This window comes from Nicotiana tabacum, chromosome 18, assembly GCF_000715075.1.
Source record: "Nicotiana tabacum cultivar K326 chromosome 18, ASM71507v2, whole genome shotgun sequence".
Classification (NCBI taxonomy): Eukaryota; Viridiplantae; Streptophyta; class Magnoliopsida; order Solanales; family Solanaceae; genus Nicotiana; species Nicotiana tabacum.
The window spans coordinates 60,202,626-60,274,714 of record NC_134097.1 but is presented as its reverse complement, the minus strand read 5'-3'; the positions used below and the strand labels follow the sequence as shown (position 1 = coordinate 60,274,714).

At 39.3% G+C, this 72,089-nt stretch overlaps 1 protein-coding gene and 1 long non-coding RNA gene across 17 annotated transcripts; both read left to right on the top strand.

The window, feature by feature from the left end:
* Positions 1 to 21,803: 21,803 nt before the first annotated feature.
* Positions 21,804 to 25,909, top strand: LOC107774189 (uncharacterized). The gene is made up of 2 exons (XR_012702071.1): positions 21,804 to 22,080; positions 23,772 to 25,909. It is a non-coding gene; the product is annotated as an uncharacterized LOC107774189 (long non-coding RNA).
* Positions 25,910 to 29,331: 3,422 nt separating this feature from the next.
* LOC107771969 (zinc finger BED domain-containing protein RICESLEEPER 2-like) lies at positions 29,332 to 42,690 on the top strand. 16 transcript variants are annotated; one of them, XM_075236908.1, is made up of 11 exons: positions 29,355 to 29,587; positions 31,291 to 33,413; positions 34,004 to 34,438; positions 34,540 to 34,784; positions 34,864 to 34,941; positions 36,696 to 36,812; positions 36,909 to 37,344; positions 39,094 to 39,220; positions 39,865 to 41,935; positions 42,026 to 42,091; positions 42,204 to 42,690. In XM_075236908.1, exons 5-8 carry the CDS (start codon positions 34,939 to 34,941, stop codon positions 39,099 to 39,101), a joined length of 564 nt encoding a protein of 187 aa, XP_075093009.1. In that variant the 5' UTR covers positions 29,355 to 29,587; positions 31,291 to 33,413; positions 34,004 to 34,438; positions 34,540 to 34,784; positions 34,864 to 34,938; the 3' UTR covers positions 39,102 to 39,220; positions 39,865 to 41,935; positions 42,026 to 42,091; positions 42,204 to 42,690. The 16 variants fall into 16 exon arrangements, with proteins under 16 accessions (XP_075092999.1, XP_075093011.1, XP_075093010.1 ...); XM_075236910.1 differs by lacking the exon at positions 31,291 to 33,413 and having other exon boundaries at positions 29,336 to 29,587; positions 41,060 to 41,935; XM_075236909.1 differs by lacking the exon at positions 31,291 to 33,413 and having other exon boundaries at positions 29,336 to 29,587.
* Positions 42,691 to 72,089: the final 29,399 nt, after the last annotated feature.

Sequence of the window (72,089 nt, the reverse complement as noted above, 5' to 3'; positions counted from 1 at the left end):
CCTTGGAGAACATCTTCTTCCTGGTGGAGGTCCTCGAGATCGGGTACCATCTCGGGACGTATAGTGATGTCATTGTCTTACTGTAGCCTATCTTCTTTTTGGTGGATGTCCTCGAGATCGGGTACCACCTCAGGACTTGCAGTGGCGCCAATGGCTTTCTGGAGCCTATCTTCTTTTTGGTGAAGGTCCTCGAGATCGGGTACTATTTCGAGGCCTATAATGATGCCAATGGCTTCCTAGAGCCTATTTTTTTTTTATGAAGGTCCTTGAGATTGGGTACCATCTCGAAGCTTGGTTGATACGGGGTCTCCAATCACGAAACATCGTATGGAAGTGTCAAGTGTATGGCACTCTTACGAAATGACCGAGGCAATTCTGCCGGCATATCTTTCCAAAGCGATAAAAGATTTAGCCAGTATTTTTAATCGGCCTTTGAGGCAGGGGGTGGTCGCCGCTTTTTCCATATATAGGGTTGTCTTCGCCCTTTTGGAGATTATGCTATTCTGAGTAGTTATCCTCTTTTATAAAGTTCTCCTTTCCTGCGTTAGGTCCTTCCTCATTTCAATTTTGATGCCCTTGATCAAGTTCCCACTCCAATTCTTTAGTTTTACCACATTCATGGTTGCTACATCTGGGTCTGCTCGGTAAGGAGAAGAGAGCTCCACCTCTGGGCACTTTGTTCTGGGAGGGTATCTCCCATTATAAAAGACTCCCAAAGTTTGAGGTTATTGGGAGTATGCCTCGAAGTTCATTTCGTTAATAGGAGAGGAGCACCTTGAGTTGGTGAGGAAGGACTGTGGATGGGGAGAAAAAGTAACATTACGAGTACCTTCCTCAGAGGAGAGCATCATGGACTTTGCCGAGGGATTTTTGAACGTGTACACGTACCCCTTTATGTTGGGCCCCCTCGATGGGGTTGTGCTCGATTTCTGTCAAAAGTACCAGGTTACCTTGGCGCAGATTCACCCATCATTTTGGCGGATAGTATTGATAATGAGGTTCTTTGCGGAAGAAGTAGGTCTTGAATTCACTCTTAGTCATCTTATCAGGTTGTATCGGTCCTTTCACCATCGAAGCCTACTTACCCTGTGATACCGATCCACCACGCCTTTCGTTGTTGATGACGAAGAAGACGAGGATCGGGGATGGATGAGCTGATTCATCTGGGTACAGATTGTCGATATTCCAATAGAGTTCCTGCCATTTCCTGAGGAATGGAATTTTACATGTAAGTGGTACGCTCTTGCCTTCGTAGTTTTGTTTATAGCGAAGGCGAGCTCCGTAAATGCACCTTCTTTTCCTTTTCTGCAGCGATTTTGTAGATGCCGGGCGAGGTTCCCATTCTGCCAGATTGGGTTCAGAAGTTGGCGACCCACTCGACTTACAATGATCGTAAGTGGTAAGCTTTATCTAAGGATAGGTGGGAGGCAAAACATCACGGTACGTGCTATGTGATTTGATCCCCCTCCCCTCTTTCTCTCAGAAGGGCGCTTTTTCTTTATGCGTACTAACTCTGTCATCTTAGGCATTGGAGAGTCCCTTAAAGCGAGGTCGTGCCCTTTAAGAGAGGGAGAAAGACTGCCGGCTTCAGGACTGAGGGATGATAATAATAACAATAAGCAGGAGAGGCCTTTGCAGGACGACAGTGATTGTAGCAAGACTAGTCCAGCCCAGAGGTTTAGATAGGGCACATCAGCCGAACTGCAGCACCTGAGGTCTCTGGCTCCGGAGAAACAGTCCCTCCTCTGCTTCCATCTTTCTTCACCATCGAAGGTGCTTCGAAGGGGGACGGTTCTCTGCCACTGGCTTCTTCTCCTGTCGAAGGCACTTCAAGGGAAGTTCGACGCCAAGGGGCGCGTATATCGGGCGACCGTGTCCCAAACCAGGGTAGATGGAGCCAGACCAATAGATGTACGCTCAACTCTTGAGGAAGCTCAACGGCTTTACTTGGAGGCAGGTTTAGGTCGTTCGTACTAGTTTTATAGTTTTGTAATTTTCACTTTCTTACCATGTTTCTCTTCCACAGGCGTCTAATAAGCTCAAATATGAGATGCTTCGCCATGAGGCCAGATTGCGAAAAGCCATTGACGGGTGATAAGTTGGTATTTTACCAATATATCTTGTCTTTAAACCTATACTTTTGATATGTTTGAGTGATAAAATCGTGTGTTTAATGTCATTTACTTCTATTTTATAGGTTGTATGTGATTTAGAGGTAATGGTTAAGAAACCAAGTCAAAACAAGTCAAAAAGAAGCTAAAATGGACAATGAGAAACTACCCAGTGGTTTACTCTTCGCGAATGCGAATGTACAACACGAATGCGAAGAAGCAGGCAGCTAGACCTTCGTGAACGCAAAGTACACAATGCGAACGTGATGAACCTGAACCTGGACCTTCGCAAATGTGAAGGACCAAACGCGAATGCGATGCCTGAGGAAAGCAAACCTTCGCGAACGCGAAGGTGTGATCCGAACGCGATGAAGAAACTGGCGTGAAAATTGGGTACTTCTGGAATTTCACATTTTTGACCCCAAACCCTTTAATACCCAAACCAACTCATTTGTAAAAGCTCTTTGGCTTATTTTCAGTTCCAATAGACTAGAGAAGAACAAATTTTGGAAGCTAGGGTTTGTACACACACTTGGGTTTTGAAGATTTCAAGTTTGTGGTTAAGGATTTCTTATCCATTTATGTTGCTTTCTTCATTTCCTTGCTTTATATTGTATATCTAAGTGTGTAGTATTTTATTCAACACTTGAATCTTGTTTATGGAAATATTCATGTTTAAAGTGTGGTTTAAATACCTTGTTGTGCTTATGTATTGAATGATTTTTATCCTTTTATGAAGTGGGTTATTGTTACTTTAATTATTCTTGTTCTTTAATGTTTCCAAAGAGATTATCTAACCCTAGGACTCGCCCATGAACTCCGAATTAATTTTGGAAAAGATAATTTGGGGTTGGAAAAGATTAATTAACTAGAACTTGAGGCTTTAACCCTCATTTTATAGATTCTACCTAGGAATAGGATTGAACTACTTGTAGCCATTCCGAGGGTGCTTCATCTCTTAATTAGGTTAGGAATAATTCAATTAGGAAGTCTTGTTAGTCTTCGGAAGAAGCTAATTAAGAATTATTATCTGTGGCTAATTAACATAAACTCGCTCATATTTGTAAAATCGTGAAATACATTGGATCGTTACTTGAGTGTAATTCCCGATGCATTCATACTTGTAGCCATTGATCATTTTACTTGCTTTCTAGGTTAGTTTACATTTCCTCGTTGGATAGAAATATTTTCAGAAATCAATTCTAAGCGTTTGGCATTGCATAACAAGTGATAATTCTCTTACATTCCTAATCGCCTACATATTGTTCTCTGTGGGATTCGACACCGACTCATAGTTGGGTAAATTATATTGCATACGACCATGTACATTTATTTTTTAGTAGTGGATTTGGACGTCATCAAAATTGGAGAAATCCCTTAGGCTTCTTTGCGATGAAAGGGAAGATGAGTTGGCACGTTTACGGTATGAGGCGAGTCAGAGGTCGAATTACGAGAGCTACCTGAAGGAGCAGGTAGTTTTGTTCTGAGGAAGTGAGTGTTCCTTCTTCTAGCTCCTAAGGCTAATGTTTTGTTATTTCAGTTGCAGAAAACGACAGAGGACCTGGAGCACCTTTGGAATGAAGTTGCCCAAGCCAAGCGCGAGTACGATGAGTTAAAGGCTCAGGCGGACACTCAGGCTTCAGCGGGGACGGGTGCTCTGGCTAAAACCTTCGCCTTTGAGGTTCAGCTTCGCTTAGCTTATGATAATAGATTGGTTTGAATAGATATAATCACAAAGCTCGAGTTTGAGCTTTTGACGATAAAGGCCGAGGTTGTGGATACCCGGGCTAAAGCCGTAATGAGCCGAACTAAGGTTGACAAGAAAGTGGCGGTCTATTTAAAGGACGTTGCCGATGCTCAAGTTGAGCTGAGAAGGACTCTTGACTGCAGGGGCAGGAGCAAGGATTACGCTCGGTGTAAATCTCGAAGGGAAACCCTCGAGGAGATCCATGCTAGGGGTTTTGACCTCTCGGAAGAGGTGAAGCGGGTGAACGCAGACGAACATGGCGCTAAGTCACTTCTGTCCAACACAGAGGATAGGGAGGATGAGGCTGAAGGTCCATAGTCCCCAAGGGGGACGTAGATTTCCTTTTATGTTTACATATATAGTACTTTCAAAGTACATTGTAAATGGAGTTTGTATTTTCTCGCATATATGTATAAAAGAAAAACCTTGCGGTTTCGTTTCTCCTGCATTTCCTTTTGCCTTGATTTTAGCCAGATGAACTGGTCTTTGAGTTAAAAGGAATCCTTATATTCGTGGTATGGCCCTGTGGCTCATTAGGCTGGCCCGTAGGCTCTTACATGCTTGGTCGATATGACCTTTTTAGTATAAGCCGACGTTCGGGCTCTTAGGCATGTTTGGTCAACTATTTTGGGTTTAGTCTCCGAGTTGGGTATCGACTCGAGCTCATTCGACCCTCAAGTTTTTGAATTTCAAGTTGGTCCTTAGGCTTTTACACTTTGGGTCGGTACGACCTTTTGTGTAGGCTGGCGACAATGGCTCTTACACTTTGGATCGATACGACCTTTAATATAGCCTTTTATTTTCCCTTGATAAGGATTTTTTGAAATAATGTTTTCCTGACTGTTCGACAGGTTGATAAAAACCTCGATTGTGAGTCGTTATATCGAGATGATCGAGTACCTTGGGAGGTTTGGCTTGGGGCTGAGTATCTCGAAGCCTGTATTTAGGAGCTGACATAGTCGAAGCTCTTTTGCCTATGTTGAGGGTAGCCTGTTTAACCGGTTCTTTTCGAAGTATATTCAAAGTAATTGAAGGCCTATGATTTTATAGCGATGGTCAGGCATCCCCGAGTCACGTTAGTTTGGCTTTTACAGCCTTGTGACCGTAGTCATTTGTGTTTGGCCAGAGCCTTTCAGTCCCCCGAGTGAAGTAGTTTCGGAGTCTATATCGAGGGTATACCTTTTTAGGGGTCTTACAAGTTCGATATATACCCTAAACTTTAAGATCGGGATTATGCCTTTAGAAAGGTCTTACAAAATTTACATGTCTTTGAGGTCTTATAGTTTTATTTACTTGGTACAAGTATATTTCATGCCTTACTTGAGGTCTTATAGGTATTGTTGTTGCTCACTTGGTACAAGTGCAGTTCATGTCTTGCTTGAGGTCTTACAGATATTGTTGTTGCTTTATATAGGTCTTACGAGACCGAGGCTGCTCGCATGTGGTCTTATGGCCTCGGACTTTGATAAGTCGATGGAGATGGCCCGTGACGGTAGTCCCCGAGTCATCGTGGATTTCTCGGCCCGGGATCCATTACTTGTATACTTGGTATTGCCTCATTGAGGGCTTATGATTTTGGGGTTTCCGACCCAGAGGTCATGTGGCCTTGGGTTTTTGACGCCAGTCCCCAAGGGTTCAGGACGTTTTTGGCTCTTGAGCCATTTATTAATCTCGATGTTGCCTTATTGAGGGATTTCAAGTTTGAAGCTCCGACCCGGGGGTCATATGGTTTCGAGTTGTTGACACTAATTCCCGAGTGTTCAAGACTTTTTTGGCAGAGGAGCCATTTTTGCAAAAATACCGAGCTTCTTTGGAATGCAAAATGCTTTTGGAAAGTATTTTTTGATTACTTGGTACAAGCATACATGCCTTTTGTTGTTTAGGGCACAGTTATTCTATACGGACACGGTTCGTTCGACCGTTTGGCCGGGTACATTATTTTCCTATCGAGACCCTGTTTGGTGCATCTTGACTTATCCGAGTACGTGACCTTCCGAGGGGATACCCCATAGTATTGGAGGTTGATTGTAAAAGAATCCTTGAATACTTGTTGATTTTTCCTTAGGTAGCATATAGATGTTGCCTCGTTAAAAACCTTGCCGGTAAAACCCTTCTTGGGATAAAATCCTAGTCGAAGGAAAAGAGTGCAACGCATGCTTTTGAAACCTAAGGCCTTCGAGTTGGGAAGCGCTTCGGTCATTTTGATCAGATACTTGTATTCAGGTTAGTATAAATTGTAACTGAAAAAAGGGGAAAGGCCATACCTTAGTACTGATGGCGCTTCGGATCTCGATGTGGTTCAATCGTTTGTTACGAGGACTCGGTACGGTCCTTTGTTTTGTTTAGTCGGTCTTAGCCGAAGACATAGTTTTCTATCACTATTTTACTATTTTATTACCCTTTGGCTCCTTCGAGGGTGGAGGTACTGGTGTCGGCGTCACATCATGCACCGCGAACATTTCTCTTGCCGCATGTTGTTCCCCGGAGACGGTTTTAATCCCATCCTTTGTTAGGAATTTCATCATTTGATGGAGGGTGGATGGTACTGCTCTCATGCAGTGTATCCATGGCCTTCTGAGCAAGGCGTTGTACCTCATATCTCCTTCGATGACATGGAATTTGACATTTTGGGTTATGCCGACCACGTTGACTGGGAGGGTGATTTCCCCTTTCGTTGTTTTGCTCGCCATGTTGAATCCATTGAGGACTCAAGAGGCGGGCACAATTTGGTCAAGCAGTCCAAGCTGCTCTACCACCCTCGACCTGATAATGTTGGCCAAGATACCTGGATCCACAAGTACATGTTTGATTTGAAATGTATTCATAAGGAAAGAGATTACCAATGCATTGTTGTGAGGCTGAGACAAGGTCTTGATGTCCTCGTCACTGAATGTGAGAGCATCCTCGGGTATGTAACCTCGAGTTCGCTTTTCTCTAGTGATGGATATTTTTGTTCTTCTCATCATGGGCTCCTATGGGGCATCGATGCCTCCCAAGATGATGTGGATGACATGTTGTGGCTCATTTGTTTCGTTCTTCTTGGTCGCCTCTCTTTCCCGAAACTGATTTTTGGCTCGGTCGCTAAAGAATTCTCGAAGGTGACCTTTACTGAGTAGTCAGGCTACTTCTTCTCAGAGCTGGTGGCAATCCTCAATCCTGTGGCTATGCGTGTTGTGAAATTCACACACTAAGTTATGATTTCTTTGCGAAGGATCTGATTGCACAAGCCTGGGCCACCTGGCGTCTTTGATTTTACTGATAGAGAACATGATGTCTGATATGTCAAAGTTGAAGTTGTATTCCGGCAAGTGAGGTGCCTTCGTTGGCCCTGTATGCCTATCGAATCCAGCTCTTTTGATGAGTCCCAGAGGATTCTGGCCTCGGTCCATCCTTCGATCATAACGGGGTATGTTGCGCCTCGAGGCATTTCTTCTGTCTTCGGTGTATGGCTGGTACCTTTATTTGTTTGGCTTTGGCTTCTTTGCTAGAAGCCTGCTTAGGTATACCCAGCCCGAGGGGGATCCTAGTTGGTCATCCACGACCCTGATTATTGATTGATATCGGTTGTGAACATCCGACCAGGTCACGGCGGGATATTCAACTAGGTTTTGTTTCAGTTGCCTCGAAGCCACCGAGCTTTGTTCATTCAGGCCTTAAATGAAGACTTGTACTTCCCAATCATCGGAGACTAGTGGTAGTTCTATTCGTTCCATTTGAAAGCGATATACGAACTCTCACAGTATCTCATTCTCCCTCTGCTTGATCTTGAAGACGTCGGATTTCCTTGTTGCTACTTTGATGGCACCAGCATGTGCCTTAATGAAAGAATCTGCTAGCATGGCAAATGAATCTATCGAGTTTGGGGCCAGGTTGTGATACCACATCATTGCCCCTTCAGAAAGCGTTCTCCAAACATCTTCAGTACGACACACTCGATCTCGTCGTCCTTTAGGTCATTGCCTTTCATTACACAAGTGTAAGTGATAATGTGCTCATTGGGGTCGGAGGTTTCGTTGTACTTCGGAAGGTCTGGCATTCTGAACTTCTTTAGAATGGGTTTCAGGGCCGCTTCCAGTGGGAACGGCTTCTGTACGAACTTCTTTGAATCCACACCTTTCTGGATTGGGGGTGCGCACGAAATTTGGTCGACCTTGGAGTTGTAGGTCTCGACCTTATTATCGTTAGCTTCTATCTTCATCTCGCCCGATTCGATCCTCCTTGTGAGCTCCTCGAGCATATTTACAATGGCGGGGTCAGCTGCCGACCTGTTGTTGCTTGATCTTTCTGGTACCTGCTCGGCTAGCGGAGCCATCCCTGGTGCTACCGTGCTGGGAGTTTTCTGGTGACTTTGCAGTTGGGCAATCGCCAGTTGTTGTGCCTGCAACATTTCGAAAATAATGTGAAGGCTAACCTTCGGTTCTTCCCTAGCTGGGGATTTCTGAGCTTCTTGTTGGTCTCCTTGGTGCACACTCCTATCAGTGTGGGAGCTTATATCGACGTGTTGGGCATCGCGTGAGACCGCGTCCACGGGAATTGGTTCTGATGCGTTCTCAGGGTTTCGTGGTGGTACACCAACACCTGGAACATCCACACCGTTCTCTCCATGGTTCTCAAGATTGTTGTTTACTGAGTCAGACATTTTGACCTAAAATCAAAGATCTTGGGCAAGAAAAAGTGTGAAAGATAACTTGCGCTACGTAGTAAAACCAGCAAGAAAATAATCACTATTATTTTTAGTCCCACGGTGGGTGCCAAACTATTTAACGTAAAAATGGTAATAACAATAAAATTTGATTTTGTGGTTCTAAAAATATGTGATCTATTTTTATGCTAGTTGTTAGGGCAATAGATGCTAAGTGATGTACTTGGAATCAAGATAAGAGCTTAAAACAAGATGTTAACCAAACCGAATGGTTGTCGATCGGGGCTTCGAGCTTGCTTATTCGGGGCCTCGGGGTCGAGTCTAATGTCCTGTCGAGGGTAGTAGATGGAGACTAGCAGTTATAATAAAATAAATGATGGCTCTTTATGGCCAATAATAAGCAATAAATGAAAAATAATAAATAGAACACAATGGATATGAACAATAAATGCAAGTAACGGGGGAATATGTTAGAGAGTAGAGACAATTTCTTATGTATTTAGTATTGAGCAACAGGTAACTACAAAATGACAGAGATCCCCTTTATATATGAGGGGAAACCCCAACATAGTACAAATATATTAATTACAAAGATATGGAGATGGTACAGCTAGTTAATGCCATGATGCACGCTTAGACTAGCTTGACAAACTTTGTCGGCTCTAGCTATGCGCCTTGGGAACTTCCCATTTTCTCTCTATAACCGTCGGTCTGTACTGACCTGAGGTCGAGTGTCGATGGCCCTTGAGTGATGAAACACAACCGTAGTCTCGAGCCTTTGAGACTTGCTTACGAGGCATCGTAGCGATGGAAATTGGACCCTCCGATTTTACCGTATATAGTTTGTCGCCTAGTGTTTTACATTTTGAGCAACCTAGGCTTAGTCTATAACTATCCCAAATAGAGGTACTAATATGTGATGACCCAAAAGGTAATCTCTTGTTTAGGAAGGCAAATCTATGTTCCGAGGCCTTAAAATCTCATTTTCATCCTTCTCGATTTGAGTGCACAGTCCGACATATACCCGGAAAGCCCTTATGTGAAAAATTTTAGGAAATAATGAATTTAGTTTAAAAGATAATTTTTGTTGACTTCGATCAACGTTTTGGGTCAACGGACCTGGACCCGTGTTCTGACGGTCCCGTAGGGTCCGCAGTAAAATATGGGACTTGGGCGTATGATCGGAAACGAATTCCGAGGTCCCTAGCCCGAGAAATAAATTTTTGAAGAAAATTATTTGATGGAAAATATAAGGAGTTTTAGAAATTGAATAATATTTGAACTTGATGGTATCTGGCCTGTATTTTGGTTCCAGCAGCCGGTACAGGTCCGTTATAATTTGTAAAATTTGATAAGAAACGGAAGCAATTTGACGTGATTCGTACCTTTAGTTGGGAAAATAGGAAGTTTGAACTATCTTGAAAGTTTCATCAGTTTTGATGTTAAATTCGTTGTTTAAGATGTTATTTTGGCGATTTAATCACACGAACAAGTTTGTATGATGTTTTTAGACTTGTGTGCATGTTTAGTTTGGAGCCCCGAGGGCTCAGGTGAGTTTTGGATAGGCCACGGAGTGTTTTGGAACCTTAGGGAAATTGATGGTGTTTCAGATTTTGCGAAGTCTAGCTCACAATTGCGAAGAATCATCGCAATTGTGATGATTAGGCTGGACAGGGGACCTTCGCATTTGCGAAGTTCATCGTCGCAAATGCGACATGTACAGTAGCCGCAATTGCGAACATTTGTTCACATTTGCAGAGGTAGCAGGCCAGGCCAAGCTTCGCATTTGCGAAGCATTGGTCGCATTTTCGAGTACGCAATTATGAAACTGTGATTGCAAATGCGATACCTGCAACTGTTCAAAAACCAATTTTGACGGAATTTTCACTTCACTTCTCAAATTTTCAAACCCTAAGCTCCTATAGTCGATATTGAAAAGTAGAGTTCTTCCACAAACCATAGGTAATCAACTTCTAACTCATTTCCTTTAATCTAATTCATCTTTTTACAAGATTTTTTCACAAAATCTAGGGATTTTCATGAAGGAAATTGGGTGTTTTTGGGTAGAATTTAGGAATTTTGAAATTTGGGGATTTAGACCTCAAATTGAGGTCGGATTCCAAAACCAATTGTATATTCGAGCTCGGGGTTGAATGGGTAATCGGGTTTTGGTCCGAACTTTGAGTTTTGACCAAGTGGGCCCAAGGTCGGGTTTTGACGTTTTGGAGAAAATGTTGGGAAACCTATAATTAAGCATTGGAGTTGAATTTTTTAGTATTTATTGATGTTGTTAAGTTAATTATGACTAGATGCAAGCGGATTGGAGGTGGAATCGAGAGGTAAAGCGGTATTTGAGGCTTGATTGTGGCCGTGGAATCGAGGTAAGTGTTGTGGCTAACCTTAGCTTGAGGGATTAGGTATTGTTTGCCCTATTTGATACTTGTTAGTCTTTTAGTATGACATATTGGTGCGGTGACGAGTATCTATACGTCGTTGTCAGGTCATACCATGCGAGTGAGTTATGTACTTGTGACAGTTGTGTTTCTTTATACATATTTTCATACCTAAGCTAGTTACTCTTCATGTTGAACAAGTTTGGTTATATTTTCTTGTTATTGGGTAATTGTTGAGTGTTGACTCAAGTTGAGACTTACATTGTGAATTTAACTGTTAAAACGATATTGGTTATAGTTGATTTCCTTGCCGAGATATTATTGTTTCTATTGTTTGGGCGAGGAAAGAGTGGTAAAGCACGAAGGGTGATGTCGTGCACATTCATACTTATTCATATGGTGAGGAAGAGTGATAAAGCACGAAGGGTGATGCCGTGCAAATTTACATTTATATTGATCCATATGGTGAGGAAGAGAGATAAAGTATGAAGGGTGATGTCGTGCACATTTCTATTATTCATATGGTGAGGAAGAGTGATAAAGTACGAAGGGTGATGTCGTGCATATTTCTATTATTGATTGCATGGTAAGGATTGAGAGTAAGAGCATGAAGGATTATGTCGTGCATTTTTTATTTATTGTGATTAATTGTTATTATCGGTAGCGTTTTAACTGTTTAATTTCTGTTGCTACTATGATTCCTTATTCTGGTACCCCCATAGCATGTTGCCCCTTCCCATTAATTTATGTTTAGCTTCTATTATTGTTACTCTATTTGTATATTATTTAACTGCACAGGTTTATGTTAGTTCCATGTTCTAGCCTCGTCACTACTTCACGGAGGTTAGGCTCGACACTTACCAATACATAGGGTCGGTTGTACTGATACTGCACTTTCTATGCAGATCTCGGTGTCGGCCTTGTGAGTAGAGTTGGGTGGCTACCTTCAGTCTATTGGAGACCCAAGGTAGTCCTGCAGGCATCCGCAGGCCCTAGCTCCCCTTCTATCCTATTTTTTTCTGTTTTATCTACTTTCGAGACAGATGTATATTTCTTGTTCAGACCAATGTTTGTAGTATTCGTAGACTGTTTGTGAGTTGTGACGCCGGTTTTGGGTGGAGTTTTATTATGGTTTTGTTATTAGTATTAATATAATCTGTTAAATTCTATTCTTCCGTATCTATTCCGCTGATTTACATTTATTAGTTTGTAAATTGTTAAAAGATAAAGGAAAAATGTTAAATATTCTGTAACGTTGGCTTGCCTAGCGAGTACAATATTAGGCGCCATCATGGTCCCGACGGTGGGAAAATTCGGGTCGTGACAAGTTGGTATCAGAGCTCTAGGTTGCTTAGGTCTCACAATTTACGAACAAGCTAGGTAGAGTCTGAGGGATCGGTACGGAGACGTCTGTATTTATCCCCTAGAGGATACAGAGTTTATGAATAACCTCACATCTATTCTTCTTTGTCATGCAATTTGCTTTCTCAATGCTAATTGAACTTCTACTATGTTCTTTCGTAGATGGAGAGAACATGTACCACTTCATTAGCTGATCAGCAGCTCGAGCCCCCAATGGCAGCTCCTACGAGGGGTAGAGGACGAGGTCGAGGCCATGATAGAGGCCGAGGAAGGGGCAGGGCTCAGCCTAGAGCAGCAGCACCAGCGGCGGAATCTCAGGTAGAGTTTGATGATGAGGTTCAGGCCCAGACTGTTCCAGCGAGCCCAATTCAGCTTCCAGAGGGGTTCATCACTACCTCGGTACTCCAGGATGCTCTCGTTCGTCTAATGGGCCTTATGGAGAGTGTCACTCAGGCATGCATATTTCATGTAGCAATAACCATCTCTCAGGCTGGGGGAGGAGCATAGACTCCCTTTACTCGCACTCCGGAGCAGGTGGCTCTCCAGTTTCAGACTCTAGTAACTCAACCAGTGGGGGTAGTTCCACCGGGTGTTGTAGCTCAGACCGGTGATGGGTCAGCTATGTCTTCAGATGCTTTGTGGAGATTAGACAGGTTCACCAAGATTTTCACTACTACCTATGGTGGTACATCTTTAGAGGATCCCCAGGACTATTTGGATAGCTGTCACGAGGTTCTCTGAAACATGGGGATAGTGGAGACCATTGGGGTCGACTTTACTACTTTTCGTCTGTCAGGTTCTGCCAAGAAATGGTGTAGGGATTATTGTTTGGCCAGACCAGCTAGGTCACCTGCTTTGACTTCAGACCAGTTTTCGCAGCTGTTTCTAGAGAAGTTCCTTCCCGTCACTCAGAGAAAAGAGTATCGCATGTGGTTCAAGCATCTTCAGTAGGGTTCAATGACTGTCACACAACATGAGAGGAGGTTTATTAATTTGGCTCGTCATGCTCTTCTTATACTTCCCACCGAGAGAGAGAGAGAGAGAGAGGGGGTGAGGAGGTTTATTGAGGGAATCACTTAGCCTATTAGATTGCAGATGGCTAAGGAGACGGGGAGCGAGATTTCTTTTCAGGATGCGGCCAATGTGGCTAGGCGGGTTGAGATGGTTCTAGCTCAAGGGAACGGTCAGGGGTCTGACAAGAGGCCTTGTCATTCTGGCAGATTTAGTGGTGCCTCGTCTGGAGGCAGGGATTCTTTTGGTAGGGGCCATCCTCCCAGGCTGTTTCATTCAGCGCTTCAAGCTTCTCATGGTGCCTAGGTGGTCATGGTTCTCATATATAGTATTCTGATCAGCTACCCTAAAGTGCACCACCAGCTCCTATCAGTGCACCTCCGCTCCAGATTTTTCAAGGTCGGTCATTCAGGCCGTCAGGGTCAATTTCAGGGTCAGCAGTCTCAGCAGCCGAAGTCTTATTATACTTGTGGCGATCTATGGCACATTGCTAGATTTTTCCCTCGAGCCTCGAATAGTTCTCAGCATTAGGGTTCTCGTGCCATGGTTCCGGCATAGGGTGTTCCACCGCCTACTCAGCCAGCTAGGGGTAGGGGTCAGGCAGCTAGAGGTGGAGGTCGAGGTGTTAGAGGTGGAGGTTAGGCCACTAGAGGTGGAGGCCAGCCAGTAGGAGGTCGTCCCAGGGATGTAGTTCAGAGTGGTGGGCCCCAACCCTGATGTTATACTTTCCCAGCCAGGCTTGAGGCTGCGTCCTCCTACGCAGTTATCATAGGTACGGTTTCAGTTTGCGGTAGAGATGTTTTAGTTCTATTTGATCCAGGGTCTATATACTCTTATGTGTCATCTTATTTTGTTGCATATTTGGTTGTGCCTCGTGATTATTTGAGTGCTCATGTATATGTGTCTACATCGGTGGGTGACTTTGTTATTGTATATCGTGTCTATCGTTTGTGTGTGGTTGCCATTTGGGGTCTTGAGACCCGTATAGATCTCCTACTTCTCGATATGGTGGATTTCGATGTCATTTTAGGGATGGATTGGTTGTCACCTTATCATGCCATATTGGATTGTCATGCTAAGACCATGACCTTAGCATTGCTAGGGTTGCCTCGGTTGGAGTGGAGAGGGACTCTTGGTCATTCTACAAGCAGAGTTATCTTTTATATGAAAGCTAGGTGTATGGTCAATAAGGGGTGTTTGGCTTATTTGGCATATGTTCGTGATTCTAGTGTTAAGGTTCCTTCTATGGATTTTGTGCTAGTTGTTCGTAAGTTTCCAGAGGTATTTCTTGCAGACCTGCCGGGGATGCCACCCGACAAGGATATTGACTTTTGCATTGATTTGGCTCCGGACACTCAACCCATTTCTGTCCCGCCATATCGCATGGCCTCACCAGAGTTGAAAGAATTGAAAGAACAGTTGCAAGACTTGCTTAATAAAGGCTTTATTAGACCTAGTGTCTTGCCTTGGGGTGTTCCGGTATTGTTTGTTAAGAAAAAGGATGGATCGATGAGGATATGTATAAACTATTAGCAGTTGAACAAAGTCACATTCAAGAACAAGTATCCATTGCCGAGGATTGATGATTTATTTGATCAGCTTTAAGGTGCCAAAGTATTTTCGAAGATTGATTTGAGATCTGGCTACCATCGGTTGAGGATTAGGGCATCCGATGTCCCTAATATAGCTTTTCAAACTCGATACGGGCATTATGAGTTTCTAATGATGTCATTTGGATTGACAAATGCCCCAGCAACATTTATAGATTTGATGAACCAGGTGTTCAAGCCCTATTTGGATTCCTTCGTGATTTTTTTCATTGATGATGTCTTGATCTACTCCCACAGCTGGGAGGAGCATGAGTAGCACCTTCGAGTCATTCTTCAGACTCTGAAAGACAACCAGTTGTATGCTAAGTTTTCAAAATGTGAGTTTTGGTTGAGTTCAGTAGCATTCCTAGGTCACGTCGTATCAGCAGAGGGTATTCAGGTGGATCTTAAGAAGATTGAGGCAGTCAAAGACTAGCCTAGACCCACATCAGCTACAAAGATCCGGAGTTTCTTGGGTTTGGCGGGTTATTACCGTCGGTTTGTGGAGGGGTTTTTATCTACAACAACTCTAATGACCAGGTTGACCCAAAAGTGTGCCCAGTTCAGGTGGTCGGACGAGTGTGAGGCGAGCTTTCAGAAGCTCAAGATAGCTTTGACTATGGCGTCGGTGTTGGTATTGCCCATAAGTTCAAGGTCATATAAAGTAGATTGTGATGCATCTCGCATTGGACTTGGTGCGGTGTTGATGCAGAATGGCAAGGTTATTGCATATGTTTCGCGACAGTTGAAGATCCATGAGAAGAATTATCCAGTTCATGATTTGGTGCTTGCAACCGTTGTTCACGCGCTGAAGATTTGGATGCACTATTTATATGGCGTGTCATGTGAGGTGTTCATGGACCACAAGAGTTTGCAATACTTGTTCAAGCAGAAAGAGCTAAATTTGAGGTAGATGAGGTAGTTGGAGCTATTGAAGACTATGATATCACCATCTTGTATCATCCTGGGAAGGCCAATATAGTGGCCGATGCTTTGCATAAGAAGTCAGCCAGTATGCGCAGCCTTGCATATATTCCAATTGGTGAGAGACCGCTTGCTTTGGATGTTCAGGCTTTAGCCAATCAGTTTGTGAGGTTGGATATTTCTAAGCCTAGTCGTGTTCTAGCTTGCATAGTCGCTCGTTCTTCATTATTTGAGCGTATCAGAGATCGGCAGTATGATAATCCTCATTTGCTTGTCCTTAGAGACACGGTGCGGCACGGAGGTGCCAAGCAGGTCATAGTTGGAGATGACGGAGTTTTGAGGATGCATGGTCGAGTTTGTGTGCCTAATGTGGATGGATTTTGTAAGATGATTCTAGAGGAGGCCCATAGTTCCCGGTATTCTATTCATCCGGGCGCCGCTAAGATGTATCAGGACTTGCGACAACATTATTGGTGGAGAAGGATGAAGAAGGATATTGTTGCGTATATAGCTCGGTGTTTGAATTGTCAGCAGGTAAAGTACGAGCATTAGAGACCTGGTGGTTTGCTCCAGCAGATTGAGATTCCTGAGTGGAAGTGGGAGCGTATCACTATGAACTTCGTTGTTGGACTCCCATGGACTCAGAGGAAGTTCGATGCAGTGTGGGTTATTGTGGATAGGCTGACTAAGTCAGTGCATTTCATTCTTGTGGTAGTTTCCTATTCCTCAGAGCGGTTGGCAGAGATTTGTATCCGTGAGATTGTTCGTCTTCATGGTGTGCCCATGTCTATCATTTATTACCGAGGTATGTAGTTTACCTCGCATTTCTGGAGGGCAGTACAGTGTGAGTTAGGTACGTGTGTCACGCCCCAACCTTGGGAGGCGTGGCTAGCACCCGGTGTCGCACTGGCCCGAGCGAACCACTCTGTAACTTATCCCTTCCTTTTGTGACTATCATGGCCAATATGGCCACAACTAGTAATGTACAATTGTAAGTGGACAAATGTTATATCAATTAACCATCGTTCAGAAAACATGAATTCATATGGGTCGTCAAGGCCTCTGACATACTGTACATAATAAACTTATGTCTACAAAGCCTCTAAGATTATTTGACATAAAATGGGACAGGATACCGGCCTACCCATAAGTCTGTAGCAAAACTCTGGCACGATATCTTATAGACACGGCTGCACTCCAAATGAGATGGAGTCTTACCGATCCTTCGCTGAATGCCAATTCCGTCTACTATGAGGGCTCGTCAAACTGATGGTCTATACCTGCAAGCATGAATCCAGTGTCCCCAATAAAAGGACGTTAGTACGAATAATATACTGAGTATGTAAAGTAGAACTGAAACATAACAATAAGTTAATATTTATTTAAAGACATATAAGAATCAACCTGTAAGTCTGGATAACTCTGTAAATCATGAAATAATTATAGTGTCATGCATATGGGTATGAATATCATATCGTGCATAGGTACATGTGCTCATAACATCATCAAGCCTCTGAGGGTATCCCATCGTATCATCTCGGCCACTATGGGCAAAATCATCAACGTATACCAGCAGATCAGGTGGTGGTGCGTACATAACGCCGTACCCTTTTTCCCATATCTCATATACATATATTTACATATATACGCATATATAACGCCATCTGGTCATGGGTAAAATCATCAATGTATACCAGTTGATTAGGTGGTGGTGCATATATAACGCCATAACCTTTTTCCCATATATATATATATATATATATATATATATATATATATATATATATATATATATACGCGTATATAATGCCATCTGGTCATGGGTCAATGTACATGTATAAATGAATGAAATGCATGAAAAATATGTAATAATCTCAATATTCCTTCTGGATAAACTTTTTCAACTGCGTATTATTCTGAGACCCACGAACAGAAGATATAATAATATGTCACATGGGGAATCAAGAACACAGAGACCCCTAATATTTATATGAATAGAGCCGTTTATGAAAACTTTGCATATGCTCGTTTCTTCTGTATAACTTGGATCATGCCAAAAAGAAAGAAGAGATGGCTTTAACACACCTCAACCTCAAGAGAACTTCCACTACAAGGTACAAGCCAAGCGGCAGATACTCATGCACTCTCCATACACGATTATGATAACTGGACTAGATCTCGTTTAGCACAGTGTGGTAGATATGTCTTGAGTTAATATGCACTCTGAATACACATTTCTTTTATTGGCTTCACACAAGGGAGCTACCTAACGAGAACGGCTTTTCAACATGGTAAGTTACTTCAGTGAATGATGCATTGTTGCTTTCATAATTATGAACCAATAAGGTATACATATGTGCAAATACCATTCATAATCCCTCGTATAGAAGTCCCTATATCACATCATTGGTTTGATACATCTACGCTCCATGACAGGACGTACATTTTATTTCTAGGAATAAGATACCAAATCAAATACAGACCGTGTCTGACAGAAAATTGGTGAGATACGTCTTGAACCAAAAAGAGGTTGTCGTTTGAAAAGTTAGATTCATTTAACCCCTTGATATTCCTTGCGCCCAGACAGTAAACTACTTAACTCCATTTGTTTCCAAGAGATGTCATTCAGTAAACTTATTACTACTAAGTATAAATAGGTATATAGCTAGATATAAAATTTATCCTTACCACTTCCCAATCAGTTGAGGTTGGCGATCTAACTATTGTGCCAACTAATATCGATAGAGCTGCTATAATACAAGTCCCAATATTTTACAAGCCTCCCGCAACAGAACTCAATCTTAAAACCAAGCCAGATATCTGATAATTAATGTATGTTAGCCTTCTGTTAACATTTATTATATTCCTTCAAGATTATGGTCAACCTCGCAATCCATAAGGGAGTCTAATGATAGTAATCCTAAGATTTTTTGTACTATTTTATTCCACTTTCTAGGCTTCCTAATCTTAGTCACCCAGCAGTTCAAATATACACGCAAGCAAATCGAGATATAACTTTGAATAATTAAAAGTCATACCAAATTTTTCTTGTTAACACAAAATTAGACAGAAGTAGCAGTAGTGCAATAGAAAACACATGCAAGCGGACAAGGTACATTTCAACATGTTTCTTATATACAACTGCAAATATAATAAATATATTATGTACCTATTCTTTTAAGTAGAAGTATAATGTACATTTTGGATTCCTGAATAATAGATGACATATTATAGAACACCTGATAGATAAATAAAAACTTATAGAACACCCATAGATAAATAAAAATTGCTCGATCATTTCAAGTATATCATCAAATAGGGTGTACTTGACAGTGACAACTATTCATATGGATGACAGAATATCCAAAGTAGCCACAATAAAGAAACGAAAAAAGAAAAAAAAAGGTCAGAATTTCACAATTCCAACTTCACCTTCTTAAGAGCCAAAAAACTAATAATTAAACATGAAAAGCATTTAAATCTTTTCAATCTGAAATTGCCCATCAAACTCAATTATTCATCGCCACACTCAGATTTGACAAACAAGATCAAGCACCATGTTTGAGCTAGTTGCTTTCACAACTATTTTATAAAACTTGTACTCCCTCCATTTTAATTTATGTGAACCTATTTCCTTTTTTGTCCGTTCCAAAAAGAATGACCCATTTTTAAATTTGGAAACAATTTAGCTTAAACTTACAATTCTACCCTTAATGAAAAACTTTTATAACCACACAAATACTATGGGTCCCTTTTTAACTTGTTTAGGACCACAAATTCCAAAAGTCTTCATTTTTTCTTAAACTTCGTGCCCAGTCAAACAGGTTCACATAAATTGGAACGGAGGGAGTATTTTTTTTTAATGGAACCTAAGCACATTATTTACTTATTTTTAATGGAACAGAAGCACATTAATTTCTTGATAATGTGTAGGTTCTTCTCTCAAGTGCTTTACCTTTTGATTGCGGTACCAAGAAATGGGAACATACTTCATAACTAAGGAGGAACGAAAAAGAAATTAAGTTAATTGGTTACCCAAGCAAATCATATTTGTATCAACCAAATGTCCAAAATCATTAATGTAGGATTAATTTCCAAGCATGCATTTATAAATTAGCGACAAATACTGATATGAATATACAATAGAATAGAAAAAACTAATATATACCCATCAAAGTCCCATTATACATAACCGATTGCATTAAACCTGGATATTCCTATATATCATGATTTATGTACCTATTTTGTTATCACTTTAGAAAGTTTAGCAAACACCTGGAATTTTTTCTTGTTTCACAAAAAGGAGCACAAGATCATCCAGCATTAAAAATGAATAGCTCATCGACCTATAAAGCGAAAGTAAAATTAAACAATTTCACTTTTAGAATTAAAATTAAACAATTTAACTTTTAGAATTAAAATAATGAAAAATGAAGCACAGTTAAAGAATATAAGCTGGAGGTTCTATGAACATGAAAAAAATTATGCTTACCCTAGGAGGAAATTAATATCGGAATGTCTATTTGAACCATTCAATCCTACCCCCTTCTCTGCATTGCCGGATTTTGAGAACACCCAAAACGAAAGCTTAATTTTACAAAAACAAATACATAGATACATAATAAAATATGTACACAAAAATCAAATCAAGCATTAACACATAATAGGAAAAGGGAAAACACACAAATCAAGCATATACAGAGAGACACAGATAAAGAAACAAAAGAGAAAAGGAAAATCTTTTGGAAGAGAAGGGCGGATGCAGAAACAGAGGAACTTTCAAAAAGAGGACTGAAATTCGAGGCAGTACTGAGTTATATTTTTTTTATCATAATGCCAATATTTGTTATTTTGTAGAGAGTTACACGTGTATTACACATGTTTATTCACCAGTGAGTTAGGCCAATATTTTAGTACAATCTATACAACATTTTGTACAGCTTTATACTGCCTTGTTCGTACACCCACTTCACATTTATATATAGTAGTAAAGTAATATACATATATATATATATATATATATATATATATCAATATCATTGTTGTTAAACTTACGTGGTGTAACAACGTGGGTCGAGTTGAGCACAACATTTCATTCTCAAACAGACGGACAGTCCGAGCGTACTATTCAGATTTTGGAGGATATGCTCCGAGCATGTGTTATGAAATTTGGAGGTTCTTGGGATCAATTCTTGCTATTAGCATAGTTTGCCTACAACAATAGTTATCAGTCGAGCATCCAGATGGCTCCTTATGAGGCATTATATGGTAGGCGGTGTCGGTCGCCGGTTGGGTGGTTTGAGTCGGGAAAGGCTCAGTTGTTAGGTACAGATTTAGTTCAGGATGCCTTGGAAAAGGTTAAGATCATTCAAGATAGGTTTCGTACAGCTCAGTCAAGGCAGAAGAGTTATGTCGACTGTAAGGTTCGTGACATGGCATTCATGGTCGGGGAGCGAGTGTTGCTTTAGGTGTCGCCCATGAAGGGCGTGATGAGATTTGGAAAGAAGGGCAAGCTAAACCCGAGGTTCATCGGGCCTTTTGAGATCCTTGATCGAGTGGGAGATGTGGCTTACAGACTTGCATTGCCGCCGGATTTATCAACTGTGCATCCAGTCTTTCATGTATCCATGCTTCGGAAGTATCACAGGATCCATCCCACGTGTTAGACTTTAGCACCGTTCAGTTGGACAAGGATTTGACCAACGAGGAGGCACTACTAGAAAATGGTCCTATTGGAACAGTTATTTAGTAACGGTTATACAACTGTTACAATAAATAACATTTTGGAACGGTTTTAATCGTACCAATAGAGTCAAAATGCTTTTGGGACACTTCTAGAGAAAAACCGTTCCAATAGTATAACAACCGTCACCATAAGTTTAGCTATGGAGACGGTTTATAAAGGCAACACGATAAAGTAATTTGTGGGAACGGTTTATGAAATAAAAGTATAATGGAACGGTTTATTTTTCCCCCTTAATTTCCCTCCTACATATTTACTCCCCGCCAATATTTTAATAACTTAGTTTAAGTTATATTTTAATTAAAAAAATATAGAAAACCCACAAACCCTCAAAACAGACGCTATTTTCTCTAAATCTGAAACCCCCCAAATCTCTCTCAATTTTCAACCTTGAAAATCCGACGACTGGCTGCTCCGGCGAATGACGACCTGCTCCGGCTAATGACGACTGACTGCTCCGACGACTGGCTATTGGTATTTTCCCCTGTTCGATATTTGTATGGTTGTTAGCTGAGTATTGAAATTGTTCGCAGCTTCTTCGATCTGCTTTCTTCTTTGGTAATATTCTTTGTAAACCCATTATTCTACATACTTTTTGTAATTTGTTTTGCTAAAAAATTGTTGTTTTGCTCGAATTTTGTTTAAGATTTTTAGTTTGTAAAATTGGGGATTTTGTTGGTGGGTTTTTATTTCGTGTTAGAAATCCATGCTCGATGTTTGCTATCAATGTTCGATGCTCGATGTCTTCTTTGTTATTTTGTATCGCTAGGCTCTTTATCGTTGTATAAGCCAATTGTAAACATACGTTGATGCCTTGGTTTCTAATTATTGGTTAAAAAACATGAAATACCTATTCTGAATGTGAAGAGTTTGAAATACAATTCTTGAAATTGTTCCTGTGATTCACGCTCTAATATCCCGACTCCACCTATCAATCAGTTCACTACATCGAAAGAGGTCTGTCTTCGTGTTCTTTATTGTTCTTTAGTTTTCTGTTGATTTGATATGCTAAAAATCTATTTCATTTAGTGGTGGTAACAACTATATATTTTATCTAAAAAAGTTTACATACTATTTCAGTTATAAATAATGTATCAACAATAGTAATATGGTGATTTTCTTTGGCTCGTATAACTGTAAGACTTTCTGTTCAAAAAAGAAAAAGAGGTAACTCCTTAAATATTGGAACTCTGAAAAATTCCAGATATGTATATTTCTTTCTTCTTCTTTCTTCTTCTTCTTCTTGGCCATTGCTATTTTTTTCATCTTTCGATCTGCATTACTGCTGTAATTTTCTTCTTTCTCTACGTTACTGCTGCAGTTTTTCTTCTTTATCTGCATTATTGCTGCAATTTTTCTTCTTTCTCTACGTTATTGCTGCAAAATGTTAATCACTGTTTGCTGTGATTTTTCTACTTTCTCTGCATTAGTGCTGCAGTTTTTCTTCTTTATCTGCATTAGTGCTGCAATTTTTCTTTTTTCTCAGCGTTACTGCTGCAATTTTTCTTCTTTCTATGCGTTATTGCTGCAAATTGTTAATCACTGTTCTTGGCTGGTTGCCGATTTGCATTATAACATTATCATTTGTTGTTTCTGTAAGTACTGTTGGAAAGTGTTACAAGGTTTACAAGGTGTTACAAGGTTTAATGTGAGTTTTTACATTTTACTATTGGAAAGAGTTACTGTGAGTTCTTACACTTTATACAATGTAGCTTCTTACTGTGAGTTCTTACATTTTACTAAAATGTAGCTTTGGAAAAAGTTCTTACTTCCGTTCTTTCATATGCCTTGTGCTTGGAGCTTGTTATGTATTTCATAAATGAATACACGTGATTGGAAATCTCACATCTGAATCTAATAGCCACTATTTGTTAAAATATTTGCTATCGTTGTTCGATGTCTTGTTCGTTATTGTGGAAAATCATTTCGATGCTCCTTTTCTTTTCTCCGGTAATATTGCTAATAAGCCTACTATTTTGCTTTCTGTTGTTAGTATTATATGATACATTTTGTAAATTTTGGTTTGCAAAATTGGCGGTTTAGTTGGTGGAATTTAAATTTCGTGTTAGAAACCATGAGATTTGCCTTACGTAACTGTTTATGTGATGGTTTTGGTGACTGTTAAATTTTGCAACAGTGAAATTCATATAATTTTGATAATAAGTGACTTTTTCAATCTTTCTTATTATTTGATTTTTTATTAAGAGTATATAAACCAATTTTATACTAGTTGTTTTGGTGTTATGTAGGATAAAATTAATTTAATGGATAATGGAGATAAAAGGTGGATGGGCCTTTGAAGGTCAACTGATGACTACATACAAGGAGTGAATAAATTTTTTGATAAAGCATTTGAACGAGCTTCCCAAGGAAATCAAATATTATGCCCTTGTAAAGTGTGCGCTAATTGTTTTTGGCATCATAGGAATGTGGTGGAAGACCAATTGATTGTTAATGGTTTTGTTCATAGATACATCAAATGGGTTTTCTACGGGGAAGGATTTTCCTCGAGAAAGACTCGATGTCGAAGCAGTAATGATGAAGGTTCTGACATGTATGACGATATTGATGGATTACTTCATGATACATTTCGAAGTGTCGAGGATGATTTGGGACATGAAGGAGTGAGGGATGGACTATCAGAAGATGCAAAAAGATGTTTTAAATTAGTAGAAGAAGGGAAAGAAGAATTATATCCAGGGTGTGAGAATTCTACAAATTAGGTTTTACGATTCGGTTGTACTTGTTTAAATGCATTCATGGGATGAGTAATGTGCCATTCACAGACTTGTTGGAGTTGTTAAAAGAGGCATTTCCATTTGCTCAGCTACCCGAGTCTTTCTACAAGGCAACAAGCATGATAAAAGATTTGGGTCTTCATTATGAAAAAAATACATGCATGTCCTAATGATTGCATGTTATTTTGGAATGACAATGTAAATGTAGATACTTGTTCTGTGTGTGGGTCTTCTAGATGAAAGAATATTGTTAATGTCTTGATTAATAAAAAGACCAAAACCCTTGCAAAAGTTTTAAGGTACTTTCCATTAAAGCCTCGGCTTCAGAGGATATTCATGTGTCCCGAAACAGCTGAAGCTATGAGATGGCATGCCACTGAATGACCGAATGATGGAAATATAAGACATCCTACTGATGGTGATGCTCGGAAGGAATTCGACTCCTTGCACCCTGAATTTTCTAGCGACCATCGCAATGTTAGATTGGGTCTTTCAAGTGATGGTTTCAACCCGTTTCGAACAATGAGCATTTCCCATAGCACATGGCCTGTTAAGTTAATGAACTATAATCTATCGCCTTGGATTTGCATGAAGCCAGAGTATATAATGTTGTCAATGATCATCCCAGGTTCGTCATCTCCGGGAAATGATATAGATGTGTATCTACAACCACTAATTCTTGAATTGAAGGAACTATGGGAATTCGGTGTAGAAACATTTGACGCCGAATCCAACCAGATGTTTCAAATGCGTCCAGCGTTAATGTGGACAATTAGTGATTTTCCTGCACTAGCAATGCTTTCTGGATGGAGTACAAAGGGAAAATTTACATGCCCCACTTATAATTATGGCACATGTTCTCAATATCTCAAGCATAGTCATAAGATGTGCTACATGGGTCATCGGGGCATTTTTGCCTCCTAAACATCCGTTTCGAAGAGATAAAAAATCATTTGATGGTAAGGAGGATCATAGACTTGCACCTACTCCTTTGTCGGGTATAGAAGTCCTCGAAGAGTTGCGTGAATTCAAGAATGTCTTTGGAAATGGCCAAAGGAAAAGGTCTCGGGATAACAAGTGTCCATGGAAGAAAAGATTCATCTTCTTTGAACTACCATACTGGGAAACTAACAAATTGAGGCACAATCTTGATTCGATGCACATTGAGAAAAATATATGTGATAGTATTCTTGGGACATTATTGGAGATAGATGAAAAGTCAAAAGATCATGTAAATTCTCGTTACGATTTGCAAGAAATGGGAATACGAAAAGAGCTTCCACCAATACAAGATGTTGTAAGTGGAACAATTTCATTGGCTAAAGCTTGTTTCTACATGAATCCAGAAGAGAAGAGGCCATTTTGCACCGTCTTTAAAATGGCAAATTGCCAAAAGGCTGTGCCTCGAATATATCACGTTGTGTGCATGAGAAAGAGATGAAAATATCGGGGTACAAGAGTCATGATGCTCATTTTATAATGCATTACTTGCTCCAAGTTGTTGTTAGAAAATCATTACCCAAGAATATTTCTTTGGCATTGATTAGGTTGGGAAACTTCTTTAGAGCCATATGTGCTAAGGTTGTAAGGCGAGAGGATATTGATAGATTGCATACTGAAATTAATGAAATTACATGTGAGCTTGAAATGATCTTCACTCCAACCTATTGTATGCAGTAGTATAACTCTATAGTGTTGTGCCAAATTGCAAAAATTCTGGTGCTTCTTTTGCAACTAATATCGATAGAGCTGCTATAATACAAGTCCCAATATATTACAAGCCTCCCGCAACAGGACTCAATCTTAAAACCAAGCCAGATATCTGATAATTAATGTATGTTAGCCTTCTGTTAACATTTATTATATTCCTTCAAGATTATGGTCAACCTCGCAATCCATAAGGGAGTCTAATGATAGTAATCCTAAGATTTTTTGTACTATTGTTATTCCACTTTCTAGGCTTCCTAATCTTAGTCACCCAGCAGTTCAAATATACACGCAAGCAAATCGAGATATAACTTTGAATAATTAAAAGTCATACCAAATTTTTCTTGTTAACACAAAATTAGACAGAAGTAGCAGTAGTGCAATAGAAAACACATGCAAGCGGACATGGTACATTTCAACATGTTTCTTATATACAACTGCAAATATAACAAATATATTATGTACCTATTCTTTTAAGTAGAAGTATAATGTACATTTTGGATTCCTGAATAATAGATGACATATTATAGAACACCTGATAGATAAATAAAAACTTATAGAACACCCATAGATAAAAAAAAATTGCTCGATCATTTCAAGGATATCATCAAATACGGTGTACTTGACAGTGACAACTATTCCTATGGATGACAGAATATCCAAAGTAGCCACAATAAAGAAACGAAAAAAGAAAAAAAAGTCAGAATTTCACAATTCCAACTTCACCTTCTTAAGAGCCAAAAAACTAATAATTAAACATGAAAAGCATTTAAGTCTTTTCAATTAGAAATTTCCCATCAAACTCAATTATTCATCGCCACACTTAGATTTGACAAACAAGATCAAGCACCATGTGCTAGTTGCTTTCACAACTATTTTATAAAACTTGTACTCCCTCTACTTTAATTTATGTGAACCTATTTCCTTTGTTGTCCGTTCCAAAAAGAATGACTCCTTTTTAAATTTGAAAACAATTTAGCTTAAACTTATAATTCTACCTTTAATGAAAAGCTTTTATAATCACACAAATACTATGGGTCCCTTTTTAACTTGTTTAGGACCACAAATTCCAAAAGTCTTCATTTTTTCTTAAACTTCGTGCCCAGTCAAACAAGTTCACATAAATTGTAACGGAGGGAGTATTTTTTTTTTAATGGAACCTAAGCACATTATTTACTTATTTTTAATAGAACAGAAGAACATTAATTTCTTGATAATGTGTAGGTTCTTCTCTCAAGTGCTTTACCTTTTGATTGCGGTACCAAGAAATGGGAACATACTTCATAACTAAGGAGGTACGAAAAAGAAATTAAGTTAATTGGTTACCCAAGCAAATCATATTTGTATCAACCAAATGTCCAAAATCATTAATGTAGGATTAATTTCCAAGCATGCATTTATAAATTAGCGACAAATACTGATATGAATATACAATAGAATAGAAAAAACTAACATATACCCATCAAAGTCCCATTATACATAACCGATTGCATTAAACCTGGATATTCCTATATATCATGATTTATGTACCTATTTTGTTATCACTTTAGAAAGTTTAGCAAACACCTGGAATTTTTTCTTGTTTCACAAAAAGGAGCACAAGATCATCCAACATTAAAAAAGAATAGCTCATCAACCTATAAAGCGAAAGTAAAATTAAACAATTTCACTTTTAGAATTAAAATTAAACAATTTAACTTTTAGAATTAAAATAATGAAAAAATGAAGCACAGTTAAAGAATATAAGCTGGAGGTTCTATGAACATGAAAAAAATTATGCTTACCCTAGGAGGAAATTAATATCGGAATGTCTATTTGAACCATTCAATCCTACCCCCTTCTCTGCATTGCCGGATTTTGAGAACACCCAAAACGAAAGCTTAATTTTACAAAAACAAATACATAGATACATAATCAAATATGCACACAAATATCAAATCAAGCATTAACACATAATAGGAAAAGGGAAAACACACAAATCAAGCATATACAGAGAGACACAGATAAAGAAACAAAAGAGAAAAGGAAAATCTTTTGGAAGAGAAGGGCGGATGCAGAAACAGATGAACTTTCAAAAAGAGGACTGAAATTCGAGGCAATACTAAGTTATATTTTTTTTATCATAATGCCAATATTTGTTATTGTGTAGAGAGCTACACATGTATTACACATGTTTATTCACTAGTGAGTTAGGCCAATATTTTAGTACAATCTATACAGCATTTTGTACAGCTTTGTACTGCCTTGTTCGTACACCCACTTCACATTTATATATAGTAGTAAAGTAATATACATACATACATATATATATATATATATATATATATATATATATATATATATATATATATATATATATATATATATATATCAGTATCAAGGTTGTTAAACTTACGTGGTGTAACAACGTGGGTCGAGTTGAGCACAACATTTCATTCTCAAACAGATGGACAGTCCGAGCGTACTATTCAGATTTTGGAGGATATGCCCCGAGCATGTGTTATGAACTTTGGAGGTTCTTGGGATCAATTCTTGCCATTAGCATAGTTTGCCTACAACAATAGTTATCAGTCGAGCATCCAGGTGGCTCCTTATGAGGCATTATATGGTAGGCGGTGTCGGTCGCCGGTTGGGTGGTTTGAGCCGGGAAAGGCTCAGTTGTTGGGTACTGATTTAGTTCAGGATGCCATGGAAAAGGTTAAGATCATTCAAGATAGGTTTCGTACAGCTCAGTCCAGGCAGAAGAGTTATGCCGACCGTAAGGTTCGTGACGTGACATTCATGGTCGGGGAGCGAGTGTTGCTTTAGGTGTCGCCCATGAAGGGCGTGATGAGATTTGGAAAGAAGGGCAAGCTAAACCCGAGGTTCATCGGGCCTTTTGAGATCCTTGATCGAGTGGGAGATGTGGCTTACAGACTTGCATTGCCGCCGGATTTATCAACTGTGCATCCAGTCTTTCATGTATCCATGCTTCGGAAGTATCACAGGATCCATCCCACGTGTTAGACTTTAGCACCGTTCAGTTGGACAAGGATTTGACCAACGAGGAGGCACTACTAGAAAATGGTCATATTGGAACAGTTATTTATTAACGGTTATGCAACTGTTACAATAAATAACATTTTGGAACGGTTTTAATCGTACCAATAGAGTCAAAACGCTTTTGGGACACTTTTAGAGAAAAACCGTTCCAATAGTATAACAACCGTCACCATAAGTTTAGTTATGGAGACGGTTTATAAAGGCAACACGATAAAGTAATTTGTGGGAACGGTTTTATGAAATAAAAGTATAATGGAACGATTTATTTTCCCCCTTAATTTCCCTCCTACATATTTACTCCCGCCAATATTTTAATAACTTAGTTTAAGTTATATTTTAATTAAAAAAATATAGAAAAACCACAAACCCTCAAAACAGACGCTATTTTCTCTAAATCTGAAACCCCCAAATCTCTCTCAATTTTCAACCTTGAAAAATCCGACGACTGGCTGCTCCGGCTAATGACGACTGACTGCTCCGACGACTGGCTATTTGTATTTTCCCCTGTTCGATGTTTGTATGGTTGTTAGCTGAGTATTGAAATTGTTCGCAGCTTCTTCGATCTGCTTTCTTCTTTGGTAATATTCTTTGTAAACCCATTATTCTACATACTTTTTGTAATTTGTTTTGATGAAAAATTGTTGTTTTGCTCGAATTTTGTTTAAGATTTTTAGTTTGTAAAATTGGGGATTTTGTTGGTCGGTTTTTATTTCGTGTTAGAAATCCATGCTCGATGTTTGCTATCAAGGTTCGATGCTCGATGTCTTCTTTGTTATTCTGTATCGCTCGGCTCTTTATCGTTGTATATGCCAATTGTAAACATACGTTGATGCCTTGGTTTCTAATTATTGGTTAAAAAACATGAAATACCTATTCTGAATGTGAAGAGTTTGAAATACAATTCTTGAAGTTGTTCCTGTGATTCACGCTCTAATATCCCGACTCCACCTATCAATCAGTTCACTACCTCGAAGGAGGTCTGTCTTCGTGTTCTTTATTGTTCTTTAGTTTTCTGTTGATTTGATATGCTAAAAATCTATTTCATTTAGTGGTGGTAACAACTATATATTTTATCTAAAAAAGTTTACATACTATTTCAGTTATAAATAATGTATCAACAATAGTAATATGGTGATTTTCTTTGGCTTGTATAACTGTAAGACTTTCTGTTCAAACAAGAAAAAGAGGTAACTCCTTAAATATTGGAACTCTGAAAAATTCCAGATATGTATATTTCTTTCTTCTTTCTTCTTCTTCTTCTTCTTCTTCTTCTTCTTCTTCTTCTTGTCCATTGCTATTTTTTTCTTCTTTCGATCTGCATTACTGCTGTAATTTTCTTCTTTCTCTACGTTACTGTTGCAGTTTTTTCTGCTTTATCTGCATTATTGCTGCAATTTTTCTTCTTTCTCTACGTTATTGCTGCAAACTGTTAATCACTGTTTGCTGTGATTTTTCTTCTTTCTCTGCGTTAGTGCTGCAGTTTTTCTTCTTTATCTGCATTAATGCTGCAATTTTTCTTTTTTCTCAGCGTTACTGCTGCAATTTTTCTTCTTTCTATGCGTTATTGCTGCAAACTGTTAATCACTGTTCTTGGCTGGTTGGCGATTTGCATTATAACATTATCATTTGTTGTTTCTGTAAGTACTGTTGGAAAGTGTTACAAGGTTTACAAGGTTTAATGTGAGTTTTTACATTTTACTATTGGAAAGAGTTACTGTGAGTTCTTACACTTTTTACAATGTAGCTTCTTACTGTGAGTTCTTACATTTTACTAAAATGTAGCTTTGGAAAAAGTTCTTACTTCCGTTCTTTCATATGCCTTGTGCTTGGAGCTTGTTATGTATTTCATAAATGAATACACGTGATTGGAAATCTCACATCTGAATCTAATAGCCACTATTTGTTAAAATATTTGCTATCGTTGTTCGATGTCTTGTTCATTATTGTGGAAAATCATTTCAATGCTCCTTTTCTTTTCTCCGGTAATATTGCTAATAAGACTACTATTTTGCTTTCTGTTGTTAGTATTATATGATACATTTTGTAAATTTTGGTTTGCAAAATTGGCGGTTTAGTTGGTGGATTTTAATTTCGTGTTAGAAACCATGAGATTTGCCTTACGTAACTGTTTATGTGATGGTATTGGTGACTGTTAAATTTTGCAACAGTGAAATTCATATAATTTTGATAATAAGTAACTTTTTTCTATCTTTCTTATTATTTGATTTTTTATTAAGAGTATATAAACCAATTTTATACTAGTTGTTTTGGTGTTATGTAGGATAAAATTAATTTAATGCATAATGGAGATAAAAGGTGGATGGGCCTTCGAAGGTCAACTGATGACTACATACAAGGAGTGAATAAATTTTTTGATAAAGCATTTGAACGAGCTTCCCAAGGAAATCAAATATCATGCCCTTGTAAAGTGTGCGCTAATTGTTTTTGGCATCATAGGAATGTGGTGGAAGACCAATTGATTGTTAATGGTTTTGTTCATAGATACATCAAATGGGTTTTCTACGGGGAAGGATTTTCCTCGAGAAAGACTCGATGCCCAAGCAGTAATGATGAAGGTTCTGACATGTATGACAATATTGATGGATTACTTCATGATACATTTCGAAGTGTCGAGGATGATTTGGGACATGAAGGAGTGAGGGATGGACCATCAGAAGATGCAAAAAGATGTTTTAAATTAGTAGAAGGGAAAGAAGAATTATATCCAGGGTGTGAGAATTCTCCAAATTAGGTTTTACGATTCGGTTGTACTTGTTTAAATGCATTCATGGGATGAGTAATGTGGCATTCACAGACTTGTTGGAGTTGTTAAAAGAGGCATTTCTATTTGCTCAGCTACCCGAGTCTTTCTACAAGGCAACAAGCATGATAAAAGATTTGGGTCTTCATTATGAAAAAAATACATGCATGTCCTAATGATTGCATGTTATTTTGGAATGACAATGTAAATGTAGATACTTGTTCTGTGTGTGGGTCTTCTAGATGAAAGAATATTGTTAATGTCTTGACTAATAAAAAGACCAAAACCCTTGCAAAAGTTTTAAGGTACTTTCCATTAAAGCCTCGGCTTCAGAGGATATTCATGTGTCCCGAAACAGCTGAAGCTATGAGATGGCATGCCACTGAATGACCGAATGATGGAAATATAAGACATCCTACTGATGGTGATGCTCGGAAGGAATTCGACTCCTTGCACCCTGAATTTTCTAGCGACCCTCGCAATGTTAGATTGGGTCTTTCAAGTGATGGTTTCAACCCGTTTCGAACAATGAGCATTTCCCATAGCACATGGCCTGTTATGTTAATGAACTATAATCTATCGCCTTGGATTTGCATGAAGCCAGAGTATATAATGTTGTCAATGATCATCCCAGGTTCGTCATCTCCGGGAAATGATATAGATGTGTATCTACAACCACTAATTGTTGAATTGAAGGAACTATGGGAATTCGGTGTAGAAACATTTGACGCCGAATCCAACCAGATGTTTCAAATGCGTCCAGCATTAATGTGGACAATTAGTGATTTTCCTACACTAGCAATGCTTTCTGGATGGAGTACAAAGGGAAACTTTACATGCCCCACTTATAATTATGGCACATGTTCTCAATATCTCAAGCATAGTCATAAGATGTGCTACATGGGTCATCGGGGCATTTTTGCCTCCTAAACATCCGTTTCGAAGAGATAAAAAATCATTTGATGGTAAGGAGGATCATAGACTTGCACCTACTCCTTTGTCGGGTATAGAAGTCCTCGAATAGTTGCGTGAATTCAAGAATGTCTTTGGAAAGGGCCAAAAGAAAAGGTTTCGGGATAACAAGTGTCCATGGAAGAAAAGATTCATCTTCTTTGAACTACCATACTGGGAAACTAACAAATTGAGGCACAATCTTGATTCGATGCACATTGAGAAAAATATATGTGATAGTATTCTTGGGACATTATTGGAGATAGATGAAAAGTCAAAAGATCATGTAAATTCTCGTTACGATTTGCAAGAAATGGGAATACGAAAAGAGCTTCAACCAATACAAGATGTTGTAAGTGGAACAATTTCATTGGCTAAAGCTTGTTTCTACATGAATCCAGAAGATAAGAGGCCATTTTGCACCGTCTTTAAAAATGCCAAATTGCCAAAAGGCTGTGCCTCGAATATATCACGTTGTGTGCATGAGAAAGAGATGAAAATATCGGGGTACAAGAGTCATGATGCTCATTTTATAATGCATTACTTGCTCCAAGTTGCTGTTAGAAAATCATTACCCAAGAATATTTCTTTGGCATTGATTAGATTGGGAAACTTCTTTAGAGCCATATGTGCTAAGGTTGTAAGGCGAGAGGATCTTGATAGATTGCAGACTGAAATTAATGAAATTACATGTGAGCTTGAAATGATCTTCACTCCAACCTATTGTATGCAGTAGTATAACTCTATAGTGTTGTGCCAAATTGCAAAAATTCTGGTGCTTCTTTTGTTCTTCTAGTGCTTAAGCAAGCAGAAGTGATCTTGAACAGATAAGACTTAAGACAAGAAATGAGACTTAAGGCAAGATAATAGTTCTGGTGATTCTTTTGTTCTTCTTTCACTTTGTTGTTGCTGCATATATTCTGCCTGTTGCTATTGTTATTTTATCTTCTTTCACTGATTTTTCTTTGTCATCACTACTGCTTTTATTTTAAATTTTGTTCTTGCATATGACCTTTGTTTTCCTTTTTTCCTTTGGTTTTTCCTTGTATTGCAATCTGAAACCATTACTTGGAAACCATCATATATGCATCTTTTCCAACTTACCATGTGAGGCTCAAGTTTACTCTGAAACTGTCCTAAGCTGCGCATTGCCATAGTTTACTCTGAAACTATCATACGCATATCCTTAACTTATCATATGAAGCTGCACTTTATTTGGAATTCTACTGTTGTCATTTATATAATACCTAATAAAGCTATTTGTATTTGTATTCTTCATCAGATTTGATAGATATGAGTCAAGAAAGACCTTCAAAGCCCAAAAGAAAGACAAGCGCAACATACACAAAACCTGGAACAATGACATCTTTGGCAAACCAAATAAGGACTTCGTTTAGCCAAAAATATGTTGTTCCCGCTAGACAATCAAACAAAGAGCGGCCGAATATTATTGTAGAGAATCTGCCAGGAGCAGTAGCCCATGCACAAACTAGATCAACCACTTCTGCAAAATATGTTGTTGCTGCTAGACAATCAAACAAAGAGCGTCTGAATATCATCGAAGAGAATCTGCTAGTGCCACAATATTCAGAAGTACCAGCCCATGTACAAACAAGATCAACCACTCCTACAACAAAAGTAATAGAGGAACAAGTAGAGGAACAAGTTTAGTTGGATTCTACAACTCCTGTTGAAGATGAACAATGTGAAGAACAAGGTAAGAACCTATAGACTTTATCTAAAAATATTTACATCCTATTTCAGTCATAAAAAATTTACCAACAATAGTGATTTGGTGGTTTTGTTTGGTTCGAATAGTTGAAGGCCCTTCTAATCAAACAAGAAAAAGAGGAAAACGAAAGATGAAAAGTGTACATGGACGACATGAGCGTAAATTGATTTTACTTAACAACTTAAATCAACCCGTCGGTCCTCGTGACGCAGTTGTGACAGAGTTTGGAAGCTTCCTCAGCACATTGGCAAGGAATGCGACTCTATGTCCTCTTGATATTTTGGATTGGAGGAAGATGGACACAAAAGAGGATATATGGGAATATACCAAGGTCTGAACTTCTTAAGTTTTAATTTTTGATTGAAAATCTTTCATATTTTCTGCACTAACAGATTTGACACCAATTGTAGGATAAATATGATATTCCTGAAGCTGCAAAAAAATATACTTTGGAAGATGCTGCTGTAAATGTTTTCAATTGCTAGATGGTAAATTATAGGAGTACATCCTATTCATTCCTTCCTTTAAATTACATATACACATTCTCAAAATATCTGATGGAGCAGCTCTTTTCCCTGGTACCTGGTCGTAGGCTTCTGCTGTAAATGTTTTCAGTTGCTGGGGTTGAGGCTTTTGGAGCAGTTCTATTAAGAATAAAAGAACATTATTTTAACAGGAAGCATTAATGAGATTGGTGCTTTTCATGTTTATTGTTGTACAAAACATTAGCAGAATTATGGGCCTGCTCATCGTGCATCTTCAATGTTTCATCACGCACCTTCTGCACCTTCTTTTTTTTCTTCCTTGTTGCTGCCTTTGAAATTGGTGTATTGATCTTTTGTGCATTGGTAGGACTGGTATTTTGCTCATCACAAACCTCGTAATTGTCCAGTGAATCAGCTTCGTTTCCTTTCTTCTCCTCAACCTGATCTGCCCAGCTTTTGGATACATACTCGTCTTCATCTTCTTCGTATTTCTTGTCTAAATCATAATCATATTCTCCTTCTTTATAACCAATCCTTTCCTTAGGCTTTTTTGTTGCTGAAGACATCATCGGCAGTGTTTGTTGATGGTGTGATAAGTGTATTGAGTTCCCTGATCGACCAGCAAGGTCATTAGATGGTATTTCATGATTGGAAGTATTCAAACCAACTCCAACATACTCGTTCCTCAATGGTAAATCAGCTTTAGGTGCTTCGGGGATGAAGTTATTAGTGAGTGCATTGAGAGGATTCAAATTCTCCAGTATTTTAGCTCCTACTGTCATGAGGTTACCAGATACTGTAGTTCAATCCCCCTTCATATTTTTATCCTCGTTGCTGCCCAAATTATGTGCATTCAGTTTGGCTATAGATCTGTTAGCATTCCCAGCAGAAACAGCACTGCCACTGAGATGTGGTGCTCCTGTTGACTGTACTGCTTGTTGCCCAGTCCTATGATCTTTTTTATGCACCTCACCTACTGGTTTTTCAACTAAATCAACAAGTAGAGTTAGGATCCCCAACAGTAGGTCGATCACCAGTTGCATTCAATGCAACAATAGCCTCCAACTTTGAACGTACAATAGCTGCTTCAATTCCAGATTTCTCATGTCCTACTAATACATTTGTTGCATGATTCGAAGACAGCTTCACCATAATAGCTTGATGCAATCCCTCCTCCTTTGCGAATTCCATCCGTTCCTCCATTGAAAACTGAATTGTTGGAACTCCATGTATAACTTCAATAGGTTTCAAGTATTTTTGGTTCAAAGTAGCGGCTGTTTTTGCTTGGTACAGGCGTGCAACATATGTATTTTGATTGTTATTGTTTTGGATGCTCTCTTCAATGGTTGGAGGGGGCTCTCCCACAGCCAAAGGCTGGGGAGAGAGAGGAGCAGCCATGGCTGCAACCCTAGTTCACCATTCTTGTCGCCAGAGAGAGGAGAGAGGAGAGAGTGTAGGAGTGGGTTTAACAGGAAGCATTATATATGACTCCGGTACCTTTCTGTTTGATATTTTAACAGGAAGCATTATATATTTCATTGTTTGATGTTTCTTTCTGTTTACAAAGAATATCTAAAGCTAACATTGAGAAACGGAAAAAGTTGAAGAATTCTCACACTGCTGGAAAAAGAAGTTTTGCTTTAGTTCGCTCTAAGTTGGCGTGTAACTAGCAAATCGCGGCAAAAAAATTTCAATTTTAGCTTTTGTTTAATTCATGGCAGATCGCTAGGAATGCTAACTCACTTTCATGTAACTAGGAAAAAGACAAGAAAACTTCGGATCCTTTATCAGCAAAGGAAGTCTTTGTTGCTACAAGGAAAAGAAAAGTTGGGCGATCATACAAGTCCGCGGATGAAGATACAACTAGTAAAATTGTGCGATTAATTAATGTTATATTGAGATCAATTATTTGTTTCTATTTGGTTACTTTTTATTTACTTGAATTATATTTTTTTGATATTGTTTTGTAGGCTGAAATGGAGGAAATTGAAGCACAACAAAACAAAAATGGCAATGAGTCTGTTGAGGCATTTGCATCTGTCATGGGACCTGAACATCCGGGACGTCTGAGATTGTATGGACGGGGGGTTACAAGAACTTCTTTGAGAGGGAAAGTAAGATGTTTTGAACCCTCTTCGAATACTTCAAATTCTATACAAAAATTGGAGGAGAAGATACAAAGAATGGAGGAAAAAATTGAGGAACACAAGGCAACTATCCGTCAAGAAGCTGTTGCAGATGTCCTTGCACGACTTCAGCGTTTAGGAATTGATATTGATGCTAACATTATTCTAGCGGCATTGGGTGATAATTCATTGGGAGAAGCTCCATCTGCTCAGCAAACCGCACTGCAACCAATTTGTCATCCATCTACTGGTACCAACAAAGAAGGCCAACTCATTCCAGGTATTAACTCATTGAAAATTTAATAATTTTCGTGAGATCTACTGTCTTAGTTTGGTACTTCATGTGCGCATTCTGTATATTCTGGGCCATGCCAAGTGCCATCCAATCACATGCAACATCCTTGAGAGTAATAAGTTAAGTTTTGATAGTTTAAAATCATAAATAGTTATAAAAAGAGAGTTCAGATTGTGGAAGCTAGCTGCTTTCTTTTTGTAGCCAGAAATTGGATCCATTCCATGCCCATATAAGTGTCAGTGTGTCTTATTCTTCTGCTGGGGAAAGTAAGTGAAGGTCAACTTCATTTTGTTTTCAATACAAATTAACTTCAGTTGGCAAGTGAAAGAACTCTTATTCAGTCAAACACAAAAGTTATGCGCTCCAGGCTTTAAGATCATAATTTACTTTCCCAATGAATAAGTTAGTATATTTATGAAGTTCTCTTCTATCTGACGGAGGGTATTTAAAACAAACTTGTTAAGGGTAAGATATGGGCAACATATTTTTTGAACATAAATATAGAATTGGATAAGCAGAGTAATAAGATATAATTCAGACCTCTCCAAATTTGGTATCTGCAGAATTCCCCATTGCAGAGTCCCTGATCCATTGAGTGAGTAATTATAGAAACCGTGTATATTGAAGAAATCTTACTGAATGGAGAGAACAAAATTTTGATAAACATACTTTGCATCGACACTTTTAATGAATGTTGAAAATACTCGACATTTACCATCAGTGGATGTTGTTGCTAGGAGAATCTGCAGGAATATTGTACCAAAAGTTCTGTTTAACAGACTAGCTAACCCTTACACTTAAATAAAGCCACTGAACTTATAGTAGCAAGTGTATCAAACATTTAGTTAAACCATTATCTTGACACAAAACATAAGATTTACCAAGATTTGGCAGTGGGCTGAAACAAGCAAAGTTAGCTTTGTTATAGGGATCAATATGAATGGACTGCATAAAGTATTAACAAAATGTAGGGGTGGGCATAAAATCCGAAAAACCGAATTCCGAACCGAACCAAATTAATTTGGTATTTCGGTTTCGTTTTTTTCGGTATTTCGGTCTAATTCGGTACTGGATTTTTGGTATTTCGGTATTTCAGTTCGGTTTTCGGTATTATAATTTTACAATTTCGGTAAACCGAAATACCGAAAATTTGGTGAACCTATATAATATATATGACTATATCTAAGTTCTAAGCCCAATTACCTATTTAATAGCCCATGCCCCATAGTCCCATACCGTCCCGGCGTCCCACCCAGGCCCAGCTCCCCCAACTCCCAAGCCCAATCCCAATCAATTACCCAAGTCAGTTAATACCCAAGACCCAAGTCGAGAATCAAATTAGGCATTCTCATCAAAGTAGGGCATTAGCCATTAGGGCTTACTGCTTAGGAAGGATATCATCGAGAAGAAGAAGACGAGAATCGACTGCGAGTCTAGGATATCAGTCTGCGAGTGTAGACGAGAATCGACTGCTTAGGATATCAGTCTACGAGTTACGACTTACGAGTTACGACCAGTCGACAGTCGAGCTCGAGTCTCATCTCATCTTCACCGATTAACTTCACTACTTTTGTAAGTTTTGTAAGTCTCATCTCATCTCATTCTCATCCTAGTACTCGACTACTCTCTGAGGTTTTTTCTGAGTTTTTATATTTTTAAGTTTTGAACTTTTTGAGTTCAGAGTTCAGACGATAAATTTTTTAATTTCTGATTTTCTGCATCAAACTAATTTAGGGTTATAGGCGGCGATTTCCAGCTCGATTCGATTCCTCACTCCTCACAAATTCCGGGCAAACGAAGTGTCGAAGACGCTGCTGTCCTGTTCCAGTGTTCCGAGCTCGATTCAATTTCAATTTCAAAGGTATGTTTCGCTTTCTTTTGGTTGTACTGTTGATTGAATGAACTGTTGTTCCGAGCTTTTCCCTTTAGTAGGAAAATATCATCTGTATCACGTTCATGCTGTTTAATTCATTTGCTTGTATAATAACAGTTATGAGTACACGACTATGTGTTAGGCTTACCATATGATTACTTTGTTTAGGTCTGATTTTTAGAACTTTCCATGCATTTTTCTTGTGATCGACACTTTAGGATGATGACAGTTGAGTGAATTCACTGTTAGTCTTCTTTGTTGTGACATTCTTATGGTTGCTGGTTTGGAAAGATTTAAATAATTGTGGAGCGTGGACTTGTCACTTGAGTAATAATGGCCATGATTTTTTATTTATTTATAGATGGCTAGAAAAGGATATTGTTAATGGCTTCTTTAGCCTTTTTAGGTTTTGCTTAGCCTGCAGTTACATTAGGCTGCTGCTGCATCTATTGGAAAAATATTGTTAATTCGTTATAGTAGAAACATGGTAGTTTAAGATACTTATAGCTAGTTTGAAATAACTAAAATCTAAAAGTGCACTCTCATATTTACATTCTCTCAGCATTACTGATAGCAAGGTAGTTAATTTGTTGATTTTTAATTTATGTTTATATTTGTTTAATTTTGTATAGATGGAAGATACAAGTAAAGTAAGTGATGTTGGTTCTAGTGAAAGTTTACCTATTACGGTAGATAGTAACACCAACACCATTGATACTCAAGATTCCAAGAAAAGGAAAGCAATGCAACCTAGGTCTGACGTTTGGAACCATTTTGATAAATTTGAGGTTAATGGGGTTGGGAAAGCACGGTGTCGATATTGTAAACAAGCTTATGCTGCTAATTCATCTAAGAATGGAACAACAGGATTGAAGAATCATTTGCTTAGATGCAAAGAATACCCACTTAAAATTGCAGAAGATAATAGTCAAACAAAGATAAATTTTCAATCTTGCCAAAATGATGAAGGATCAATTTGGAAATTTGATCAAAAAGTAGTTAGGAGGGCCTTAATTGAGATGATAGTTACTGATGAACTACCATTTAGCTTTGTAGAAAATGAAGGCTTTATGAAGTTTATGAGAAAAACTCAACCATTATTTCGTCTTCCTTCTCGTAAAACAATAACAAGGAATTGTTATGAAGTTTACGATGAATTGAGGCAAAATCTAAGAAGTTCTTTTAGAGAAGCACAACCAAAAATTTGCCTAACAACAGACACTTGGACTTCATTACAAAGAATAAATTATATGTGTTTGACAGCTCACTTCATTGATAGGGATTGGAAGTTGCATAAAAGAATACTTAATTTTTGCCCTATCACTAGTCATAAGGGTGAAGAGATGGCTAAAGCTATTAGGGATTGTTTGCTTGAATGGAAATTGGACAAGGTTTTCACTATTACTGTGGACAATGCTTCTTCAAATGATGTCACTGTCAAAGAATTGTCTAGATAGTTAGATATGTGAAAAACTAATATGATGAGTGGTAAACATCTTCATGTGAGATGCATGGCTCATATACTAAATCTAATTGTGAAAGATGGTTTGAAAGAACTTGATGCTTCTGTGACACGTGTTAGACATATTGTGAGGTATGTGAGATCTTCGCCTGCAAGGACCTTAAAGTTTAAACAGTGTTGTGCACATGTAAAGGTAGAATGTACCAAAACGCTGTGTTCGGATGTTCCTACCAAGTGGAATTCCACCTATTTGATGTTGGATACAACACAACACTTTGAAAAAGCCTTTGACAAGTTGCATCTTTTTGATGATGGATTTTCTGCATATCAATGTTCTCATCTTTGTGAAGATGGTGGTAATGCAGGTCCTCTTGAATCTGATGATTTGGTGAATGTGAGGAATGTGATAGAGTTTCTTGCAAGATTTCACGAGCTAACTAAAAAAGTTTCAGGTTCACGTTATGTCACTTGTAATTCTCATTTTGAGGATGTATCTGAACTTTATTGTCATTTGAAAATGTGTTTAGCTAGTGTGGATGAGCATTTGAGAAAAATGGCTCAGCAAATGCAAGAAAAGTTCAAGAAGTATTGGGGTGAGCCTGAAAAGATGAATAAAATGATTTTTATTGCTTCCGTCTTGGATCCACGTAACAAATTTGAATATGTTGAGGGAGCACTTGAAGAACTTTTTGGGGAGGAAAAAGGGAAGAAAATAAATGCTGAGGTGTATGCTTATATGAATTCTTTGTTTGGAGAGTATCTAAAAAAGTATTCAACCGAATCTTGTCCTCAATCTCCATCTAGTTCTACTTCATCTAACAACACATCTAATACCCCTAGTGGGAGTGTTATAAGTGCATCAAAACTAAGGACTAAGCTTAGCTTGAAGAAACAAAAGGAAGACAATGGAAGTGGGGGTGCTAAATCGGAGTTGGATAAATACATTAGTGAAGAACAAGAGCCTTTTAGTGAAGAATTTGATATCTTGAGTTGGTGGAAAACACATGCTCCTAGATTTCCTATTCTTTCGGAGTTGGCTCGTGATGTGTTGGCAATTCCAATTTCTAGTGTGGCGTCAGAATGCGCGTTTAGCACTGGTGGCCGTATTCTTGATTCATTTAGGAGTTCATTGACTCCTAAATGTGTGCAAGCTCTTATTTGTGTTCAAGATTGGCTTAGAGAAGAGAAGAATCCTACTAGTGTTGAAGAAGACTTGAAGTATCTTGAGGAACTCGAGCTTGGTAAGCTTTAATATTTTGTGTGTACTTTAATTCAAAATAATATATCATGCTTTTTCATTTGTATGACATATTTGGTCGTATTATCTTTAGATATGGAAAATAATGGAAGCACTACTAGCATTGTTTGATGTATAGTTGCAACTTGCATCTTGAGTGGTAAGTTTAATACTCTATTTGTTTGGTGATAATGATATACTTAATATTTTGTAGTTTTGTTTTATTATCATCAAACTATAATATTCTAACTTATGATTTATATTTTTTTTAGGTTCAAGTGCAATCATGCCCCGTGCTACTGCTCAACGCTCCGATATTTGGGAATACTTTGTGGTGAAAGAAGATAACGGAGAAGTTCGCAAAGTAGAGTTCAAACATTGTGGTCAAGTATATAATGTTAATCCAAAGAGGAATGGAACAATTGGTTTAAGGAAGCATATTAAGCGTTGTCTTGCGCGTCTTCCTGGAATTCATGTTTAAGAATTAAGACTGTTTGTTGAGGGATGCCCTCTCTGTTTTTGTTGCACTATGTTTAACTGTTTAAGTGTTAAGACTGTTAAGACTGTTGCAGACTTGCAGTTGGCCAGTTGCACCGTGTTTAAGTGTTAGACTATTTTTGTTGGACTGTGTTTTTATTGCACCGTGTTTAAGTGTTAAGTACTTAAGTTGTGTAATGTGTTGTGTAGTTGTGTACAGATTCAATTGTGTACTGTGTTAAGTGTTAAGTTGTGTAATGTGCAGTTGGCCAGTTAATTGCAGTATTGAACTGTCAAGTGTCAACTGTGTTTAAATTGTTTAATATAGTTGTGTAAAGTGCATTGTGCAGTTGGCCAGCTTTTGCTTTTCACTTGTATACTAATACTAGTGTGCAAAATGAAGATTGTAATATTGTATAATATGACATACAGTATACTGGCGTGCAACTGCAGATTGCCAGATTGTGAATTGGTTATCACAGATTCACAGGGGTTTCAGGTTTCAGCCAGAATTGCCAGAATATAATATGTTATTCTTGTTTCAGCCATGCACACATTGTGCAGTTGTGCACTGTTACATTGTGCAGTTGTGCACATTGTGAATTGCCATGTGAAAATTTCAATTGTGCATGTGCACTGTTAGCACTTAGCATTGATTATTCATTGATTGTTAAACTGAAATCGTACCGAACCAAAATAAGAAATACCGAACCGTACCAAAATATTTTGGTATGGTATTTGGTATACACAATTGATAAACTGAATACCGAACCGAAATTCTTACATACCGAACCGAAATACCGAACGCCCACCCCTAATAAAATGGATGATATATCACATTCCAAAGTTTTATTAGGTGAGATCTATGACAGGTCAATAGGAGCTCAAAATACTCCTTGCATTAACATCAAGAGAGATTGGTGATAAAATAATATCTCCTATGTCAGCAGCCAGCGGGCCCTTAAAACTTTTCTTTCAAGATCACATTTTCATTTTTATTTAATAAGCAACATTACCTTCTTCTAGTTGACTCTACGCTATAACTAGTCATGACCCCTTCAAAGATTTTACTGGGAGTAGAAGGGCAAAGGCCTAAACCTATCACTATCCTTTTTCTGTTTAATTTTTCTTGTTTTGGGTGATTGCAGCTTATTTCAAACTCAATTAATGGCTGAAAGTGCATTATGACAACATAGAATTCTTTTTGCCCATGAAACGAGATTTGTGGAAGCATTTTAGGTTCACAATAAGTATTTTTAGCATATACGTGTGATATGTGGAATGATCTTAGGTTCTGAAAAGAAATTGTATCATGTTTTAAGCAGATTGAAAATTATGAAATAGTCTTATTTACAAATGATGTTTTGAGTAGGTTAAAATTTTTGGGATAGTCGTATTTACAAAGGAAATTCTGCTGAAATATTTAAGAATTTAGAGCGTTTGAAAATTTTGGAGTTATCAAATTGGTCATTCAATTACTTTGTGATTCAATTATCTTTTAAAAAATTTATTTAATTATTTTTGGTTGTCTTTTGTAGGTGCAACGATTGCGGAAGAAAGCAGTGACGAAGACCTTACTTGAGTGTTGTTGATCGTTGTTAAACTTTCGATCATCATGTTCAAAGATATTTTAGTTTAGAACTTTTTGTATGCAAACTCATCTATTTTGACTTTTGAATTGTTGATCAAACAATGTATTCATATTTTGTTTTTGTATATGAGTAATGCTAGTTGAATATTTTAATTTTATTTCGTGGTTTATATAAGTTATGAGGTAAAAATTTCATTGCATAGGAAAATATTCCTCATTTTGCTTCCATAAATATCAGAAATTCAATTGTGAATTGTTGCAATAGAGCATATAACCGTTCCAGTAGACCTAGCAAATAATAATATCATCCCCTAATAACCATTGTAATATGTTACAATACCCGTTGCAGTAAGGTACTGATAATTGTTCCAATATTACAAAAATTGTTGCAATATATCATCAAAACTGTTGCAATAGACTTAAAAAATTACTGGAATAATTATACCACAACGGTTTATAACCGTCCCAATAGAAAATACAATCGTTCCCATAGATAGAACAATGGTAACAGTACCGTAACCGTTACAATACCCCCTATATAGAGACGGTTTTGAAACCGTTACAAATAACCGTTCCAATAGACCTATTGTAACACTGAATCCCGGAACGCCTCCAAATCCGTTCCGATAGCCCTATAGGGACGGCTAGTGTATCTATTGCCATGGTTTTGGAAGGGTTGCCATTGACCTAATTTCTAGTAGTGAAGAGCCAGTGGCTATTCTAGACCGGTAGGTTCGACAGTTGAGATCGAAGAGTTTTCCATCAGTTCATGTGTAGTGGAGAGGTCAACCTGTTGAGGCAGCTACCTGTGAGTCCGAGTCCGATATGCGGAGCCAATATCCCCATCTTTTCACCGACTTAGGTACTTTTTTTATGTTCGATCGAGGACGAACGGTTGTTTTAGAGGTGCAGAATGTGGTGACCCAAAAGGTCATCTCTTGTTTAGGAAGCCAAATCTATGTTTTGAGGCCTTAAAAACCATATTTTTATTCTCTTCGACTTACGTGCACAATCCTGGCATATACCCGAAAAGCCCTTATGTGAAATTTTTTAAGAAATAATGAATTTTGGCTTAAAAGATGATTTTTGTTGACTTCGGTCAATATTTTAGGTAAATGGACCCAGACCCGTATTCCAACGGTCTCGAAGGGTCCATAGTAAAATATGGGTTTGAGCGTATGCCCAGAATAGAATTTCGAGGTCCCTAGCCCGAGAAATAAATTTTTGAAGAAAATTATTTGCTGGAAAATATAAGGAGTTTTAGAAATTGAATAATGCTTGAACTTGATGGTATCAGGCCCATATTTTAGTTCAGGAGTCCGGTACAGGTCCGTTATAATATTTAAACCTTATTTGTAAAATTTAGTGAGAAACAGAAGTAATTTGACGTGATTCAGACCTTTGGTTGAGAAAATAGGAAGTTTGAACTATCTTGAAAATTTCATTAGGTTTGGTGTTAAATTCGTTATTTAAGATATTACTTTGGCGATTTGATCGCAGGAACAAGTTAGTATGATGTTTTTAGACTTGTGTGCATGTTTAGTTTGGAGCTCCGACGACTCAGGTGAGTTTTGGATAGGCCATAGAGTGTTTTGGAACCTTAGGGAAATTGCTGGTGTTTCAGATCTACAGACTTGGCAATTGCGATGATTGGGTTGGGCAGGGGACCTTCGCATTTGCGAAGTTCATCGTCGCAAATGCGACATGCACAGTAGCCGCAACTGCGAACATTTGTTCGTATTTGCAAAGGCAGCAGGCCAGGCCAAGCTTCGCATTTGCGAGTTTGCTATTGCGAACCTGTGATCGCAGATGTGATACATGCAACTGTTCAAAAACCAGTTTTGACGGGATTTTTACTTCACTTCTCAAATTTTCAAACCCTAAGCTACTATAGGTGATTTTCAAAAGAAGAGTTCTTCTCCAAACCATAGATAAATAACTTCTAGCTCATTTCCTTCAATCTAATTCATCTTTTTACAAGATTTCTTCACAAAATCTACGGATTTTCATGAGGGGAATCGGGTGTTATTGGGTAGAATTTAGGAATTTCAAAATTTGGGGATTTAGACCTCAAATTGAGGTCAGATTCCAAAACCAATTGTATATCCGGGCTCGGGGGTGAATGTGTAATCGGGTTTTGGTCCGAACATCGAGTTTTGACCAAGCGGGCCCAAAGTCGGGTTTTGACTTTTTGGGAAAAATGTTGAGAAACCTATAATTAAGCATTGGAGTTGAATTCTTTAGTATTTATTGATGTTTTAAAGTTAATTATGACTAGATACAAGCGGATTGAAGGTGGAATCGAGAGGTAAAACGGTATTTGAGGCTTGATTGTGGCCGTGGAATCGAGGTAAATGTTATGGCTAACCTTAGCTTGAGGGATTAGGTATTGTTTGCCCTATTTGCTACTTGTTAGTCATTTAGTACGACGTATAGGTGTGGTGACAAGTATCTATACGTCGTTGTCGGGTCATACCATGCGAGTGATTTCTATACTTGTGACAGTTGTGTTTCTTTATACATATTTTAATACCTAAGCTAGTTACTCTTCATGTTGAACAAGTTTGGTTATATTTTCTTGTTATTGGGTAATTGTTGAGTGTTGATCAAATTGAGACTTACATTGTGAATTTAACTGTTGAAACGAGATTAGTTATAGCTGATTCCCTTGCTGAGATGTTATTGTTTCAATTGTTTGGGTGGGGAAAGAGTGGTAAAGCACGAAGGGTGATGCCGTGCACATTTATACTTATGCATATGGTGAGGAAGAGTGATAAAGCACGAAGGGTGAAGCCGTGCACATTTACATTTATATTGATGCATATGGTGAGGAAGAGAGATAAAGCACGAAGGGTGATGTCGTGTACATTTCTATTATTCATATGGTGAGGAAGAGTGATAAAGCATGAAGGGTGATGCCGTTCACATTTCTATTATTGATTGCATGGTGAGGATACAGAGTAAAAGCACGAAGGGCGATGCCATGCATTTTCTATTGTGATTAATTGCTATTATCGGTTCAAGCGTTTTAATTTTTTAATTTCCGTTACTACTGTGATTCCTTATTTTGGTACCCCCATAACATGTTGCCCCTTCCCGTTAATTTCTGTTTAGCTTCTATTATTGTTACTCTATCAGTATATTATTTAATTGCACAGTTTTATGTTAGTTGTCGTGTCCTAGTCTCGTCACTACTTCACCGAGGTTAGGCTCGACACTTGCCAGTACATGGGGTCGGTTGTACTGATACTGAACTTTGAACTTTCTGTGCAGATCTCGGTGCTAGACCTTGTGAGTAGAGTTGGGTGGCTGTGTAACGACCCGACCAGTCGTCTCATGAGTTACCGCTTCGTTTCCCTCCATTTCTGCTTCTTTATGCTTCGTTATCCGTGTTTTATGGTATCGGATTGGTCAGATCAAATCCGAAATAATTTTGGTAAGGTTTGAGACACTTAGTCTCTTTTAAGAGAGTTTGAGTTGGAAAAGTCAACCGGATATTGACTTATGTGTTAATGGGCTCGGATGCGAGTTCTGACGGTTCGGTTAGCTTCGGGAGGTGATTTATGGCTTAGGAGTGTGATCGGAATGGGTATTGGAGGTTTGGAGTAGTTTTAGGCTTGAATTGGCAAAGTTGATATTTTGGCGATTTCCGGTTGGTAGGCGAGGTTTTGTTATAGGGGCCGGAATGGGATTCCGAGAGTTTTAATAGATCTATTGTGTCAATTGGGATATGTGTGTAAAATTTCAGGTCATTCGGACGTGGTTTGGTTGGGTTTTTGATCGAAAGTGTATTTCGGAAGAATTTTAGAAACTTAGGCTTGAATCCGATGTGATTTGGTAGATTTGATGTTGTTTGAGGCGTTTTGATGATTGGACCAAGTTTGAATAAGGTATTGTGTTATGTTTGTGCTTTTAGTTAAGGTCCCGGGGGCCTCGGGATGATTTTGGGTGGTTGTCAGAGAAGTTGAGATGTCATTGCAGCTGCTGAGATTTTTCTGCTTCTGGTGTTTTCGCACCTGCGGTTTGGGGACCGCAGGTGCGGCGCCGCACGTGCGTAAGGGGAGCTGTAGAAGCGGATTTGAGAGGAAGAGCCAGGAGTCGCAGATGCGGTAGTTGGAACGCACCTGCGGAGTCGCAGGTGTGGAGATTGGATCGTAGATGCGGAAGAGCCCGTTAAGTGATTTCTGCAGAAGCGGAAAAGAGACTGCATATGCGGTACTACAGAAGCGACAATGGTGGCGCAGATGTGGATTAACTGGGCAGAAAGTATAAAAAGGTTTCTTCGCGAATTTTGGGATATTTCACCATTTTTGACTTCGGCTTGAGAGCTTTTTGGGCGATTTGAGAGAAGGATTTCAAGAGAACTTCTTTGAGGTAAGGAATTTGGACCTAAAACTCGTTCCTATGCTATTCTTTCATGGATTAGGGCTAGAATTATGGATTTCAAGAGAACTTCTTTGAGGTAAGGAATTTGGACCTAAAACTCGTTCCTATGCTATTCTTTCATGGATTAGGGCTAGAATTATGGAAATCAAAGGTTAAAATTGGGGAAACTAGGGCTTGAGAATTTAGGCCTTTAGTTGTGGATTTAAGGGACCATTTGGGGTCGGATTTGAGAACTTTTGATATGTATGAACTCGTGGGGAGATAAGGAATCTATTGAAGTGAAAATTTTTGATTTTCGAGATGTGGGCCCGGGGGTCGAGTTTTGGTAATTTCAGGAATTGTGCCCTTTGTTGATTGTTTTCGCTTGGGCTTTGTTCCTTTAGCATATGTTGACGTACTCGTTCTGATTTTGGATAGATTCGACGCGCGTAGAGGCCGATTTGAGGGTCAAAGGCGTCGCGAGCTAGAGATTTAGCCGGTTCGAGGTGAGTAATGATTGTAAATAATGTTCTGAGGGTTTGAAACCCTGGATTGCACATCGTAGTGCTATGTTGAGGTGAGACACACGCTTGATGACGAGCGTGGGGTCGTGAACTATTGGGGATTGTGACTTGGTCCGTCCCGGTTGATGATTTTACCGCGTATTTGACTGAAAACTATTTACTATCATCATTATTTGGGCTGAATACCATATTTGGGATTCGTGCCAACTCTTTGAACCCTTCGGGTATTTTCATTGCTATTTCCTCATTGTTTTGACTTTATACTTGAAGTCAGTCATGTTATTTTCCACTGTTTTCATACTCAGCCATGTTTTACTCAGTTTTAAGACATAAATGATATTTTTAAATGATGTTTGGGCTGAGAAACACTGTTTTACTATTCCCCAAGGGGCTTGTGAACATGTTTCACTACTGTCTGGGTAGCTTGTGAGGATTTTTGACTGAGTAAGGTCGAGGGCCTATGTTGTAAGGAAACACTGATACTGATTTAAGGCCTAGGGCCTAAGATATGTACGCCACGAGGTGGCTTGATTGATATGAGGCCGAGGGCCTAGTTTGATGCCACGAGATGGCTTGTTATTGCGCTTGGGCCGTAAGGGGCCCCTCCAGGAGTCTGCACACCCCTAGTGAGCGCGAGTACCCATTGTGATGTGAGATTGAGCCCGAGGGGCTGGTATTGTTCTGAGATGTTGCCCGAGGGGCGGGTACTGTTCCGAGATGTTGCCCGAGGGGCAGATTTTTTGATACTGTGCCCGAGGGGCGAACTTCTATTTGTTTACGTTACCTTAATTACCTGTCAATTACTTGTTTACTTGCTGAAAGAGGATTTTACTTGACTTTCCACTGTTTTACTGCTTCATTATAGAATGCCTTGTGTCTTACGTGTTTTCTTACTTTCAGTCGTTAATTACATTTGTTACTCACTGAGTTGGAGTACTCACTTTACTCCCTGCATCCTGTGTGAAGATTTAGGCGTAGCTAGTCCCGCTCCCGAGTGCTGACTCATTCCAGCTTCAGGCGGATCTTCGAGGAGTCTTTAGGTAGCTATTGGCGTTCGCAGCCTAGAGCTCCTCCCTATCTATTTCCTTTATGTTCTTAGTTCAGTATTTTAAACTCTGTAGTTACATTTGAGGATTCAGTATTGTTAGATGCTCGTGACTTGTGACACCCCGGTTAGGGCTGTGTCGGGTTGTATTTCCGCTACTTATTATCATTAAATCATGTTTTAGAGTGCTTTCATGTTGTTTAGCTGCGTTAACAAGTGAATTGGGTTTAGTTGGCTGGCCTTGTTTTCATGAGAGGCGCCATCACGACCGGGTTCGGGTTTGGGTTGTGACAGGCTTCCTTCAGTTCATTGGAGACCCAAGGTAGTCCTGCAGGCGTCCACAGTCCCTGGCGTCCCCTTCTATCCTATTTCGTTTCTGTTTTATTTACTTTCAAGACAGATGTATATTTGTTGTTCAAACCAATGTTTGTAGTATTCGTAGACCGTTCGTGAGTTGTGACACCAGTTCTAGGTGAAGTTTTATTACGGTTTCATTATTAGTATTAATATAATTTGTTAAATTCTATTCTTCCGTATCTATTCAACTGATTTACATTTATTAGTTTGTAAATTGTTAAAAGATAAAGGAAAAAGGTGAAATATTCTATAACGTTGGCTTGCCTAGCGACTACAATGTTAGGCACCATCACGGTCCCGACGGTGGGAAAGTTCGGGTTGTGACATAATACCTCCAGGGCCATAGGTAAGGGATGGGTAGTGCACGCATAGGAAACTAATTAGAATCGAATAGAGCACTTTAGATAACAATTGAAAGATAGTAATTGGGTAGTAAGGAGATGATAGTCCATACACTAAGTACTATGAGTAACACCCCGACGTGAGGGAGTTACAAGGTATTGCACGGATGATCCTATAGGCTAAAAAACATAGGACTTCCCCATCTTATTCCTTTTTTAAAATAAATTGAATAGTTTTCCAAATTTCTTTCTTCCCCTTAGACTAATTCGCTTAATTTATGTTTGGCTGGGACCACCGTTGTGGACCTCGAGGGGTGCCTAGCACCTTCCCCTCAAGGTAATTTGAGCCCTTACCCGATTTTTGGTGATGTAAACTGGTAACATGAGTTATCTGCTCTAGGTGCCCTAACGCACCTTAATCCGTTAGGTGGCGACTCTTTCAATTCCAATTCCCTACCCTCTCAAAAAGGAGTTTTCAAAACGTCGAAACCCGATTTCTCAAGAAAAAGGGACGGGACAACGACTAAGGGAAGAGAGCATCAGTGTTAATTTGAGAAAAGGATTTGAGGAATGTGCTCTATAATTGGCCTTATCGATCCATGTTCAGGCTTTGGGAAGGTTTAGGATTTGTGCTTCCTGTAGAGGTGATTTACAAGGAAAATGATTTAGCCGAGTGCTTCGATGAGAGGGTGTTCATGTGCTAGAAGTATCACAACCCAAAATTCGTTAAAGGTCGTGATGGCGTTGGACACCATTGTCAGGCAAGCCAACACTAAATAGTTAATTAAATCCTCATTTTAATATTTTTGAAATCATAAATTTTCCTTCAATTTAACTAGTAAAAAGATGAACTTCACAGAATAATTAATAATAGTTTCAAATCTTAATACTGAATATCCCATAATCATTCCAGTCACAAGTGCATGAGCATTTACTAGGAAATAAAATAAAATACAATAACAGTCCGGAATACAAATTTGGACAAGAAAGAAAATGCTAGTACTCTGAAGGAGACTCTGCTGGCTGCGGATCGTCTCATGAGATGCAACTCACCTAAGTCCCCATATCAATCGCGCCGCTACGCCCATAAGGCCACTGAACACATGTGCATGTACAACAAAATTTACAGCAAGTATAGTATGAGTACAAAAATAACGCGTGCCCAGTAAGTATCCAGTCTAACCTCGAAGAAGTAGTGACGAGAGGTCGACTCCGACACTTACTAGTTGTCCAATAATAGGATAATATGAAATTCTAGTAAAGCATGATATACAATAATAAAACTCAGAACAAGAAATAATTGAACAAGTCTTCACCATATTTAAGAACCTAAATCACTTCCTTCTGTTAAAACATATGATCACACAAATAATGAATTTATGCCAATCATAAAAGGGACTTCCAGTTCTATTATCACACATGAATTCCACCGAGGACGTTCGGCCCGATCCAACATAAATGTAAACTGTGCACTGCCGAGGATTGAACGACGTGAACCATAGATGCATCTATTACCCCGCTCACAAATCATACATGCGATGCAGTCAAATGTAAATTTAAGGAATTACCCCGCTCGCAGATCATACTTGTGACGCATTCACACATATATTTCTTAAGTTATTATAGTATTCTTCCATTCTTTAAAAAATACAAAGTTCAAATGAAAACTTTTAAGATCCCAACTTTTCCTCAATTTCTACTCCTTTCAAAACATTTTAATAAGCTGTCACGACCCCAAATACCCGGTCGTGATGGCGCCTATCACATTACTAGGCAAGACAACCCAAACCATTAACTACAACAAATTCATTTTATAAAAACCATTTTCTAACACAAGTTTAAATACCAAATTTTCATAGTAAGTGTTTAAAACAACAAAATATAAGCGGAAGTCAAATAAACATGAACTACACAGCCCCAAATATCTGGTGTCATGAGTCTAGAGCCTCTACTACATAACTGAGTATCTGATACAAAAAAAGTCTAGAAAAAAGTGGAAAAGAACAAGATAAGAAGGAGAAAACAGGGATGCGGACGCCATGCAACTACCTTGAAATCTCCAGCAACCTCTGGATCAACTGAGGACCCTTACTCTGCCACTTGGGCACCTGGATATGCACACAAGGTACAGGGAGAAACGTGAGTACGCCAACTCAGTAAGTAACTAAAGTAAATAAGGTTTGAAATTAGTGACGAGCAGTTAAAAAATTATATAACTGAATAAACAGCAGGATAACAAATCCATTTTACAGTTTAAAACCAGTTTCGTCATAAAATTATCAACTTTAGTTTAAAAACTTGAAATCATATACTTAGCAATTTTTCCAGCAGAGGCTATTTTTAAAAGAAGAGTGAAATCAGTGAAAATATCATAACTAGGCTCCTCGGGCAAGGTATCACTCATAACATGGCCCCTCGGGCAGCCTCTCATTCACTCGTGACTCACTCTCGTCACTCAGTACTCACTCTCAGCACTCAGGCTCATTAATATCTCAGAATAATAGAAATCATAGTAACCGCTGCGGCATATAGCATGATCCGTAATTTATAGTCGACTACGCTCACTCGGGGTGTACAGACTCCGGAGGCGCAACTACAGCCCAAGCATCATATCACTGCAGCGCGCAGCACAATCCAATATATATATCGCTGCGGTGTGCAACCCGATCCAATATATATATATCGCTGCGGCGTGCAGCCCGATCCATAATATATACACACAATATCCTCACTATTAGGTTCTCAATCTCTCTCAGTCATTAACCTCAGAGCCTCTTGGGCACAACAATAGAAATTGGGGAACTCAGCCCAAACAGTCCTCACAGTTAGAAGTGGAATGATAAAACCAATTTTAAACATTTAAACAAGTAAAACATGACTGAGGATCTACTTTCAACAAATAAAGTGAGGAAAAATAGTAAAAATGCCCCTAAGGGTCTCAACAGGTCGGCACAAGGCCCCAAACATGGCATACAACCCATAATACAGTATAAATGACTAAAGTACGGAATAATATAACATTCCAAATCAAATATGCGGCTTAATAGTCACTACAGGACGGAACAAGTCACAATCCCTACCGGTGCACGCCCACACGCTCGTCACCTAGCATGTGCGTCACCGCATTTATTAAAACAAGTCAAATACCGGGGTTTTGTACCTTCAGTTCTAGATTTACAATAGTTAATTACCTCAAACCAGTGAAAATACTACTCCGCGACGCCTTTGCCCCTCGAATCGGCCTCCACTCGCGTCGAATCTATCCAAAATCAGAATCACGGCGTCAAAATATGCTAAGAGAACGAAGCCCAAATGAAAATAATCAAATTATACTAAAAATACCGAAATTGGCCAAACCTGACCCCGAGGACGTCTCGAAACTTGATAAAAATCACATCAACGGAATCATTATCCTCTCACGAGTCCATACATACCAAGAACACTGAAACCGGAGTCCAAATGACCCCTCAAATTCACATTTTAAAGTCTCTTGATCTCAAGCCCTAATTCCTCAATTTTAGGCTTAGCTTCTATGATTTATTAGGTAGATTTCACATTAGAATCGAGTTTTAAGTCCAAGAATCTTACCTCCAAGTGATTCCCCTTGAATCCCTCTTCAATCCCCTTCAAAAAGATCCAAAAACAACCAACAATGGATGAAATAAACCCCACATTCGCGGATAAGACGACCTTTTAAACCTTCTGCCCAGGCCTGAAATTCTTCTTCGCGAACGCGGTCAAAGCCTCGCGTTCGCGAAGCACAATTTAACTTTGACCATTTTTTCCTCTTTCGCGATCGCGACCTCCCCATCGCGAACGCGATTCCTTGATCAGACTAACCTTAGCGATCCCGTTCCGCCTCTCGCGAACGCGATGAACAAATTCCCTCTGAAGCTCAGCTGCCCATTCCTTCTATGCGAATGCGACACCTCCCCCGCAAACGCGATGCACAAATCCATAGCCCTTCGTGAACGTGTAGCCTTCCTCGCAAACGCAAAGGCTTAAATTCCACCTCCCTTAACTGACTCTTCGCAAAAGCGAGGGTTCACTCGCGAACGCGAAGAGTAAAATACCTGCTACAGCTGAAACCAAAATCTGCAATTTTCTTTAACTCAAAATGATCTGTTCAACCCTCCGAAATTCACCCGAGGTCCCCAGGACCTCAACCAAAGGCATTAAAATATCCCAAAACCTTATTCAAACTTGTACCAATCTTCAAAACACCTCAAACAACATCAAATCAACCAAAACACCACAGATTCAAGCCTAAGTTTCCAAAAACTTCTAATTTACGCTTTTGATAAAAAACCGAACTAAACCACGTCCGAATGACCTGAAATTTTGCACACACGTCCCAAATGACACAACGGAACTACTGCAACTCTCAAAATTCCATTCCGATTCCTATATCAAAATCTCACCTATCAACCGGAAATCACCAAAAAATCTGATTTTGCCAATTCAAGCCTAAATCTACTCCAAACCTCCAAAACTCATTCCGATCGTGCTCCTAAGTCCCAAATCACCTCCCAAAGCTAACCGAATAATCGGAACTCACATCCGAGCCCTCTAACATACAAGTCAACATCCGGTTAACTTTTCCAACTTAAATTCACTCTAAAGAGACTAAGTGTTTCAAACCTTACCAAATCCTTTCCGAACTCGATCTGACCAACCCGATACCACATAACACGGATAAGCAAAGAATAAAGAAGCGGAAATGGGGAAAACAGAGCGGTAACTCATGAGACGACTGGCCGGGTCGTCACATCATCCCTAACTTAAACAAACGTTCATCCTCGAACGAGTCAAGAAACATACCTGAAGCCTCAAATAGGTGAGGATATCTGCTCCACATCTCCCGCTCGACCTCCCAGGTAGCCTCCTCCACGGGCCGACCTCTCCACTGCACTTTCACTGAAGTTATATCCTTTGACCTCGACTTTCGAACCTGACAACCCAAAATAGCTGCTGGCAACGCATCATAAGTTAACTCACCATCCAACTGAACCGTGCTGAAATCCAAAACATGAGATAGATCTCCAATATACTTTCGGAGCATAGAAACATGAAATACCGAATGCACACTCAACAAGCTAGGTGGCAAGGCAAGCTCATAAGCCACCTTATCAATCCTCTGAAGCACCTCTAAAGGCCCAATGAACCGAGGACTCAATTTCCCTTTCTTCCCAAATCTCGTAAACCCTTTCATGGGTGAAACCTTCAACAGAACCTTCTTGCCAACAATGTAAGACACATCCCAAACCTTCCTATCAGCATAGCTCTTCTGCCTCGACTGCGCTGTACGAAGTCTCTACTGAATCACCTACACCTTTTCTAAAGCATCCTACACCAAGTCTGTCCCCAATAGCCTAGCCTCGCCGGGCTCGAACCAACCAACTGGAGATCTACAATGCCTCCCATACAAAGCCTCATACGGAGCCATCTGAATACTCGACTGGTAGCTATTGTTATAAGCAAACTATGCAAGTGGTAGAAACTGATCCCAAGACCCTCCGAAATCAATGACACAAGCACGTAACATGTCCTCCAATATCTGAATGGTGCGCTCGGACCGCCCGTCCGTCTGAGGGTGAAAAGTTGTGCTCAACTTAACCTAATTACCCAACTCTCGCTGCATAGACCTCCAAAACTGCGAAGTAAACTGAGTTCCCCCATCTGAAATGATGGAAACTGGGTCACCATGCAACCGAACAATCTCTCGGATATAGATCTCTGCCAACCCCTCTGAAGAATAAGTAGTACACACAGGAAAGAAGTGTGTGGACTTGGTCAGCCGATCCATAATCACCCAAATAGTATCGAACATCCTTAGAGTCCGTGGAAGTCCAACAACAAAGTCCATAGTGATCCTCTCCCACTTCTACTTGGGAATATCCATCTGCTGAAGAAAGCCACCTAGTCTCTGATGCTCATATTTCATCTGCTGACAATTGAGACACCGAGCTACAAATCCCACAATGTCTTTCTTCATTCTTCTCCACCAATAATGCTTCCCCAAATCCTGATACATCTTCGCGGCACCTGGATGAATGGAATACCACGAGCTATGGGCCTTCTCCAGAATCAAATCCCGAAGCCCATCTACATTGGGCACACAAATCCGGCTCTACATCCTCAACACCCCATCATTACCAATGGTCACATCTCTAGAATCATCATGATAAAATCTGTCCTTAAGGACAAGCAAATGCAGATCATCATACTGGCGCTCTCTGATGCAATCATATAAGAAAGACCGAGAAACCACGCAAGCCAATACCCGAATGGGCTCCGAAATATCTAACCTCACGAAACGATTGGCCAAAGACTGAACATCAACTGCAAGAGGTCTCTCCCCAACTAGAATATATGCCAAACTCCCCATACTTACTGCCTTTCGGCTCAAAGCATCGGCCACCACATTGGCCTTCCCCGGATGGTACAATATAGTGATATCATAATCCTTAAACAACTCTAACCACCTCCGCTGCCTCAAATTGAGATCCTTCTATTTGAACAAGTGGTGGAGGCTAAGATGATCAGTAAACACCTCACAAGACACCCCATACAAGTAATGCCTCCAAAGTTTCAACGCGTGAACTATGGAAGCCAACTCCAAATCATGAACGAGGTAGTTCTTCTCATGGGGCTTCAGCTGACGAGAAGCATAAGCAATAACTCTACCTTCCTGTATCAAAACACAACTAATACCCACTCTCGAAGCATCACAATACACGGTATATGAACCTGAAGCTGATGACAAGACTAACAGTGGAGCTGTGGTCAAAACTATATTTGAGCTTTTGAAAGCTCTCCTCACACTCGTCTGACCATACAAATGATGCACCCTTCTAAGTCAACTTGGTCAAGGGCGATGCGATAAGTGAGAATCCCTGAACAAACCCGCGATAATATCCTACCAAACCAAGAAAACTGTGAATCTCTATAGCTGAGGACGGTCTGGGACAACTCTGAACCGCCTCTATCTTCTTTGGATCAACCTGAATACCCTCGCTGGACACCACGTGCCCCAAGAAAGCCACTAAATTGAGCCAAAATTTATACTTGGAGAATTTTGCATAAAGCTTCTCCTCCCTCAATCTCTGCAACACAACTCTCAAATGCTCCGCGTGCTCCTCCTAACTACACGAATACACCAGAATATCATCAATGAAGACTATGACAAACGAATTGAGATAAGGCCGGAACACGCTGTTCATCAAATGCATGAACGCTGCTGGGGCATTGGTCAGCCCAAAAGACATCACCAAGAACTCATAATGACCATATCGGGTCCTGAAAGCTGTCTTAAGAATATCCGAGTCCCTGATCTTCAACTGGTGATAACCTGAATGGAGATCAATATTGGAGAACACTCTCACTCCCTGAAGCTGGTCGAATAAATCATCAATGCGAGGCAAAGGATACTTGTTCTTAATTGTTACTTTGTTCAATTGCCTATAATCAACGCACATCCTCATAGTTCCATCCTTCTTATTGCTAGGCCGAATGAACCTTTTATCAAGGAGTTCCTGAATCTACTCCTTTAATTCCTTCAATTCAGCCGGTGTCATACGATACAGAGGAATAAAAATGGGCTGAGTGCCCAGTACTAGGTCAATACCAAAATCAATATCCTTGTCTGGTGGCATGTCCGGCAGGTCTGTAGGAAACACATCGAGAAAATCCCTCATAACTTGAACAAAATCAATATTGGGAGTCTCAGCACCGACATCCCTCATAAAGGCTAGATACGAAAGACAACCCTTCCTAACCATATGCCGGGCTTTCAAGAATGAGATCACTCTACTGGGAACATAATCAATCATACCTCGCCACTCGATCCGTGGCACACCTGGTATAGCCAATGTGATTGTCTTAGCATGAAAGTCCAGAATAGTGTGACACGGAGATAGCCAATCCATGCCCAAAATGATATCAAAATCCACCATACACAATAATAAAAGATCTACGGGTATCTAGATCCCTAATAGTCACCACACATGACCGGTACACACAGTCTACAACAACGGTATTGCCCACTGGAGTAGATACATGAACAGGTGAAATAGGAGACTCACGGGGTGTATCTAGATAACAGGAAAAGTGTGATGACACATAATAAAAGGTGGAACCGGGATCAAATAATACAGAGGCATCTTTGTGGCAAACTAAAACAATACATGAAATCACGACATCTAAAGCAGCAACATCTGGTCTACCCAGAAGAGCATAGAAACGGGCCTGACCACCACCTGATCAACCTCCCCCTCTAGGGCGACCCCTGGCTGACTGACCTCCACCCCTAGCTGGCTGGGCGGGTGGTGAAGTAACTGGAGCAGAAGTCGAGGGCCGACCCCTCTACTGAGACTGACCATCATGAAGACGAGGACACTACCTCCTCATATGCCCAAACTCTACACACTCATAGCAATTCCCCAGTGCTAGAGATGGGGACTGAAGGGAACCCATGGCACCGGAATGACCAGTAGAAGGACCTGGCATGGAAGAACCCTGCACTGATAGAGCACAGGATGAACTCTGGGCTGGAAGGGCACTGAGTGATGAGTGTCCTTGATGAGAACTGTGAGAACCATGACCCAATGATGCCCCACGATACCCTGGGCGAGCTGAATGAGCCTGTCTAAATGGACGACCTCTGCCCTACTGGAACTGACCCCTCGAAGGAGCACCACTAAAGCTACCAGATCCCCGAGGCCTCTTGGCCTCCCTCTCCTCTCGCTCCTGGTGGCGAATCAACTCAATCTCATGGGCGATGTCAACAACCTCCTCAAAAGTAGCACCTGTCACCCTCTCCCTAGTCATGAGAATCCGAAGAAGATATGTAAGACCATCAACAAACCTTATAATCCTCTCTCTATCTGTCGGAACCAACCAGACCGCATAACGAGCTAACTCAGAGAATTGCATCTCATACTGCATCACAGTCATCTCTCCTTGACGCAACTACTCGAACTGCCTGTGCAGCTCTTCTCGGTGAGACTATGGCACATACTTCTCAAGAAAGAGAATAGAGAACTGCTTCCAGATAAGGGGCGCTGCACCAATAGGCCTACCCCTGTCATACACCTCCCACTAAGTAAAGCCAGCCCCAAAAAACTAAAAGGTGGTAAAAGCCACACCACTAGTCTCTAGAATACCCGCTGTATGAAGCATCTCTAGCACTTATCCAAGAACTCCTGGGCATCCTCTCCCTTTGCACCGCTAAAAGTTGGAGGCTTGAGTCTACCAAACCTCTCTAGTCGACGCTACTCGCTATCCGGCATAACTGGTACCACAAACTCCTGAGTTGGTGCAACCAGCTGGGCTAGAGGTGCCCCCGGTGTCTGGAGTCCCTGCACAACCTACTCAGGTGTGCGAGCAACAGGAGTATGGGTGCCTCCCCCGGCCTGAGAGTAGCTGCAGCCATAGTAACTGAAAGCACCTGAGCTAAACTGGCACACACTGATAAGATCTGAGCTAAGGCCTCCTGAAGGCTAGGAATCACAATGGGCACAGCTGGTGCCTGAGCTGGTGCCGCTGTAGCGTCCACAACTGGGACCTAATCCTAAACTAGGGCAGCTGGTGGATCTGTAGGTGCTGCCCTAGCTGCTCTGCACCTACCACGGACTCGGCCGCATCCTCGGCTTCTAGTGCCCCTAACTAGTGGTACTGGTGGTCGTCCACCCTGCCAGGTAGCACGTGTCCTCACCATTTGTGAGAGAATGGAATAACAGAAGTTTAGTATTTGGATCAATAGATTCACACGAAAAGACTTTCAAGAACATAAAGATTTTTCTAAAGGTTCTGCATCCTCTCGAGGATAAATACAGACGTCTTCGTACCGATCTGCGAGACTCTACTAAATCGGCTCATGAATTGTGAGACCTACGTAAACTTGGCTCTGATACCAACTTGTCAAGACCCCAAATACCCGGTCGTGATGGCGCCTATCACATTACTAGGCAAGCCAACCCAAACCATTAACTACAACAAATTCATTTTATAAAAACCATTTTCTAACACAGGTTTAAATACCAAATTTCCATAGTAAGTTTTTAAAACAACAAAATATAAGCGGAAGACAAATAAACATGAGCTACACAGTCCCAAATATCTGGTGTCACGAGTCTAGAGCCTTTACTACATAACTGACTGTTTGATACAACAAAAGTCTAGAAAAATGCAAAAACGAAAGCGATAAGAAGGAGAAAACAGGGCTGCGGATGCCATGCAGCTACCTTGAAATCTCCAAAAATCTCTGGATCAGTTGAGAACCCTCACTCTGCCACTCGGGCACCTGGATCTGCACACAAGGTGCAGGGAGTAACGTGAGTATGCCCACTCAATAAGTAACTAAAGTAAATAAGGTCTGAAAGCAGTGACGAGCAGTTAAAAAATCATATAACTAAATAAACAACAAGATAACAAATCCATTTCGCAGTTTAAAACCAGTTTCGTCGTAAATTTATCAACATAAGTTTAAAAACCTGAAATCATATACTTAGCAATTTTTCCAGCAGAGGCTATTTTTAAAAGAAGAGTGAATTAGTGAAAATATCATAACTGGGCTCCTTGGGCAAGGTATCACTCAGAACATGGCCTCTCGGGCTGCCTCTCAGTCACTCTTGACTCACTACATCACTCAGTACTCACTCTCAGCACTCAGGCTCATTAATATCTCATAATAATAGAAATCATAGTAACCACTGCGGCGTGCAACCCGATCTGTAATTTATAGTCGACTACGCTCATTGGGGGTGTACAGACTCCGGAGGGGCTCCTACAGCCCAAGCGTCATATCGCTGCGATGCGCAGCCCAATCCAATATATATATCGCTGCGGCGTTCAGACCGATCCAATATATATATCGCTGCGGCGTTCAGACCGATCCAATATATATATATCGCTGCAGCGTGTAGCCCATTCCATAATATATACATAAAATATCCTCACTATTAGGTTTTCAACCTCTCTCAGTCATTAACCTCACAGCCTCTTGGGCACAACAATAGAAATTGGGGAACTTAGTCCAAATAGTCCTCACAGTTAGAAGTGGAGTGATAAAACCAGTTTTAAACATTTAAACAGGTAAAACATGACTGAGGATATGCTTTCAACAAATAAAGTTACGAAAAACAGTAAAAATGCCCCTAAGGGTCTCAACAGGTCAGCACAAGGCCCCAAACATGGCATACATCCCATAATACAGTATAAATGACTAAAGTACAGAATAATATAAGATTCCAAATCAAATATGCAGCTTAATAGTGATTAAGGGACGGACCAATTCACAATCCCTACCGGTGCACGCCCACACACTCGCCACCTAGCATGTGCCTCACCGCATTTATCATAACAAGTCAAATACTGGGGTTTTGTACCCTCAGTTTCAGATTTACAATGGTTACTTACCTCAAACCGGTGAAAATACTACTCTGCGATGCCTTTTCCCCTCGAATCGGCCTCCACTCGCGTCGAATCTATCCAAAATCAGAATCACGGCATCAAAATATGCTAAGGGAACGAAGCCCAAACGAAAATAATCAAATTATACTAAAAATCCCGAAATTTGCAAAACCCGATCCCCAGGTCCACGTCTCAAAACTCGATAAAAATCACATCAACGGAATCCTTATCCTCCCACGAGTCCATACATACCAAGAATACTGAAATCGGAGTCCAAATGACCCCTCAAATTCACATTTTAGTGTCTCTTGATCTCAAGCCCTAATTCCTCAATTTTAGGCTTAGATTCTATGATTTATTAGGTAGATTTCAGAATAGAATCGAGTTTTAAGTCCAAGAATCGTACCTCCAAGTGATTCCCCTTGAATCCCTCTTCAATCCCCTTCAAAAAGCTCCAAAAACGACCAACAATGGAAGAAATAAAACCCACATTCGTGGACAAGACGACCTTTTAAACCTTCTGCCCAGGCTTGAAATCCTTCTTCGCGAACGTAGTCAAAGCTTCGCGTTCGCGAAGCACAATTTAACTTTGACCATTTTTCCTCTTTCGCGATCGCAACCTCCCCATCGCGAATGCGATGCCTTGCTCAGACCAACCTTCACGATCGTGTTCCGCCTCTCACGAACGCGATGAACAAATCCCCCGTGAAGCTTAGCTGCCCATTTCTTCTATGTGAATGCGACACCTCCCCCGCGAATGCGATGCACAAATCCTTAGCCCTTTGCGAATGTGTAGCCTTCCTCACGAACATGAAGGCTTAAATTCCACCTCCCTCAACTGACTCTTCGTGAACGCGAGGGTCCACTCGCGAACGCGAAGAGTAAAATACCTGCAACAGCTGAAACCAAAATCTGCAATTTTCTTCAACTCAAAATGATCCGTTCAACTTTCCGAAACTCACCCGAGGCCCCCGGAACCTAAACCAAAGGCACCAACATATCCCAAAACCTTATTCAAACTTGTACCAATCTTCATAACATCTCAAACAACATCAAATCGACCAAAACACATTAAATTCAAGCCTAAGTTTCTAAAAACTTCTAAATTCCGCTTTTGATCAAAAACCCGACCAAACCACGTCCGACTGACCTGAAAATTTGCACACACATCCCAAATGACACAACAGAACTACTGCAACTCTTGGAATTCCATTCCGACCCCTATATCAAAAGCTCACCTATCAATCGAAAATAGCCAAAAAATCGGATTATGCCAATTCAAGCCTAAATCTACTCCAAACCTCCAAAACTCATTTCGATCGCTATACCAAGTCCCAAATCACCTCCTGAAGCTAACCGAACCATCAGAACTCACATCTGAGACCTCTAACAAACAAGTCAATATCCGGTTGACTTTTCCAACTTAAACTCACTCTAAAGAGACTAAGTGTCTCAAACCGTACAAAATCCTTTTCGAACTCGATCCGACCAACCCGATACCACATAATAGGATAAACAAAGCAAAAATAAGCAGAAATGGGGAAAACAAAGCGGTAACTCATGAGACGACTGACCGGGTCATCACATAAGCAAACTCAATCTCGCTCCCTCTCAAGGAAAACAATAAACATAAATCAATTGTCATGACCCAAACTAATGGGCCGCGAAGGGCACCCGGTACCTTACTCACCCAATTACAAATATAATGTATCTTTTTGTATCATGCTATCATAGGTAATGGGATGGAAAGGCTATCATAGGATAACTAAAATAAAACATGTAATACCAACTTATACATAAGACATACATGCCTATAAGACCCAAATGACCGCTCGTACACTGAACATAGGCCGACAAGGCCATACAATCTTTCATATACATAACATCTGTCTACAAGCCTCTAAGAGTACATACACATTATAAAGGTTGGGACAGGACCCCGCCATACAAAACAATACGCGTCTAAATCATACTGACCAAACAAGCAACTCGAGATCAAATGGAGCGCACCAACATTTTCCGCGGAGCTGATAGCCTACTTGGAGGACTCTCGACCCATCTATTTGGACCTGCGGGCATAAAACGCAACATTCCCAGGCAAAAGGGACATCAGTACTGTACCAAGTATGTAGGTACCTAAATAAGTTCATAAAAGACATGCAAGAAATATAGAGTAAATGACTCAACCTGTAAGTCTGGATAACTCTGTAAATCATGAAATACTTATAGTGTAATGCATATGCATATGAATGTCATGTAGTCACATTTATTCATAACATCATCAGCCTCTGAGGGCATCCCATCATATCATCTCGGCCACTGTGGGCAAAATCATTAACGTATACTAGCTGATCAGGTGGTGGTGGTGCATATATAACGCCGTAACCTTTTCTCATATATATATATATATATATATATATATATATATATATATATATATATATATATATATATATATATATATATATATACATAACATCATCAAGCCTCTGAGGGCATCCCATCATATCATCTCGATCACTGTGGGCAAACCATCAACGTATACCAGCTGATCAGGTGGTGGTGCGTATATAACGCCGTAAGATTTTCATATATATATATATATATATATATATATACGCATATATAGCGCCATCTGGTCATGGGTCAATGTACATGTATATGTGAATGCAATGCATAAGAAGTACGTCAATAAAATCTTTCGGAACATCATAAGACCATTATGCCTTTGAATAATATCATGAAGTAAACTTTTTCAACTTACGTATTTTCTGAGACCCATGAACATACGATAGAATAATAGAACATATGGGAATTCAAGAACATAGACATCTCTAATACTTTTATGAATAGAGTCATTTATGGAATTTATGCAATTACTTGTTTCGTTCGTATCGTATAGATCATGCCGAAAAGAAGAAGGGATAGACTTAACATATCTGAGCCGATTCTCTTGACAATCCCTCTAATACATGTCAATCGCGACGAAACACGTAACGACGGATCAAAGTAGGGAAAAATCCATATGATATTCTTGAGAAAGATTGTACTAGGTTCCCTTAAAATTGCAAATTCCGTTGCTATTATGTTATGTAGTCTCATATGGATTTTGTGGATTTCATTCGATAGCTTTGAAAACATAAGAATCTCACTTCTTAGTGATATGGGAAAATCTATTAAATTTGTTGGTTTATATGAGCTTTTGGGTGAAGTTCCATACGCTGACCTTTCAAAATATATGCATTTGATTGACTTATGTTGGTGTTTTATCAAAGAGATTGGGGACCACTTAAGATGACTTAGCAACAATATTCCTCAACATTTGCCACCTATCCATATGATTCAAGAGTCACACATTTGGGATTTAATCAATTCCCCTTGGCTTCCACATTGAAGTTATTTAGGCTTATCCAAGATTATCATCAATTATCCACTAATCTCTTGATCAACTTGTTAATCTCCCATTAACCAATAATTACCCAATTATCCACATAATTAGGAATTATCTCAAATTACTTAAAATACTACTCACTTTTAACACACCTTGTATACCTTACTATTATGGTCATGTGCTACCTTGTATGGCACTAGTCCATAAATACCGGGTAATTTAACTCGGGCCGTATTTTATCCCAAAATGTCAAACTTCGACGAAATTTTTTTTCTTCGATTTTCTTATTCTCTCACCTTTACGAATTTACTCATCACTTGATTGAAATAGCAAAATTCCTATAATCTAATCCCATTCCCGAACTTATGTCAATTAACTTACAATGAAACTTTAATGTACGAAAATGCGGGATGTAATTTCTCATTTCTGAGCTTTCATCAATTTACTTTTATCGTACTTTTACGTATGAAAACATGGGGTGTAACATCATTCCCCCCTTTGGAACATTCGTCCTTGAATGTTGACTGATGCATTTATCATTCTAATGACCCATAGCTTTTGCGAATACTTTAATACTCTTTTTGCTATTTAGGCAACTATTCTTTGATTCAATCCAAAAGCTAGGGCATTCACCCCTTTATGCCTCTTTCTCACACCACGACTTGTATTCGAAAATCCTTCCAATATCGTAACTGTTTCTACCTTCTGTCATGCAGCTTGTATGATTCTGACCTTGTAAGTGTGCCTATGTGACTCTTCTCTCCTCTTTCCTCCGGCATTTAGCCAATCTCATACAAAATTATGACAAGTTATCCCTCTGGGCATCATTAGCTTTACCACATCTAAGTAGGCCATATTATACCTTTAACTCTTACTTCGATTCCTTGTTACTCCCGTGGCGTATAGTATATGTATAAATCTAAGTCCTTTAATGCTTATTTATTACTGTTCATCTAAACAATGGTCTCATCTCATACTTTGTAACTTTCATCCATCCATTGTTGATTCACCTCAATATTGATCTACAATCTACCACTGATAACTTGAAACTTCTTATGTAATCACTAGGGCTCACGTCTCATCGGGGAACATCTGAAATGGTTAGACTGGTCCACCTGGGGATATACAAGCTTTCATAACCGTATTTCACATGTGATTCATCTTACATGGGTATTTTAATCCTATACAATTCATGAAATACCTTTATTTTCTTCTTCAAAGCATTACTCAATCGAAAGCCCAAATGTCATCCTTTATTTACCACAATTACACCCTCATTCTACTACCAGGGTAGCATTCCATCTCTTCTAAATGCTACTAGTCTTAGAGTCTTTTGAGTTCACTCAGGCTATACTGAGCTTTCTATAACTTTAGAGAAATCATCTATTTTTCTTTTTTTCATGGGCTTAATCCTGAGGACTTATCTAATCTCATCACCTTCTCACTCTTTATTTCTCATCCTTGCTTATGTCATAAAACCTTGTCGTTTTACTATACTTTAGCTTGCGATCTATACGTATCTATTTATATTACTTGTAACCCTCTTTCAACTTACTTGCACCATAGATTTCCTTGTGTTATTTTGAAATACCAAGCGAGGCATCACATCATCTTTAACTCTTCTTTACTTTCTCAACTAGACCTCTCAGTACCTAGAAACCATGGGCCTGAAAATATGCAACTGACGACGTCGCTATCATTCTTGAATACTTAATCCCAGTGCTTCTAGCCTTCTATCTAAAGTAAGATCTATTCACAACCTTCTGTTTTTGAGTATCTCATACGTTTTCTCCCTTTACCTTACTTACCTTAAAAGCTTGCATCACATCTTCTATCTCTTTCATGACCTCCCTTCCACATAGGTATAATTCACACCCACAACTTGAAGTTCTACTATAATACTTGCACCTTTGGTGCATACACAATCCAATGGAAGCTTCATGCTAACTTCTTATGAGGCTAGTACTTTTCTAACTGGCTTTATCATAGATTCATTATAAAATATGGTTATCGTACTATCTCTCTTGTACCTATGATATTAAGGGTGATCTTGCTCTGTTCCCAATCACGATTTCTATAATTTTTTGGGTTCCATAATTAGACTCCTGATTTACTTAGTTGATGTAACTCTTTAGTTTCCTCTTCCATCTGATCAACCTTTGTGTAGGCCTAAGCTATCTTCCAATCTGCAGCTCCTAGTATTAGTTATTACTTTAGTCTTTCATAGGCGTTATGGATCCATGATACAATCTTTTAACAATTCAATCCACTGCCTATGCCCTGGACCCAATTCCTTTTTTTAACTTATACTGGAGTCTTCAACGGCTGATCATTAATTGAATAATTCCTTTCATTCCATTTCAGTTTTCTTCAAAGGTATGCAATTGCTTTTCCTGGTCTTTTTGCCCCCTTTTACATACATATTTAGCTTATCTAATTTCTCACGCATGCCAAAGTTTTTGTGCAACTCATATGGTCTCTAATATTACTTTTGGTTTTACTCCCCGCTCATTAGCCATGGTAGGTACAACTTTCTTTTGGAGTGCATACAATTTTTTTAGTTAGACTATTGTTACACAACTATTTCCTCTTTTGGTCATTGTGCTTTGGTTGAAGCCTTCTTCCTTATTTCCTCAACTAGTCTTTCATTGTAATATTTAGGGGGACCCTCTGACTCTTGTAAAGCTGCGAGCTTATTACATCGTATACTCGACGGACATTTTGATGTCCTTACTTGCCTATAATTATCCATAGTTACTTACCTCCACGCCCTTATGCTTGTAGGGCTACTTCTGAACTGATATTTTGATTGTTTTCCCAATGGAACTCTCTTTTATTCCCGTAACATTCATATGGTACCTTTAACTACCCCAATTCCTGTCCTAATATTTCTCAAGTATTACAATGACATTACTACAAGGCTGAATTCATTATATTGGGGTTTACTATGTTTATCTTGCATGATCTATTGATTTGTCTGTATCCTTTTGTCTAGCCATAACTAGACTCTTCCTGAATCAACTGCTAACTGCTCATTGGCTCATTCTCACAATAATATTTTGCGTAATCTTTCTTGGGTTATTTCTTTTGTCTTAATTAACGTCTCGCACTGGCTTCTTATCTATTAATAACATCTTGGGCACGAGCCATTATTTCCTCTCCTTGACGGCGTGCTTGCTTAATGTTCTGGAATCGTAGCATATATGTAGGATATGGATAAGTGCACCCTCATTCCTTTTTCATTATGATCTCATTCTTCCATTACCATTCCATAGTAATTATGTTTACCTTGAAATGGTAATTACAATTATATTTGATTTTGTGGTTCTAAAAATACATGATTTATTTTAATACTAGTTGTTAGGTAATAGATGCCAAATGTGAGCTAGCAAAGTAGAGTAAGAGTAAGAGGCAGTGTTGTTATTCAAATCCGAACGGTTGCTAATCGGGGTCTCGAACTGGCCTAGGCTAGGCCCCGAGGTTGAGATACTGAGCTTGACTAGGGATGATCGATGAAGGACTAATGGTTCCAGGGGCCTCAATAAGGCTCTTTATGATCAATGATGAATAATAAATGAGGAACAATTAATGGAACACAATAAATGTAAGCAATAAATCAAAGGAAAGGCAATGAAGAATGTTTATGTTAGAGAGTAGAGAATGTTCTTGTTCTTGTATTATATAACATGTGTGCAAGAAATAACAAGGGTCCCCTTTATATAAAAGGGGGAATCCCAACATGGTACATGTATAATTATTACAAAGAAAAGTAGTTGGTACAACTACTTAATGGTCCGGTATGGACTTGTACTATTTTTGCAGGCGTTGTCAGCTTTGATCACGTGCCTTGGGAATTTCCCATTTTTCCATGATAGCCACCAATTTGCACTGCCCCGAGATCGAGCATAGGAAACCCTCGGGATCAAACCTCGAGCTGTGCCTCGAGCCTTCTAGAGACGGGCTACGAAATGTCATAATGATCATAAAATTGGACTCTCTGATTTTAGCCGTATACACACTAGAACCTCTTAATTTTGACTTAATGCCACATTACTCCATTTTCCCCCCTTTATGGGAGTACTAAGAGTTGGAGCTACGACGATCTACCTATAGATGTTTTACCTCTTCATCTTTGGTGTCTTTTCATATCATCGATGACCCTTACTCGCCTTGTGGTAACCTTCTGTACTAAGGATAACAAATTTCCTTACTCGCGAAGGTGACACTTAGTATAACTGGCACATACAGCCCCTTAAGCTGAACTTTGCTCACATTGCTTTCTTTAAGGAAGCGTCTTCCTGAAGGACCATTTTCTGAATTTCTCATGAATCTTCTTCTATTGTCCATTCTATTATTGTTGGAACGAAATCTGAAATTCTCATGATGTCGACTATTACTCAGTCTCTAATTCATGTTTAGTTTATCTTATTCATCAGTCCATACTGATTTCTATTTTTCTGGTGGTCAAACGTTTCCTTCTAGCAATCATGTTAGAGTCACGGACTCATTTCTCGAAATGAGGATATGACTTTATGGCCTATATTCTTTTGTTGTCTCCAGGCCTGTCACCAATCATCTCTTTCTTCACTTGACTATAGATTCTGTAATACTGTCATCTTTTGAACTGCCATTTGTCATCCATGTATCACATCTTACTCATAATGCTTCCTTATGTCTCTTCTTATTTCCTTGCTAATACTTCTGCCTATCCTTTTCTTTTGAAACTTTCAACAAGACATTCTTTTGCTTTTAGATCCCCTTGCTTCATTCATTGGCTCTTCGGTTTGCTCAACGTTCTCTCTCTAGTAGGGATATGAGCCACACTAAGGTAATATTTATTCCTTCCAGGTTTTCAATGCCTATCTTCTGATTTTTTTTTTCATGCTAGTATTCACATCTAATTGTAATATCCTAGAGTGCACCATCTGGGTGTCTCACAAGGAGATCTATTAGCACCTTTGTAATATCCTTTGGAAATGTCAACTAACACAAACAATCCATTTACCATTTTGGGTTACTCTAACCCCAGCCGGATCCTAATATCCTTTCCTTCTCTTAAACCATATCTGTAATCTCTCATTGCCTTTCACTGTAGGGGTGGATAGATATTTCTACCTTAAGGCTCCTCATCAAAAGGCTTACACGTCTTAGTACACACATGATCTACTGAAGACCTTACATTTACTCATCATAAGCATTATGCAAAATCGAGTCCCTCTCACTTAACTCTTTCACAGCCACATGCAATCTCTTACCAACCGTCTTTCTAGATGTAGGCATCGTCGTATTATGAATAAGATAGAGTTTAGGAAATTGAGTTCTTACAACTGAGCTCTACCACATGATCTAGAGTAAGAAGAAAGAGTGACAGTCCTAAATGCCCTGTAGCCTCCTGCTTATAAGTGTGGTGCACAACACACCCATAAACAAGACTCTACTAGACACGGCTTGTAGACTCCCTAGGACAGAACTGCTCTGATACCACTTTTGTCACGACCCAAACCGATGGGCCGCGACGGGCACCCGGTACCTTACTCAACCGAGTACCAACATAATGTATCTTTTCATATCATACTATCATAGATAACTGAGCCGGAGAGGCTGCCGTGAGATAACTAGAATAAAACATGTAATACCAACTTATACATAAGACATACATGCCTATAAGACCAAAATGACCGCTCGTACAGTAAACATAGGCCGACAAAGCCATACAATCTTTCATATATATGACGTCTGTCTACAAACCTCTAAGAGTATATACACATCATAAAGATCGGGATAGGGCCCCGCCATACCAAACAATACATGTCTAAATCATACTGAACAAACAAGCAACTCCGGAGCAAGTGGAGCACACCAACATCTTTCGCGGAGCTAATAGCCTACTTGGAGGACTCTAAACCTGTCTATCGGGACCTACGGGCATGAAACGCAGCATTCCCAGGCAAAAGGGACGTTAGTACGAATAATGTACCGAGTATTTAAGGCACATAAATAACTAAATAAAAGACATGGAAGAAATATAGAGTAAATGACTCAACCTGTAAGTTTGGATAACTCTGTAAATCATGAAATACTTATAGTGTAATGCATATGCGTATGAATGTCATGTCGTGCATAGGTACATGTATTCGTAATATCATCAAGCCTCTAAGGGTATCCTATCATATCATCTCGGCCACTATGGGCAAAATCATCAACGTATACCAGCTAATTAGGTGGTGGTGGGTATATAATAACGCCGTAACATTTTCCCATATATATATATATATATATATATATATATATATATATATATATATATATGTATGTATGTATGTATGTATGTATGTATGTATGTATGTATATATATATGTATGTATGTATGTATGTATGTATGTATGTATGTATGTATGTATGTATGTATGTATGTATGTATGTATGTATGTATGTATGTATGTATGTATGTATGTATGTATGTATATAATGTCATTTGGTCATAGGTCAATGTACATACATATGTGAATGCAATGCATGAGAAGTACGTCAATAAAATCTTTTTGAATGTCACAAGACCATTATGCCTTTGAATAATATCATAAAGTAAACTTTTTTAACTTACGTATTTTCTAAAACCCATGAACATACGATATAATAATAGGACATATGGGAA

What these genes read in the sequence shown, in the direction of transcription:
- LOC107771969 (XM_075236897.1), top strand. Translation starts at nt 40,711, where the DNA reads ATGATGAGTGGTAAACATCTTCATGTGAGATGCATGGCTCATATACTA. An exon ending in TCTTGAGGAACTCGAGCTTG is followed by an intron (nt 41,936 to 42,025) that starts GTAAGCTTTAAT and finishes TATTATCTTTAG; the next exon opens with ATATGGAAAATAATGGAAGC.